Source organism: Hemitrygon akajei, unplaced genomic scaffold (genome assembly GCF_048418815.1).
Source record: "Hemitrygon akajei unplaced genomic scaffold, sHemAka1.3 Scf000145, whole genome shotgun sequence".
Taxonomy (NCBI): domain Eukaryota; kingdom Metazoa; phylum Chordata; class Chondrichthyes; order Myliobatiformes; family Dasyatidae; genus Hemitrygon; species Hemitrygon akajei.
In genome coordinates this window covers 896,677-968,765 of record NW_027332031.1, presented here as the reverse complement: position 1 = coordinate 968,765, position 72,089 = coordinate 896,677, and the positions used below count along the sequence as shown (strand labels likewise).

Sequence of the window (72,089 nt, the reverse complement as noted above, 5' to 3'; positions counted from 1 at the left end):
GGCCATCAGCAATGTGACCCCGAGGACTGGGGGGCTGTTCTTCCCAGCAGAGTCCCGGACCTCACAGCAGCAGCAGCATCGAAGAAGGTCTTCCTGGAATTTCCCGATGTTTCTTCGTGCTTCCACGTCCGTTTTCAATCGATTATGATTGTGCACGGCACCCTACTTCACAAACAGCAGATAATCAGTTCCAGAGTGGCCGCAGCAAGCTGCGTTGCACCGCCATCTTGGAGCAAGACAGCGAACAGTGCAAGACATGCACGCAATCCAACAGGTCAATGTGCATGGGTACGTTATCCGTCAATAAGAGGTGCCAAGGGGAGTCATTGTGATAAACAAAATGCATCCATACATTATACTAATTATTCTAATACACAGTCAATATTTATGTTTTAACTGGTTACAGGTATTATTTTATGTTAAATATGTTACAAGTGTATATGAAAAATAAAACTATTTTAAAGCTCTGAATAGGATTCTTTATTTACAATATATAAATATTCTTTTACAATATTCTTCCAACGAGCTGCAAAAATTTTCTTACTTTGGCTGTTCAGGGAGATCCTCGGGACTGATGCAAACAAGAGATATTTTCAATATCTGACTGCAACTTGGTTAAAGATAATCGAAGATCACCTCTTTTCACAACATCAAGAGGGTTATGAGCTTTTGATAGCAGGTGTCGAACTTGACTAAAACAACATTCAACTCAATAAGAGGTGGGAAATCCAATTATAAACAACATTGCTTTCGTCCAGAGCTGTGGAAAGCTATTTTAAATATCACTAGTTATTCTGAAACATTGTTTGCTGTGTCACAATTTTGCTTGAGCTGTTGTATTGCTCTGCAGCTCAATAAGACATTCTTGCAATTTGGAGTCAACGTTGTTCACATTCAGTCCAAATGCATCCATCACCCACTTGGAAAATGCATTTCCTGCATTTGGTCTTGGAACCAAAATTCCATATCAGTGTGCAGTTGTTCAAGTGATCAATGTACATAATCGGATCACTGGTGAGGCCTCACCTTGAGTAATGTAAACAATTTTGGGCCCCTCGTCTTAGAAAAGATGTGCTAGCATTGGAGACGGTTCAGAGGAAGTTCACGAGGATGATTCCAGGAATGAAAGGGTTATCATACGAGGACAACATGCTGGAAGAACTCAGCAGGTCGGGCAGCATCCGTGGAAATGAGCAGTCAATGTTTCAGGCCGAGACCCTTCGTCAGGACTGAGAAAGGAGGGAGCAGGAGCCCTATAAAGAAGGTGGGGGGAGGGTGGGAAGGAGAAGGCTGGTAGGTGCCAGGTGAAAAACCAATCAGAGGAAAGATCAAGGGGTGAGGGAGAGGAAGCAGGAATCGTGAGAGAGGTGATAGGCAGCTGGAAGAGGAGGCAGAGTGAAAGTGGGATAGGGGAAGGGAGAAGGAGGAAATTACCGGAAGTTGGAGAATTCAATGTTCATACCAAGGGGCTGGAGACTACCCAGACAGTATATGAAGTGCTACTCCTCCAACCTGAGTTTGGCCTCATCATGGCAATACAGGAGGCCATGTATAGACATACCCGTATGGGAATGTGAAGCAGAGTTGAAGTGGGTGGCAGCCGGGAGATCCTGTCTGATGTTGCAGATGGAGCGGAGGTGATCAACAAAGCGGTCCCCCAATCTGTGTCGGGTCTCGCCGAATGTAGGGGAGGCAGCACAAGGAGCACCGGATGAAATAGATGACCCCCAACAGACTCACAAGCGAAATGTTGCCTCACCTGGAAGGACTGTTTGGGGCCCTGAATGGTGGTAATAGAGAAGGTGTAGGGACAGGTGTAGCATTTACACTTGCAGGGATAAGTACCTGGTGGGAGATCTGTGTAGAGGGACATGTGGACCAGGGAGTCGCGGAGGGAACGATCCCTGGGAAAAGCGGAGAGGGGTAGAGAGGGAAAGATGTGCTTAGCGGTGGGGTCCTATTGAAGGTGGCAGAAGTTGTGGAGGATAATATGCTGGATCTGGAGGCTGGTGGGGTGGTAGGTGAGGACAAGGGGAACATGGTCCCTGTTGTGGTGACAGGAGGATGAGGTGAGGGCTGAAGTGCGGAAAATGGAGGAGATGCGGGTGAGGGCATCACTGATGACGGCAGAAGAGAAACCATGATTTTTAAAGAAAGAGGACATTTGAGATGTCCTGGAATGGAAAGCCTCATCCTGGGAGCAGATGCGGCAGAGACGGAGGAACTGGGAATAATTGTCTAAGGGTAGATAAGTCTCCTGGACCAGATAGAGTGCACCCTCGTGTTCTGAAGGAACTAGCAATGGAGACTGAGGAGGAATTAGCAATGATATTTCAAAAGGCGATAGATTCAGGCCTGGTTCCGGAGGACTGGAAGATCACAAATATCACTCCGCTATTTAAGAAGGGGGCAAGGAAGCAAAAGGGAAATTTTAGACCTGTTAGCTTGACATCAGTGGTTGGAAAAATGTTGGAGTCGATCGTCAAGGATGAGGTTATGGAGTACCTGGAGGCATATGACAAGATAGGCAGAACTCAGCATGGTTTCCTTAAATGAAAATCCTGCCTGACAAACCTAGTGCAATTTTTTGAGGATATTACAAGTAGGCTAGACAAGGTAGATGCAGTGGATGTTGTGTATTTGGATTTTCAGAAGGCCTTTGACAAGGTGCCGCACATGAGGTTGCTAAACAAGATTAGAGCCCATGGAGTTACAGCAAAGTTACATACGTGGATAGAGCGTTGGTTGATTGGCAGGAAACAGAGAGTGGGAATAAAGGGATCCCATTCTGGTTGGCTGCCAGTTACCAGTGGTGTTCCGCAGGGGTCCGTGTTGGGGCCGATTCTTTTTACGTTGTATATCAACGATTTGGATTATGGAATGGATGGCTTTGTGGCTAAGTTTGCTGATGATACAAAGATAGGTGGAGGGGCCGGTAGTGCTGAGGAAACAGAGAGTCTGCAGAGAGACTTGGATAGATTGGGGGAATGGGTAAAGAAGTGGCAAATGAATTACAATGTCGGAAAGTGTACGGTCATGCACTTTGGTAGAAGAAGTAAATGGGCAGACTATTACTTAAATGGGGAGAAAATTCAAAGTTCTGAGATGCAATGGGACTTGGGAGTTCTCGTGCAGGATACCCTTAAGGTTAACCTCCAGGCTGAGTCAGTGGTGAAGAAGGTGAATGCAATGTTGGCATTCATTTCTAGAGGAATAGAGTATAGGTGCAGTGATGTGATGTTGAGGCTCTATAAGGCACTGGTAAGACCTCACTTAGAATACTGTGTGCAGTTTTGGGCTCCATATTTAAGAAAGGATGTGCTGATGTTAGAGAGGGTTCTGAGAAGATTCACTAGAATGATTCCGGGAATGAGTGGGTTAACATATGAGGAACATTTGACCACTCTTGGATTGCACTCCTTGGAGTTTAGAAGAATGAGGGGGGACCGCCTAGAAACATTTCAAATGTTGAAAGACATGGACAGAGTGGATGTGGCAAAGTTGTTTCCCATGGTGGAGTAGTCTATTATGAGAGGACATGACTTGAGGATTGCAAGGCGCCCATTCAGAACAGAGATGCGAAAACAGTTTTTTATCCAGAGGGTGGTGAATCTGGAATTTGTTGCCACGGGCGGCAGTGGAGGCCGGGTCATTGGGTGTATTTAAGGCAGAGATTGATAGTTATCTGAGTAGTCAGGACATCAAAGGTTATGGTGAGAAGGTGGGGGAATGGGACTAAAGGGGAGATTGGATCAGCTCATGATGAAATGGCAGAGCAGACTCGATGGGCCGGATGGCCAACTTCTGCTCCTTTGTCTTATGGAATAGGGAATAGCATTTTTATATTTGGCAGGGTCAGAAGAGGTATAGTTGAGGGTGTTCTGAGAGTCAGTGGTTTACCAGCCTTCTCCTTCTCACCCTCCCCCCACCTTTATAGGGCCCCTGCCCCCTCCTTCTTCAGTCCTGACGAAGGGTCTCGGACTGAAACATTGACTGATCGTTTCCATGGATGCTGCCCGACCTGCTGAGTTCCTCCAGCGTGTTGTCCGTGTTGATTTGATTACAGCATCTACAGTGTACTTTGTGCTTACTTATCATACGAGGTATGTTTGATTGCTCAGGGTCTGTACACACTGGAATTCAGAAGGATGAGAGGGTATTTCATTTGCCACCTTTCAAATATTGAAAGGCCTAGACAGAGTAGATGTGGAAAGGATGTGGCCCATGGTGGGAGAGTCTCGGACACGAGGGCACAACCTCAGGATAGAGGGGCGCCTTTTCAAAACGGATGCTGAGAAATTTCTTTAGCCAAAGGGTGGTGAATTTATGGAATTTGTTGCCACGTACAGCTGTGGAGACCAGGTGATTGGGTATGTTTAAGGTGGAGATTGATCGGTTCCTGATTGGATATGGCATCAAAGACTACTGGGAGTAGTCCGGGATCTGCGGTTGAAGGGGAGATAAAGAAAAGGGTCAGCCATGGTTGAATGGCGGAGCAGACTCAATGGGCCAGATGGCCTATTTCTGTTCCTATGTCTAATGGTCTATAGATCATCATCTTGTAATTGCATTATAAAAGTGGCCAGGGAAGGAAAGGGCATAAACTTGTGAAATCCAATATTATTGCTGAGACGTTTGAGTTTTCCATGGAAAACAGTAAGAGCCTCCTTGCAGTTTTTTCCCCATAACTGCCTTGTTTAATAAATTCAGTTTTTCAACTATATCTGACAGGTAAAATATGTCAGACTTAGCAGTGACAATTTGTTCTCCTAGAAATACTACAATACTGTCCCAAATGTAGGGCTGTCAGTACCATTAACTGTGGTGTTAACTATTCAGGCTAACAGAATGGCTTCTCTGTAATGTTACTTAATGCTGTAATGTGTTTTTGTGTCTGGAATGTTTGGGATATGACTGCAGGTAAGGAAGGAACTAACCAATGGAGAATTGTTATGCTATCTTGTATGCGTAAGCTGAGCAGGTGTTCGTGGTCTTATTCAGGGAGATGAGCGAGGAGGACGGACGTGTGAGGAGCAGACAGCGGTTCCAGGGCGGCGGATACTGGAAGTCAGCAGCTTGGACGGTGGCTAAAGGCTTGGAAGGTCATTGTGGATGGAACTGGAGGCGTGAGCTCCAATGTATTAACATATTAGGTGCACAAACTGATAAACTTACTGATTTGGCGCCTTTAGGTTATCTGTTTCTACTAACCCATCACTAACTTTATAGTTAAAATTGTAATTATTTACTCGCATTTGGTGTATTGTTTGATTTTTGTGTTGTGAGCGCGTACTGGGGGGGGGGGCATTACACCGTATTTACACTGAAGTATTGCACTGCTGGCAGGGCGACGGCGGTTCACCCTAGATGAACGGGGTTAAAATGGGGGCACAGATGCTACACAAATTTCAACAAACCAACAAAGACAATTACCTTTTGATAACCATCGTACCTCAATGTGCATTAGTAGCCATTCAATATCTTGTTCACTTTCCTCACAAAGTTGTTGAAAAAGACGATATGAAGTGTGTTGAATGTGATGAAGTTGACAGCCATTATCACACAGCAAGGCTGTCTTATAAACATTCTCCCAATATTTTCACAAGATGGATGAAACAAAGTATGTCAGGCAGAGCATTTTTCAATGAGTAATGAATCCTCTGTATCTTCTTCTCATCGAAGCAGCACTATTATCAGTTGCAAAGGCCATTATGTATGACATCTGTCTGATTGGGCAGTCTGACAGAAAGAAGCTGCAAAAGGTTGCAAATCTAGTCATCTCCATCTTGGGTACTAGCCTACAAACTACCCAGGAGATCTTTAGGGAGCAGTGTCTCAAAAAGGCAGCGTCCATTATTAAGGACCTCCAGCACCCAGGGCATGCCCTTTTCTCACTGTTACGATCAGGGAGGAGGTACAGAAGCCTGAAGGCACACACTCAGCGATTCAGGAACAGCTTATTCCCCTCCACCAACCGATTCCAAAATGAACTTTGAATTTTTGGACACTACCTCACTTTTCTTTTAGTATATAGTGTTTCTGTTTTTGCACATTTAAAAAAATCTGTTCAATATATATAATTGATTTACTTGTTTATTTATTATTTTGTTTATTTTATTTATTACTATTTTATTTTTATCTAGATTATGTATTGCATTGAACTGCTGCTGCTGAGTTAACAAATTTCACGTCACATGCTGGAGATGATAAACCTGATTCTGATTCTGATGGACTCATTGGGTGGAAGAGCCCATCATCGTGCTGTATCTCTAAATCAACACAAACATTTGTAAAACCTGTGGAAGATGTTGGGAAAACCACATTTGGAGTACTGTATACAGTTCTGGTCATCATGCAATGGGAAGGAAGTCATTAAATTCAAGTTACAAGGAAGTTACTGTGACCAGAACAGGAGGATTAGAGTTATAAGGAATGACTGGATAGGATCGGACATATTTTTTGGCTTGGAGCACAGAAGGTCGAGGGGTTGACAGGATAACATCATGAGGTCAGCTGTTCACACAGAGGGGAAGGTGATTACATGGACTGAGCTGCCAGAGGAAGTGGTAGAGGTGGGGACCACCACATTTAAAAGTCATTTGGATGGGAACTCGGATAGGAAATGTTCAGAGGGACATCCCCCAAATGTAGGCAAATGGGACCAGCTTAGACGGCATCGACCAATTGCATAACAACCTGCATCTTCCTGTAGTCACGTGTTTGATCATCATGAGGTAGATTGTGAAGTGGTTACGGTGCAGTACCTGACCACAAGAAACTGCAGGTTGAGTGCAGTACACGAGGAGAGGATACTTTCCTTGATGTGCTGAGCTGCTTTTACAACATTTTCTCAGAATAACTTACAAAGTTAACAGAATTCCATAAACTGTATAGGCTGGTGGTCTTTGGTGGTATTGCCACCGTCTTCAGCTGGTGGGCTGCCTGAGGTTTGGCAAGAAGCGCCCCCAAGCTGTGACAGCCAAGCCCACAGTCGGCATAGCCCAGACACTAGATTCCAGCACTGAGGAAGTGGAGCCGGGGGGCAGTGCTGCTCACTCTGGACTACCAGTCAATAAAATTTACACTGTGGATCTGAAGCCACAAGGTTAGAAGCCAGAGTATGGAGCAGGGGTATATTCAGTCAGAGGATGGAGGAAATGAGCAGGGGATGTCGTCACAGGGACTGGCAGATTGAAGTCCTGAACTTACCCAAACAAAGGCAACTGAATCAGTGGACGAACATGAGAAACGAGAGGAGGAGAGGGAGGAAAACGACAAACGAACCATCAGAGATCAGGAGGAAAAAAACAATGAAGGGAGGCTGGGGGGTGTGTGGGGTGACTCCACCAATGTCCAAGTGGGCAGGAGAAGGGGAATAAAATTGAACAAGAGAAAGAGATCCCTGGCGAAGAAGATAGTTGGAGAGGGGAAGGAAATGAGGAGGTGGAAGACAAAACTTCAAAGGGAACAGGTCTTTCTAGGTAAGAGAAGTAGAAGGGGACAATGGAGACCTCACAGAAGAGTTCTCAGGTTTAGGAAAGGAAAATGGAAAGAGCAATCCTTTGGCCCTAGCAGGAACACAGAAGACTGTGAAGCGAATGAAGGTAAAACTATTAGTTTAAATAGATCTGTCTGTGTGTACGTGTAAGAGTTTGAGAATAAATGTATAGGCACAATTGCTGTATCAAGTTTTTAATGTAAAGGGGTCTGTGGTCCAAAGACTTTGGGGCTCTAGAATATCTAAGTTGTAGAAGGCTACTGATCAAATGCTGATAACTGGGGCTAGTATGGATGACATCATTGAAATGATGGGTCCAAGGGTCTGATTCTGTGCAGATCTCTCGATGACATGTCATGACATCACAGACCCTTTGTTTACCGGCAGTCTCCCACCCACCTTCATTATCTAACTGCCCCTCGCCTCTGGTACGGGGCAGTGGAGAAGCAATTAGTGCAACACTCCACAGTGCCAGCGATCACCAATCAGGATACAGTTCCACTGCTCTCTGTGAGGAGTTTATACATTCTCCCCAAGACACCATGGATTTCCTCCAAGTTCAATCGGAAGCTTCCAATTTCCCCCCTTCCTGGTATCGGCTGTGCAGAGGAGATTCACTAGGATGCTACCTGGACTAGTTTAACCCATCCTCATGTAGTCTTATGAGGAGAGGATCAGCATGTGAGGGCTTTTCCCTTTGGAGTGAAGGAGGGTGAGAGAAGACTTGAGAGAGGTGTACAAGTTCATAACAAACATAGATCGAGTGGATAGCCAGAGATAGTTTCCCAGGGTGGGAATGGCTAATACCAGGGAGTGCACACAGAGAGTGGTGTGTGTATGGAACCACCTCAGGGGTGGTGGTAGAGGCAGATACATTGGGGACATTTAAGAAATACCTGTACAGAGCACATGAATGATAGAAAAAGGGAGTGCTCTATCTGGGGAAAGGGTTATATTGATCTTAGAACAGGTTAAAAATTTGGCACAATACTGTTGTTCATCAGGAGTCACTCCTGTTGAAGGGTTTCGGCCCGAAACGTCGTCACTACCTCCTCCCATAGATGCTGTCTGGCCTGCTGAGTTCTGCCAGCATTTTGTGTTTTTATTTATTTCCAGCATCTGCAGATTCACTGGTGTTGCCTAAACTGTACACAGTACTGCAAATGCAGTCTCTCCCACTGCAACAGAATGCCCCAACTTCAACGCTCAGTGTGCTTTCTCTGACGACAAAGAAATAATATTAGCTTAAGCAGTTTCTTCTGTGTCATCAAGCATCCACAGCTCATTAAGTGGTGCAAGAAGCACCCATGGGTGGGGTGGAAGGGTGGCAATGTGCATGCGCTAATATCCGTGAGTCTGGGGCTTGTGCAACCTGCCTGGTGGACTGGAACATCCGGGGGAGAAGGTGAGAGCAAGGGTGCCCTTCCAGGCTGTAGGCTCACACAGGTGCTTGTAGAACCGATTCCTGCCTCGTGTCCAAGGGTCAGAGTTACTCCAGCCCCAGGTTCTTGTCAGGGTGCACTCGGGCCCAGTTAAAACTGGCTAAGGCAGCAACAGTGTTATTCACCACACCACAGTGAGGAACACACTGACCCAATCTCCACCGATCCTGATGAAGGGTCTCAACCCGAAACGTCAAACATCAACTGTTCATTTCCCTTCATAGAAGCCACCAGCTATGCTGTGTTCCTCCAGCATTGTGTGTGTGTGTGTGTGTGTGTGCGAGCGTGCGTGCGTGCGTGCATACTGCTCTGGATAACAACTCTCCCAATTCCTTCAGCATTCCACAGGCAGAAGAACTTTTAGACGATATGACCCACATGTTGCAATATTCTCCTCCAAAGCTCCTTTGTCACACACACACACACACACACACACACACACACACACACACACACACACACACACACACACACACACACACACACACACACACACACACACACACACACACACACACACACACACACACACCTGTCTGCAGCATTCATCCTGATGGAGGATGTTGGCCTGAAGTGTTGACTCTTTACTCCTCTCCATAGATACTGCCTGACCTGCAGAGTTCCTCCGGCATCTTAGGGCACTACAATAGCAGAGGGGTTTGTGCAATGCTGTTGCTGCTCGGTCAGGGATGGGGGGCAGGGAGTGGGCAGGTAATAATTCAGAGTTCAATACCAGTGCTGTGTGTAAGGAGTTTGTATATTCTCCCTGTGACCATGTGGGTTTCCTCCTGTAGTTCAAAAAAGGCTGATTGGTGATTGGAAATTTTCCTGCGGTTAGGCTGGTGTTAAATAGGTGGGGTGTTGGGCAATGTAGCTTTTTGGGGCAGAAGGGCCAGTTCTACAGAGTATCTCTAAATAGATAGAGTACTGTGAATAAATAACTTTGTGTGTGTGTTACTCTGAATTTCCAGCTTCTGCAGAATCTCTTGTGCTTATGAATGTGTCTGAATCTCTTGTTCTGATCTCTGCTGCTGTTTTGCTCCCTCCCTTGCAGTCTCCATTAACGATATCAAGGAGCTGAAAGCTGGTCATCAGATGCAGGGAATGCAGCGGAATGCCACAGACAGACCAACCGACCAATGCTTCAGCATTGTATTTAAAGGCAGCCGAAAGAACTTAGATCTGGTGGCCACCAACGCCGACGAGGCCGGGCATTGGATCCGTGGCATTTCAAAATTAATGGAGAGAAACAACCTCATGAAGAGGAGACAATGGCTGCTGAAGCATTTATCCAGCAGTGTGCCACAGCACAGAGCCAGGGAGAGAGCGCCAGGCAGAGCATCAAGTCCACCCCGAACCCATGTGGAAGGTCAAAGGCACCTCTCCATCTTACAATACTTCTCTGTTTACTTACCTATGTGACCTTTAGTTCCCTCAGGCCCTCAGCCTCCACAGATTCCATTTGTTACTAATTTTTTTTCAGTATTATTTTAATATATAGTCAATCTTTAGGTTTTAACATGTTATAGGTATTGTGGGCTAAACTTAATTTTATAGGTGTTTATGAAATATAAAACTGCTTTAAAGCTCTGAATGAGATACTTTATTGATGTAATATTCTTCCAATCATCAACAAAAATACACAATATTTTGTTTTCATAACCAATGCTGATGGTGGATGAAACCCTGTTTGCAAAATACAACAAGCATTGCATTTTAAATGAGTAATGAATCCTCTATGTCATCCTACCATCAAAGAAGGATGCTTCCTTACACAAGCTATGATATTTTCCAGCGGAATTTTGTTTTTCAAAAATAGTTTCACCTTTTGTATCTGTCTTTAACTGTCAGGAAAAAAGCATTTCCTCACTGGCGTAATCTCACGTGAAAAAGTATCAATATTAAATATACATGTAAAAATAAAACTAGCTTTTTAGGCAGGTTCTTAGACAGTGTCATAGAGTCTGAGCAAAGTACAGCACAGAAACAGGCCCTTCAGCCCATCTAGTCCATGCCTATCTAAGCTACCTTCTCCTATCGATCAGAGAAGATTCACAAGAATGATTCCAGGAATGAAAGGGTTGCCATATGAGGGACGTCTGGCAGCTCTTGGGCTGTATTCCCTGGAGTTCAGGAGAATGAGGAGGGATCTCACTGAAACATTCCAAATGTTAAAAGGCCTGAACAGATTAGATGTGGCAGTTATTTCCCATGGTAGGGGAGTCCAGCAAAAGAGGACCTGACTTCAGGATTGAAGGATCAGGGATGTGGAGAAATTACTTTAGTCAGAGGGTGGTATGTCTGTGGAATTTCTTGCCATGAGTGGCTCTGGAAGCCAAGTCATTGGATGCATTTAAGGCAAAGACAGATAGGTTCTTAATTAGCCAGGGCATCACAGGTTATGGGGAGAAGGCAGGGGAGTGGGGATGCCTGAGAGATTTGGATCATCCTGGTAGCTCATTCACAATCTCACAATCCTAGACCCTAGGTTTAATCCTATAAACCTCAGGCGCTGTCCTTGTGGAGTTTCTGCATTCTCACTGTGACCATATAGACTTCCTCTGAGTGTTCCAGCTCCTATTGGCTAAACTAGGTCAAATTCTGCCGATATCAAAGACAGTTATTCCTGACCCTCCTATGGAATTCAGCTTTTCAGTGCCTCTTTGGACCAAGGGTGTGATGAACACAAGAACATTAGAACTAAGAGCACAAGTAGACCACCTGGCCTTTTGAACCTGCTCTGCCATTCAATAAGATCATGGCTGGCCTGGCCATGAACTCAGTTCCACTTACCACCCTTTTCCCCACAGCCCCTGCTATGCAAAACTCTGTCTATCTAAGTCTTATGTAACTGGGTGACCGTCGAATCTTATTCATTATCGTTAAAAGCGTACTTAGGCATCCATCTGCATGCTTATTGTGAAAACTTTAAAGACTTGAGCTTTTACTATGTTACGCTCAGAGGACACACCAGTTGAATTTGATTTAAATGAGCAAATTAGGGAATTGCGTAGTAGGTTTGATAAAGCCATGGCAACCATAGATACATTAAGCAAAAGGTCCTATGTATATGGCCCAAGGGAAAAGACACATCGTTCCATTGACGGGGGTTGTTGAGAAAGATGGGAGGCCTGTTGATGACTTTATTGAAGAAGTACAATGTGCACTTCATAGCAGAAATTAGTCTGACCAGGATCAGTATGACTTTGTCATGTCCCTGCTCAGGGGTGCAGCCTTAGAGGAAGCACGTATGCGCAGTGATGCTGAGGAAGACCGGCTGATGACACCGCCCTCAAGAGTTTGGGAGTCGGGCAATTTGGCGGAACCTCATAGGTACAGAGGATGCGCCACTATCCCGTGACCAGTTGCTGCAACGCGCCATAAGAACATGTCCAGTTGTTAAACTTGAAATAGCAGGTATCGCTCTCCGTTGTCTGTCGAACACAGGTCGTCAAGAAAGCACCATGACCGAGCAGTTCTTTTGAGAACACTTGAATGGAGAGGACTGCTGTCCTGGCTGTTGTCCACTGCTGGCTGGCTTAGTTTAACAGCTGCAAACGGTCTTGATATTCCCTACCTTGGGTATCTAGACCTGGAGGTTCAAGCAGTGGGCATGAAGATACCAAATTGTAGCTTTCTATAAGTCGGGGATCCTGTTGGCACCGAACCACCTATCCTGTCTATTGTAGGCATGAACATTATCAGCCAGTGTAGGCAACTTGTCTACGCAGAGTTTGACACAACCCTAGAAGGGAAGCTGGATTCTGATTGCAGAGATGTTTTCCAGAAAGTACAGATGCACACTACTGAAAAGAAAGCAATAGTCTGAGTATTGGGAAAAGATACTGAGCACATACCTGCTGGAACTGTAGTCACTATTGCAGCTAGCAAGGCCACTGGCGATGCTGGCAGTGACCATAAAATGTTACTTGAGCCACTTAACAGCCCTTTACCTGGAGGTATTGTAGTCATTCCTGCGCTCATTGAGTCTGTTAATCATATAGTGCCAGTACAGATTTTAAACCTCTCTCGAGAGGATGTATGACGCACACCTAGGACCTAGCTGGGTATCCTGTCAAAGGTGGAGTGCATAGATAGTGATCAGCAATGTGCAGTAAGGTTTCAGCGGATCTCAGCTGGCATTGATCACGTGACTGTGGGTTTAAAGGAGCAGTGTAGTAATCACAAGTTGAAGTCAATTCTAGACAAGCTCGACATTGGGAGTAGTGAAGGACAACAAGCTCAGCTAAGAGCTTTACTGGTTAAGTACCTGGATATCTTTGCAGTTGAAGAGGAAGACCTTGGGTACACTGACAAAGTCAAGCATGAAATTCAGTTAATTGATGACAAGCCTGTTTGACAGCCATACCGTCGTGTTCCGCCGAATCAGTACAATGAAGTGAAAGAGCACATCGCAAAGTTGTTGAAGAAGGATGTGATTCAGGAGAGCAATAGTGCGTATGCCTCATCTGTGGTGTTGGTCCGGAAGGCTGATGGGAGTATAAGACTGTGTGGATTATCGGAGACTGAATCTAAGACCAGAAAGGACGCGTTCCCGCTCCCACGTATTGATGAGAGTTCTGATGCCCTGCGGGGTGTGCAAATTTTCTCGACAATAGACCTCGCAAGTGGTTACCACCAAGTGGTAGTAGAGAAGCGTGATAGGCATAAGACTCCTTTTTTGACCCTGTTTGGTCTATATGAATATCTTCAAATGCTGTTTGGGGTCTGCAATGGATCGGCGACTTTTCAAAGGCTCATGCAGGCAACCATGAATGACTTAGTCTTCCAAATCATGCTTGTGTACCTAGATGATATTCTGGTGTATTCACAGACTTTCCAGGAACACTTGGAGAGACTCAACACTGTGCTTAAGTGCCTCAAGGAGAATGATCTGAAGGTAAAATTGGAGAAGTGTCATTTTCTGCAGTCAGAGGTCAAGTTCTTAGGACACCATATATCAGCCAAGGGGATAGGCACAGATCCTGAGAAGGTCTTAGCTGTTCAGCAGTGGCCAGTACCAACTACAGTTAAGGACTTAAGATCATTTCTGGGCTTTTGCAGTTATTATCAATGGATTCAGGGATTCTCAAAGATTTCAGTCCACTGCATGATGTAGTGAATTTGTGTACTAATGTAGGGAGTCCAAGTAAAACAAACCGGCTGTTACAACAGTCTTGGACAGAAGACTGTCAAACTGCCTTTGACTTGCTCAAAGAGAAACTGACCAGCTCCCCCATCCTTGGCTTTGCTGATTTCTCCCAGCCCTTTATTGTGGAGACCGATGCCAGCAATCATGGGCTAGGAGCTGTGTTATACCAACAGTAGGGAGTGGCAAAGTGGGTTATTGCATATGCAAGCCGGCGATTAAGGAATGCTGAAAAGAATGATAGAAATTATAGCAGCATGAAATTGGAGCTGCTTGCACTTAAGTGGACTGAAGTAGAGAAGTTTCATGGATACTTGTGGGGTTCGAAATTCACTGTAATCACTGACAATAACCCCTTATCGCACCTGAAAACTGCCAAATTGGGAGCAGTGGAGCAGAGATGGATCTCACAGCTGTCAGTGTTTGACTTTGATGTCCAGTATCGTCCGGGTCAGAGCCAAACCGTGGCTGATGCACTCTCGAGGCAGCCATTTGCAGGGGAGCCTGAGCCTGTCTCAAAGGATGCAGAGTTTGATAGGTCTGTGGTGATCTGTAGTTTGATCAATCGTGGCACTGCTCTTGCCCTGGCACTGGTTACTGCTGGTCTCAAAAGCTGTAGGGTTAAGCAAATTCGAACCTGGGAAGTGGTACAAGTGATGTAAGTGGTCCAATGCAAGGGAACACTCCAACCCTCCCAGGTTTATTCTAATAGGGACTTGCATACTTTTCAGCAGCAAGACCCTGTGTTAAGTGTCCTAAGAGAGTTATGGGATCAGAAAAGAAAGCTGAGTTGCCAGGAGCGTAAAACTCTGCCTAAACCTGTTTCATCTCTGTTAAAGCACTGGGACAGCATCAGGGAGCATAAGTGGTTGCTGTATGGGTAGTTGAGGATGAAAAGCTTGGGGAGTGTTACCAGCTTCTGGTACCTATCAGTTTGAGGAGCAAAGTATTAGAATATGTACATGACATCAAAGCATAGAACTTTGTTGTTGAGAAGCTGATGCTTTTGGGTGGGCATACACGAGGATGTGGCATGGTGGATCAAAAATTGTCCACGTTGTGTGCTAACTAAGATGCCGCAGCCTAGGATCCGTCCCCCATGAAGTCGTTTCTGGCTTCTAGGCCGCTTGAAGTTGAGGCTGTAGATTTCACTGTGTTGGAGCTGGTGACTGACGGGCGTGAGAATGTCTTAGTGGTCACGGAAGTTTTCACTGAATTCACCCAAGCGTTTCCGACTCGGGATCAAAAGGCAGATACCACAGCAACAGTGCCCTTGAGGGAATGGTTCATGAAGTACAGTGTTCCTGAGGGATTGCATTGTGACCAGGGCCATAACTTCGAAAGTGAGGTCATAGCTGAGCTCTGCAAACTATACGGGGTAAAGAAAAGCCGTTCCACACCTCATCATCCTATTGGCAATGCGTAGTGCGAGCGTTTCAACTGGACCATGCTTGATTTGTTGCATACGTTGTGTTACGTAACCTCGTAACCAGGTAACTTACCAGCAAAGATAGCGGGATCAGCTGAGTCGGATGCTACTATTTTCAAACGTTTTATTCAAAAAGGGGCACAAACGTATGGTTAATACAAAACATTCAGATCATATACATCATCAGAACTCAATCTAAAACACCGGTGTAATAATAATCAATCAGAAATAAGCTCTATAGTTGTCTAGGGGGTAATACTGAGTCCAATTGAAATATAACGAGTCACTCAGAAGTCTGCAGGCTTTTCCCTTTTGGGAACCGCTGGGGTTTCACGTTGGGGAAAGAGAGATGGATGAGAAAGGATAAACACTTGCCCGTTGTCTTTACAGAGCAAATCCTTGGAATCAGGGGAGCAGGCTTCCCCATTGTTATTTAAAAGCGGTCTTCCGTTGGTTCTAGCCACAGATTCAAAATTTGGAATCTAACGCACGTGGCTTCCTTCAAAATGGCTTCCTGCTCCCATGGGAATCGGTATGGTGCTTCCTTGGTGTCTCCTTGGTGCGTCTGAGGGTTGTCCCCCCCTCAGATCCTCCTTTATACTTCTTCACGGGATCGCAGGTGTCAATCAGTTTGCAGGTGATGCGATCTCTCTCTCAACCAGCCCACTTTGCCCGAGGGCTTTTCACGTGGTCTCCATGAGACAATAGTCAATGTCGCCTTTATTCTGCTTCTCGGGAGAACGTGGTCTTCCGCACGTCTCCCTCTCTCTCTCCCATTTCCTGTGTCTATTCAGCACGTCTCTCCCCCTCTTGGGTCAGTTGACTCTCCCTTGACTAGGGCTCTTGCGATTCTCACAAAGGAGGGGGCCGAGGTCATAACACCTCCCCCCATAGCAGGTTTTTTTTACCAGCGGTTAAAAACAGGTTGGTACAGGACCTTTTTTTTTTGTGAATCTACATACTACACAAGCTTTTCTCTTCACAGAGTACTACCGTGATACATTCAAGTCATTATCTAAACAGGTAACAAGTACAGTGCCCCTTTCAGTAATACCTTAACCTCTGGTAGCATCAAACTTCAGCTCAATAACCACCTTATTTATTTGTTTTCTTCAGCAACATAACTATAGAGTTGTGATCTTAGCTTACATGTGTACTACAAAAGTTCATGCAAAATACTAATTTTTATGTTACTTTCAAGCTTAACAGTCAAGCTTCCATGGGTGTTGTCTTTATTATTCACATACTTTGTCAAAATCCCTTAAAACTGGCTTCTGCTATTTAAAAATTGCGTCCCCATTAACCCTCGCCTCTTTTCCGGTTAATTCCCTCGTGGTGATCTTGGGCACCCTGGCGAAATAGGCTTTCGCCCGCTCCTTTCATAGGAGTTATTTTATCAACAATGTGTTCCAAACTTAGACCATCTTCCGAATTTCCACCCAATTCTTTAATTTTATGCAAGTTGTTAGTTTCCTCTTCAGGACCCTTCAGGCTATTAGTTTTCAGTTTAAACTCTTTGTTCAAACAGCATTTCAGATTCTGCCTTTTCACACCACACTCTGGAATAACAATAGCGTGTGGGGCCCCTTTACCTTCCAACTCAACCTGTAATTGATTCACAGGCTTTGTGGTACCAAGCCATTGTCTCTGTAGCCTGGTTGCTGCTTCTGATATCAGTCCAGCCTTTAAATTTTCTTCATTCAATTTGGGAACTACACATTTCCCTTTTCCTTCAATAATAATATTCACCTCACCAACTTGTAACCCACCTTCGAGCACAAACACCTGGGAACTCTCACTTCCCAAGGTTAACCCTTTTTTTCCCGAACCAAGTCTATCTGCTCCAAAAGGACGACCGTCTCATCCAGCTGAGTCAAATACCTCAGCTTTTTCCTGAGCTCCGTGACTAGGTTCAGCACCACGTGCATCCCCATCTTGGACACACTCAAACGGGACATTGGCCTCTTCCAGGCTTTCAACACCCGTACCTTTTTCAAATTCTAACGTCCCCCGATCCTTCCAGCTACTCTCTAGGCAGCCCCCCATTGGGGAAGGTGCAACCCTGCGAGCTGAAACAACCTCCTCGGCCATTTCAGCTGACTTCTCCACAGCAAGGATACCCTTCCTCTCTAAGACTGCCCTCATTTCACTCTCGGGACCATCGGGAACACCTTTAGAACTCTCAACTTCTCCAAACAATTCTGCCAAACCAGACAGATCAACCATGTCCAACTCTGGACCTTTTAACAGCTTTATCCATTTCTCATCTTTATTTCCTACCTCTAGGACCTTTCTCTTCACAAAGGAAAGGGCTATCTCCTCACCCTTATCCCCTTTCACTTTACTACTTTCTGTTTTACCACCCTCTGAACCCTCGTGGTATAGGGTCGGTAAAAACGTCTTGGCCAATTCACTATTGGCCCGATTTAAACTGCTCTGGTTCTCAGCTGCTTTTCTCGACAGGCTGCGAGTGACCGCGCATGCGTGATAGCTTTGGGACTCTAGGGGCGGGGAGACCGTACTCGCCGGTCGGCGGGTCGGCATCATGGCTGCCCAAATCCTACCTCTGGCTAAATCGTCCCCCTCCCCTCTCTCTCCCCCTTGAGCTCTTCGCTCTTCCCTTCGCCTGTCCAGCTCCAATTCATGGCTCCTTTGTTTCTCTTTCTCTTCTGCTTCTGCTTCTAGCTGCTTTACTTTAAGATCATGGTCCAACCTTGCTTTCTCCAACTCTACCTGATCTGTCCCACTCGCTAATCTCTTTTCGGGGATATTTTCCAAATCCTCAGCTGCAAACACCTTCTTCCCAACGTAATAATGTTGTATGACCCTTCGCACTTCCTGCTTTTTCATTGCTGGCTTCACCGCTGTGAGGTCTAACGCCTGCGCCAAATTTACCAAGTCTGATTTTGTAGCCTTCCCTAGCACCTCTACCGTCGGGTTTCTCGTAAATTCATCCACATCCATCTTTGCTGGTTTCCTGTCTGGCTACCTGCGTAACCAGATTTAAGTTTGGACTTACAGCCCGATTCACTGACCCTCCCCTTTGGTTTCAAATCCGGGAGGAGAACCCACTTGTTACGTAACCTCGTAACCAGGTAACTTACCAGCAAAGATAGCGGGATCAGCTGAGTCGGATGCTACTATTTTCAAACGTTTTATTCAAAAAGGGGCACAAACGTATGGTTAATACAAAACATTCAGATCATATACATCGTCAGAACTCAATCTAAAACACCGGTGTAATAATAATCAATCAGAAATAAGCTCTATAGTTGTCTAGGGGGTAATACTGAGTCCAATTGAAATATAACGAGTCACTCAGAAGTCTGCAGGCTTTTCCCTTTTGGGAACCGCTGGGGTTTCACGTTGGGGAGAGAGAGATGGTTGAGAAAGGATAAACACCAGCCCGTTGTCTTTACAGAGGAAATCCTTGGAATCGGGGGAGCAGGCTTCCCCGTTGTTATTTAAAAGCGGTCTTCCGTTGGTTCTAGCTACAGATTCAAAATTTGGAATCTAACACACGTGGCTTCCTTCAAAATGGCTTCCTGCTCCCACGGGAATCGGTATCGTGCTTCCTTGGTGTCTCCTTGGTGCGTCTGAGGGTTGTCCCCCCCTCAGACCCTCATTTATACTTCTTCACGGGATCGCAGGTGTCAATCAGTTTGCAGGTGATGCGATCTCTCTCTCAACCAGCCCATTTTGCCCGAGGGCTTTTCACGTGGTCTCCATGAGACAATAGTCAATGTCGCCTTTATTCTGCTTCTCGGGAGAACGTGGTCTTCCGCACGTCTCCCTCTCTCTCTCCCATTTCCTGTGTCTATTCAGCACGTCTCTCCCCCTCTTGGGTCAGTTGACCCCCCCTTGACTAGGGCTCTTGCGATTCTCACAAAGGAGGGGGCCGAGGTCATAACAGTTGTCTCCAGGAAAGCAGCGCAGGTGGCCAGAACATCTACCCAAGTTGGAGAATGCATATAATACGACCCCTCATGCCACCGCCGGGTATTCACCTTACTATCTGTTGTTTGTGGTGGATCCCAACTTGCCCGTGGATGCTCTGCTGGGACAAGAATAGACTGTGGACTGGAAACATGATTAACTAGCTGTACACCACAGCAACTGAGGGATGCACATGCCAGGGCAAAAGAATACTCCGAACAGAAGCCGGCAGAACGCATTGTCTGGCAGGAGGACAAAGTTTCCTGTCTCAAAGTTGATGTGAATGCGCTTGTTTACCTGGGGAACAGACCATTAGGCTGTAATAGGATCCAGGATGCTTGGAACTCGACCGTCTACAGGATGGCAGAGGTACTAGGCAACACATACACTGTGGAAACTTGGGAGGGTGGGCCTAGCAAGAGGGTGAACAGGGTAGACATCAGGCCCTGTGAGAACCATCCCCATTCCACTGAATGTGAAGAAAACAAAAGAGATGGTTGTTGGCTTCAGGAGAGCACAGAGCGACCACTCTCCACTGAACATTGACAGTTCCTCCATTGAGATCGTTAAGAGCACCAAGTTTCTTGGTGTTCACCTGGTGGAGAATCTCACCTGGTCCCTCAACACCACCTCCATAGCCAAGAAAGACCAGAAGCGTCTCTACTTTCTGTGAAGGCTGAGAAAAGTCAATCTCACACCCCCCCCCCCCTCACCCGCTCCCATCCTCACCACCTTCTACAGAGGATGTATTGAGAGCATCCTGAGCAACTGCATCACTGCCTGGTTCGGGAATTGCACCGTCTCGGATCGTAAGACCCTGCAGCCGATAATGAGGTCAGCTGAGAAGATCATCGTGGTCTCTCCCCGCTATTACAGACATTTACACCACACGCTGCGCCCACAAAGCTAACAGCTTTGTGAAGGACCCCATGTACACCTCACACAAACTCTTCTCCCTCCTACCATCTGGCAAAAGGCATCGAAGCATTTGGGCTCTCACAACTAAACTATGTAAAAGTTTCTTCCCCCAAGCAATCAAACTCCTCAATATTCAGAGTCTAGACTGACATCTACATCATACATCATTTTACATAGTCTAGTGTAGTCTTGTGCTGTCTCACATAGTCTGGTGTAGTTTTGTGTTGTTTCATGTAGCATCAGGGTCCTGGAGGCACGTTGTTTTTACTGTGTACTATACCAGCAGTTTATGGTCGAAATGACAATAAACTTGACTTAACTTGATGACCTTGATGCACCATCAATAACTCACTCTGAGACGTAAAGGCGAGATATCGGCTTTTATTGACTGGAAGAAGGAACAAGCAGTGATTGACCACCATACTACATCCTGGAGACAGAGAGGCCGGGCTCAGACCTCCACCACCTTTATACAGGGGTCTGTGGGAGGAGCCACAGGAGCAGTCAGAAGGGGGCGTGTCCAGACAGGTATATGTAGTTCACCACATTCACCCCCCCTTTGTTTTAAAAAGAGTCCCCATGTAGCGAAGTTTCTTACAAGTATATTTACAGGTTATGTCTATCAGGTGGTCGAATCTGTCACTGCGATCTACGTAGCACCGGCTGTGATTGCACAGGTGCCGGTGGTGGTGATTGCACAGGTGCCGGTGGTGGTGATTGCACAGATGCCGGAGGTGGTGATTGCACAGATGCCGGTGGTGGTGATTGCACAGGTGCTGGAGGTGGTGATTGCACAGATGCCGGTGGTGGTGATTGCACAGGTGCTGGAGGTGGTGATTGCACAGGTGCCGGTGGTGGTGATTGCACAGGTGCTGGAGGTGGTGATTGCACAGGTGCCGGTGGTGGTGATTGCACAGGTGCCGGTGGTGGTGATTGCACAGGTGCTGGAGGTGGTGATTGCACAGATGCCGGTGGTGGTGATTGCACAGGTGCCGGTGGTGGTGATTGCACAGGTGCCGGTGGTGGTGATTGCACAGGTGGTGGTGATTGCACAGGTGCCGGTGGTGGTGATTGCACAGGTGGTGGTGATTGCACAGGTGCCGGTGGTGGTGATTGCACAGGTGCCGGGGGTGGTGATTGCACAGATGCCGGTGGTGGTGATTGCACAGGTGCCGGTGGTGGTGATTGCACAGGTGCTGGAGGTGGTGATTGCACAGATGCCAGTGGTGGTGATTGCACAGGTGCTGGAGGTGGTGATTGCACAGATGCCAGTGGTGGTGATTGCACAGGTGCTGGAGGTGGTGATTGCACAGATGCCGGTGGTGGTGATTGCACAGGTGCCGGTGGTGGTGATTGCACAGGTGCCGGTGGTGGTGATTGCACAGGTGGTGGTGATTGCACAGGTGCCGGTGGTGGTGATTGCACAGATGCCGGAGGTGGTGATTGCACAGATGCCGGTGGTAGTGATTGCACAGGTTCCGGTGGTGGTGATTGCACAGGTGCCGGTGGTGGTGATTGCACAGGTGGTGGTGATTGCACAGGTGCCGGTGGTGGTGATTGCACAGGTGGTGGTGATTGCACAGGTGCCGGTGGTGGTGATTGCACAGGTGCCGGGGGTGGTGATTGCACAGATGCCGGTGGTGGTGATTGCACAGGTGCCGGTGGTGGTGATTGCACAGGTGCTGGAGGTGGTGATTGCACAGATGCCAGTGGTGGTGATTGCACAGGTGCTGGAGGTGGTGATTGCACAGATGCCAGTGGTGGTGATTGCACAGGTGCCGGTGGTGGTGATTGCACAGGTGCCGGTGGTGGTGATTGCACAGGTGCTGGAGGTGGTGATTGCACAGATGCCGGTGGTGGTGATTGCACAGGTGCCGGTGGTGGTGATTGCACAGGTGCCGGTGGTGGTGATTGCACAGGTGGTGGTGATTGCACAGGTGCCGGTGGTGGTGATTGCACAGATGCCGGAGGTGGTGATTGCACAGATGCCGGTGGTAGTGATTGCACAGGTTCTGGTGGTGGTGATTGCACAGGTGCCGGTGGTGGTGATTGCACAGGTGGTGGTGATTGCACAGGTGCCGGTGGTGGTGATTGCACAGATGCCGGTGGTGGTGATTGCACAGGTGCCGGTGGTGGTGATTGCACAGGTGCCGGTGGTGGTGATTGCACAGGTGGTGGTGATTGCACAGGTGCCGGTGGTGGTGATTGCACAGATGCCGGAGGTGGTGATTGCACAGATGCCGGTGGTGGTGATTGCACAGGTGCCGGTGGTGGTGATTGCACAGGTGGTGGTGATTGCACAGGTGCCGGTGGTGGTGATTGCACAGATGCCGGTGGTGGTGATTGCACAGATGCCGGTGGTGGTGATTGCACAGGTGCCGGTGGTGGTGATTGCACAGATGCCGGTGGTGGTGATTGCACAGGTGCCGGTGGTGGTGATTGCACAGATGCCGGTGGTGGTGATTGCACAGGTGCCGGTGGTGCTTGCACCGGAGACGGAGGTTGTGCTGGTTCCGGCCTAACTGGAGGTGTCAGCCCACTAGGCGTCAGTGATCCCTCACGCGAGGCGCCTGGTATATACGCGTACGAGGCGCCTGGTATATGAGTGTCGTGAGGAGTCTGTGTAGGGCTTGGTGTGCACGGTGTCACCTCGGGTACAGGGTTCATAGTTACCGTGGAGTGTTCGGGGTAGTTGTCTGCTGCTCCTGCGGGCACCAGGTCGTGGATGGAGACCGTGTCCTCTCGCCCATCAGGTAAGACCACGTAGGCATACTGGGGATTCGCATTTAGAAGGTGAACCCTCTCGACCAGCGAGGAGTATTTATTACTCCTCACATGTTTCCGGAGCAGCACTGGCCCTGGGGATTTCAGCCAAACTGGTAGGGTGGTCCCAGTGACAGACTTCCTGGGAAAAGAGAATAGGCGCTCATGAGGGGTGGCATGGGTGGACGTACATAACAGGGAGCGGATAGAGTGGAGTGCCTCAGGGAGGACCTCCTGCCATCGAGAGACCGGCAACCCTTTTGACTTAAGGGCTAAAAGTGTGGCCTTCCACACTGTGGCATTCTCCCTCTCCACCTGTCCATTTCCCCGGGGATTATAACTCGTGGTCCGACTAGTAGCAATGCCCCTAGCTAGCAGGTACCGGTGCAGCTCGTCACTCATAAAGGAGGACCCTCTATCACTGTGGACATAGCAGGGATATCCGAACAGAGTGAAGAGCTGGCGCAGGGCTTTTATGACGGACGTGGTAGTGGTGTCGGGCAGGGACTGGCAAAGGGGAACCGCGAGTACTCGTCGATAATATTGAGAAAATAGACATGGCGGTCGGTGGAGGGAAGGGGGCCCTTAAAGTCAACACTCAGTCGCTCAAAAGGGCGGGTGGCCTTGACAAGCTGCGCAGTGTCAGGACGGTAGAAGTGCGGTTTGCACTCAGCGCAGATCTGGCAGTCCCTGGTCATCGTCCTGATGTCCTCCAGGGAGTGCGGCAGGTTCCGGGCTTTCACGAAATGGTAAAATCGGGTTACCCCCCGGATGGCAAAGATGTGCATGAAGGGCGTATAGCTGGTCGAGCTGTGCGCTAGCACACATTCCCTGGGATAGGGCATCAGGGGGCTCATTGAGTCTGCCAGGCCAGTACAGGATATCATAGTTGTAGGTGGAGAGGCTGCAAGTGGTGTCAGTAGCGCAGCTGTCGGCATGGTGCAGGGTGGGATGTGTGGGTCGGTGTGTGTGTGTGTGTGTGGTCAGTAGCAGGGTATGTGACGAAGTCCCACCAAACTGAGGATTCCTGACAGTGAGTGGTGGGAGGGGCCAGTCATATGCCATAGTCACACTTTCGAGATGGCTCTGGAAGTCCAGCCCCAATAGCACAGGCATGACCAGTAGCGCAAAGTTCCAATATTCTGTGCCCTGCACCACCAATGTCGCTACACAACCCCCCCGGATGTCTGTGGAATGCGACCCAGAAGCCAAGGTGATCTTCTGACTTTCCGGCCGTGTCACGAGTCCACAGCATTGCACTGTGTCCAGGTCAATAAAACTCTCAGTGCTGCCTGTGTCAAACAGGCAGTTAGTCCTGTGCCCCTCCACCAGGATGTCCATCATTGACCTTGCAAGTTGGTGTGGGGCGCTTTGGTGGAGGGTTACGGTGGCCAGAGTTGAGCCGTCTTGGTGCCCGGTAAACACCGGTGGGTCGGGGTCGGGGGCGGGGCATGCTAACGCCGACAAAGATGGCCGCCCACATCCGGGCATGCAAGATGGTGGCCCCCATGTCTCAGATGGGTCGGGGGCGGGGCATGTTGACGCCGACAAAGATGGCCGCCCACATCCCGGCATGCAAGATGGCGGCCCCCATGTCTCATGCGCAGCGTTGCCCGACCCCACTCGTGGTTTAGACTTACAGACCTTGGTGAAATGGCCCTTCTTCCCGCAGCTGGAGCAGGTCGCTTCTCGGGCCGGGCAGCATTTTCAGGGGTGCTTTTTGAGTCCGCAGAAGTAACACAGCTCAGGCTTTCGCCTGGCCGCAGCCGTGGTCGGGTTCGGGAAGTTCGTGGAATCGCAACTGGCAGCGGCGTTGGCGAATTCGCTCGCGGGAACCAGCAGCGGCGGGGTCTGAGGTGTCCACGGAACCGGCAGGGGATTGCGCGACTGGACAGCGTCAGCATTGTGCAGAGCAGCCTCCAGCGTGTCAGCCGTCTCGATCGCCGAGTGTAAGGTAAGATCGGCATTTTCCAGCAGCCGCTGGTGCACGTACCCTGACCTAATTCCTGGAACAAAGTCATCTCATTCTAGCAGCTCCGCATGCTGTTCCGCTGTGAGTGTTTTGCAGTCACAAGTTCGGACGAGTGTCTGTAGGGCTCGGAGAAATTGGGCGCTCGATTCTCCAGGCCGCTGTCGTCGGGTAGCTAAGCAATGTCTTGCGTAGACAGTGTTCACCGGCCGCAGGTACTGTCTTTTGAGGGCGTCCAGTGCCCCTTCGTAGGTCGACAGGTCCCTGATAAGTGAATAAACTTTTGGGGTGACCCTCGAGAGGAGAATTCGATGCATAACTGCGGGGTCAGTTGCACGAACCTCCTCCAAATATGAGTGGAAGCATGCAAACCAGAGTTCAAAGGCAAGAGCTGCTTCAGGGTCTTGGGGGTCCAAATCCAATCTTTCCGGACGTAAAACGGTTTCCATGTTTTAAAACTTCCAGTCAATAAAATTGATGCACCATCAATAACTCATTCTGAGACGTAAAGGCGAGGTATCGGCTTTTATTGACTGGAAGAAGGAACAAGCAGTGATTGACCACCATACTACATCCTGGAGTCAGAGAGGCCGGGCTCTGTGGGAGCAGGGGTCTGTGGGAGGAGCCACAGGAGCAGTCAGCAGGGGGCGTGTCCAGACAGGTATATGTAGTTCACCACAGACCTACCGCACACAACCAAAGTCATGTTTAAGATGCTCTTAGATGGTCACATGAACGTACAGAGAATTAAGGGATATGGTTATTGTGTAGGCATAAGGAATTAGTTTAGATGGGTGTTAAATTATTACTTTAATTAGTTTGGCACATCATGGGCTGAGTGTCTGTTCTTGTGTTGCACTGTTCTGTGTTTTATATTCTATGTTAAGCATCCCAAGTTCAGGTTTATTGTTGTTATAAGATATATATGCAAAAAGTATAGATGGCATGAAAATGAGCCTTGTGCAGCAGCAGTACAGTGCATTACAAAATGAGAAGAAATATACTTGTATATTTTAAGCAGAGGTTCATAGGTTCTTGATTAGTCAGAAAACAAAGATTATGGAGAATGGGGTTGAGAGGGATATTAAATCAGTCATAATTCAGTCATCAGTCATAATGGCCTAATTCTGCTCCTATGTTTTATGGTCTAATACACTGACATAAATTTAAAATTAACATAAATCATACATAACTTACATTTGTGAACAAATCACCAACAAAGTAAACAACTTGACAGATTGAAACGGAGTAAAATAAAAAGAAGTCCAAAGCAAAGTTCAGTTTCTTGTCTGTTCAAGAAGCTGATCATAAAAGCTCTCAGCCAGGTAATTGATTTTGTTTTAGATAATTAGCCACAATCATTTGCTACACCTTGGGGAAATCAGATTTCTTATCTGCACTCTTGTCTACATTGAGCCATCAATTCTTCATCTTGCAACCACACTTTGAGAGAAGTAACCATCTTGTGCATACTCTATTGGACATCTCTCTTTCCAACGCTTCTATAAGCTCTCCAAGTTGTGAACATCTAAGGATCCTGCCTCCTGTCATTCTCACCACCCTGCTCATCAATGGTCTGTCTGTAGGTCAGACTCATAATGGTGTTACGCCAGTAGCAAGAGAGGAGCTAAAATAACTCTGCTGTTGAAAATAAAAAGTTCTTGATTCACATCCCAGACTCCAATGGTTCTCTTGGCACGTCCAGCTGGCAGGAATATTTTGATAAGTGAAAGAAACCGTTCGTATTCCTCCACTTCTCAAGCTTGCCATTTGCTCAAACAAACAAATATGCTATCATTGAATTATATTCCATAGAGGGTACCTGTTTGGTCTATTATGTCAGTGCTAGTGCTTGGCTATCGAATTGGTTGTTTTTCCTTTCTAACACTGGAGTTACAGTCTCAAAATAATTCAGGAGATATAGTTTGGCATAATGAGTTGAAGAGAATGTAGTGAGTATAAAAAATAATGGTTTAGTATTGGATTAATATCAGGTTGAGTCGGTGGTGAGGAAAGCCAATTCAATGTTAGCATTCATTTCAAGAGGACTAGAATATAAAAGCAAGAATGTAATGTTGGGGCTTTATAAGGCACTGGGGAGGCCTCACTTGCAGTATTGTGCACAGTTTTAGGCCCTTACCTAAGAAAGGAACTGCTGACACTGGAGGTTCACAAAAATGATCCCAGGATTGAAAGGCTTATCATAAGAGAAGTGTTTGATGGCTCTGGCCTGTACTCACTGGAATTCAGAAAAATGAGGGGGGATGGGGTCTCATTGAACCCTCTTGAACGTTGAAAGGACCACACACAAAATGTTGGAGGAAGTCAGCAGGTGAGGCAGCATGTTGAAAGTCCTTGATAGAGTGGATGGTGGGGGTGGTGGAGACCAGAAAAGACAGCCTCAGAACAGAGGGATGTCCATTTAGAATAGAGATGTGGGGGGATATGTTTAGCTAGAGAGTGGTGAATTTGTGGAATTCTTTGCCACAGGCAGCTGTGGAGACCATGTCATTGGCTATATTTAAGGCAGAGATTGATAGGTTCTTGATTAATCGGGGCACAAAGGAATATGGGGGAAGGCAGGAGGTTGGAGCTGAGAGGGAAATAGGTCAGGCATGATGAAATGGTGGAGCAGACTCAATGAGCCAAATGGCCTACTTCTGCTCCTATATCTTATGGTCTTATGGTTTCATATGTATGGTGTTCGATGATCTGTGAGGACTTGGTGGGCCAAAGGTTCTGATTCTGTGCTGTATGGCTCCATGACTGCAAATCTCTCCTCCACCTTCCCTGATCCAAGGAGATAGATCACAATTACTCTCTTCCTTCCGTCAGAAGTAGAGAAAATGCAGGATCATCGGGAATATCGTGTTGAGATTTGAGAGGCAACAGACAGCAGCAGGAATTGAACCCGGGTCACTGGAGCTGTAATGGTGTTACACTAATCACCACACTACTGTGCTGCCCCACAGTTGGACATGCTGCGACTTCTTGCTCTAGAAAATGGAGGAATGTCAGATCATTAGGAGAGTGATTACAGTCCTTTCCCCAGGGTAGGGGAGCCTAAAATTGGCAGGTGGGAGGGGGAAGATTTAAAAGAGACCTGAAGGATAACCACCTTCAGAGAGAGCAGGGGTTCCCAACCTTTTAAATGCCACGGATCAAAACAATGAAGCAAGGGGTCCATGGACCCCAGGTTGGGAACCCTGACATAAAGAATTGTAGGTATATGGAATGAGCTGCCAGCTTAGGATTTTATTTAGATATTTAAACAGTAACATGGATAGTAAAGGCTTTGAGGCTATGGACCAATGCAGACAATTGGGACTTGCTCAGGTAGACAACTTGGTCAGCAAGCACGAGCTGAGCGGAAGGGGCTGTTTCCGTGCTGTATAACCCTTTGAGTGACTGACTCTGCCCCTATTTTCTTACATATGTTCTCCTGTACCTAACGACTTTCATGAGTAATGCTAATTTCTCAGCACGGGCATGGTTTTGAAAGAAGTAGAACTTTTGAAAGAAGTGGCGTCGTTAGGCACCTAATGGGAGGAGCCAACCATGAATCTTACTATCACCCAAGGAGATCACAGATAAGAAGAGATATATTATACTTCATTAAATATTCATGGAATAGATTTTCAATAAATGTCAGTATTGATTAAATCCATTTAAGCAGCTGGATAAAAATCATGAAGAATTAAGAATACGTATAGCTATGAAGGAGGTGGCACTTTGAGAGATATTCAGTCTCGTTTATTACCAAGCAGGGACCTTCTCCGAGTGCACCGACTCATGACAGTAGGTGATGCACAATGATGTGGCATTACTATGATGGGATGAATGGCCTCTTTTTCACGCCATGGATTTGAACTTCGAGATTTTTTGATTTTCTTGGACAACCTTTTTCAGAGAAATTTGTTGTTCCACCTATCACCCTCCCTGCTTTCTCTGCTACCTAGACTAAACTGCTCCTTCCCTTTCTCATTTCTGAAGAGGTTTCTCAGACCTGAAACACTTTTCGTTCCAGAAGCACACATTGTTTCCAGCCATGTAATTACAACTTTTAAACGAAACAAGACAGAAACATGGATCAGAAATGTTTAGATGGATATGGGGCAAGTGGGACTCGCTTGGACAGAAATTGAGCCAAAGGCCCTGTTCCAGGCTCTGTGACTCTGTGATTCTATTACTCGAAAAGATGTTGCGAGCATTGACAGGAATTCCTGTTTTTATTTCAGCTTCTGTTTTTATTTTAATTTTCAAGAAAGTTTGTGATAAGATACAGAGAAGATTCACAAAGATGTTGCTGGGACTAGAGATTTTTCAGTTATAAGGAGAGGGGGCTGACAGTAATGTATAGAATTTTGAGGGCACACACGGAGGTTAATCACATTCCTTTTCCCAGGGTAGGGGAGAGTTTTAAGGTGACAAGAATAATTTAAAGAGCACCTGGGGACAGGTTTTTCACAGAGAGTGTGGTGAATTCTTGGAATGACCAGAGCAATACAATAAACCACATTCCTGGTCTCACCCCATATCCTATGACAAATCCCTCGAACGTAGAGTACTTCTAGAGATTTTATCTTAGGCTTATAATGACACTGAAGGTCGTCCATTAAGTGCATGGTTCCTCCCGCCCCGCCCAGGGACAGTAGTCCATTCATCCCATACTCTTCACCCTTGTCATTTATCGTCTCACACACTTCTGGCATTCTTCTTTGAACCTTTTTATTGTCATTTACTGTGGTGAACTAGATATACCTGTCTGACTGCTCCTGTGGCTCCTCCCACAGACCCTGCTGACTGCTCCTGTGGCTCCTCCCACAGACCACTGTATAAAGGCGACTGTGGGCTGCTGCTCTCCCTCATTTTCCCCAGGATGTAGTGCTGTTTATTCTTCCGGTCAATAAAAGCCGATATCTCACTTCCTAAGTCTCAGCATGAGTTATTGATGGTGCATCAATTTTATTGACTGGAAGTTAAAACATGGAAACCGTTTCATGCCCAACTTTGCCATCCGGGGGTCACCCGATTTTACCATTTCATTAAAGCCCGGAACCTGCCGTACTCCCTGGAGGACATCAGGACGATGACCAGGGACTGCCAGATCTGCGCTGAGTGCAAACCGCACTTCTACCGTCCTGACACTGCGCAGCTTGTCAAGGCCACCCGCCCTTTTGAGCGACTGAGTGTTGACTTTAAGGGCCCCCTTCCCTCCACCGACCGCAATGTCTATTTTCTCAGTATTATTGACGAGTACTCGCGATTCCCCTTTGCCGTTCCCTGCCCCGACACTACTACCACGTCCGTCATAAAAGCCCTGCGCCAACTCTTCACTCTGTTCGGATATCCCTGCTATGTCCACAGTGATAGAGGGTCCTCCTTTATGAGTGATGAGTTGTGCCGGTTCCTGCTAGCTAGGGGCATTGCTACTAGTCGAACCACAAGTTATAATCCCCGGGGGAATGGCCAGGTGGAGAGGGAGAATGCCACAGTGTGGAAGGCCACACTTTTAGCCCTTAAGTCAAAAGGGTTGCCGGTCTCCCGATGGCAGGAGGTCCTCCCTGAGGCACTCCACTCTATCCGCTCCCTGTTGTGTACGTCCACTAATGCCACCCCTCACGAACGCCTATTCTCTTTTCCCAGGAAGTCTGTCAGTGGGACCACCCTACCAGTTTGGCTGACGTCCCCAGGGCCAGTGCTGCTACGTAAACATGCGAGGAGTAATAAGTACTTGCCGCTGGTCGAGAGGGTTCACCTCCTGCATGCTAATCCCCAGTATGCCTACGTGGTCTTGGGGGTCCAAACGTCCCCGGGGCCAGTGCTGCTACGTAAACATGCGAGGAGTAATAAGTACTCACCGCTGGTCGAGAGGGTTCACCTCCTGCATGCTAATCCCCAGTATGCCTACGTGGTCTTGCCTGATGGGCGGGAGGACACGGTCTCTGTCCGCGACCTGGCGCCCGCCGGAGCAGCAGACCACTACCCCGAGCATTCCACGGTAACTATGCACCCTGTACCCGAGGTGACACCGCACACACCGTGCCACACACCCAGACTCCTCATGTACCGGGCATCTCGTACGCGTCTATTCCAGGGACCTCGCTCACACGCGAGGGATCCCTGACACCTCCGGTTGGGACAGAACCAGCCCAATCTCCGTCTCCGGTGCAAACACCACCTCCGGCACCTATGCCATCACCACCTCCGGCACCTGTGCAATTGCAGCCGGAGCTACGTAGATCGCAGCGAAGGATTCGACCACCTGATAGACTTAACCTGTAAATATACTTGGGGATTTTTTTTAAACAAAGGGGGGGTGAATGTGGTGAACTAGATATACCTGTCTGACTGCTCCTGTGGCTCCTCCCACAGACCCTGCTGACTGCTCCTGTGGCTCCTCCCACAGACCCCTGTATAAAGGCGACTGTGGGCTGCTGCTCTCCCTCATTTTCCCCAGGATGTAGTGCTGTTTATTCTTCCGGTCAATAAAAGCTGATATCTCACTTCCTAAGTCTCAGCGTGAGTTATTGATGGTGCATCATTTACTGACTTAACTGAATTCTCTGAGGTACAGGTTAACTGATGTACAGCAGAAAATGGCTGTGCTGTGCTGTGCTGTGCTGTAGATTTGAACACTTTGATAAGGTCCTAAGCAAGAGGCTTGTACAAAGGAAGGTTATAAATTCAAGGAAAAAGTGATGGTTTGAATGCTCAATTGATTCAGCGACAGGAAGGCAGGTGGTGATGTTCAGTTACTGGTTAATCTACTGGGATGTAGGAGGAAATGGCTGCAAACCCATGTGACTGTGGAGAGAATATCCAAACTCTGCACAGACAGTGCCTGAAGTCACTACCTAGGTCTGCCCATGCCACTGAGCTGTGAGACAGCAGCTCTACGGCACTGTTCCATAAACGTAATACCTTTATTCAAGAAAAAGGGGGAACTAAACCAATCAGTTCTCTTCAGGGCAGCTGTCAGAAAAATGCTGGAGTTCATTATTAGGACCGTTAACAGGACAGTTGGAAAAGCTTAACATGGTTAAGACAAATCATGCTACGAAAGAAATGTTGCCCTGAATGAGCTTCATGTTTTGGAGATGTGACAGGTAGGATAATATTGGAATTAGAATTGGTTTAGTACTGTCATATGTAATAATATACAGTGAAACGCTTGTCCTGCACTCTGTTCATACGTATCAATTCATTACAATAGTGCTTTGAGGTAGTACAAAGTACAAGCAGGGGTCGGTGTTGGGACCACTTATTTTTATACTGTATCTCAATGATTTAGATGATGGAATAGATGGCTTTGTTGCCAAGTTTGCAGATGATACAAAGATTGGTGAAGGGGCTGGTAGTGTTGAGGAAACAGGTAGGATGCAAAAGGACATAGACAGATTAGGAGAATGGGCAAGAAAATGGCAAATGAAATACAATGTTGGAAAATGCATGGTCATGCACTTTGGTAATATAAATAAATGTGTAGACTATTTTCTAAATGGGGAGAAAATCCAAAAATCTGAGATGCAAAGGGACTTGGGAGTCCTTGTGCAGAACACCCTAAAGGTTAACTTGCAGGTTGACTTGGTAGTGAGGAAGGCAAATGCCATGTTAGCATTCAAGAGGTCTAGAATACAAGAGCATGGAAGTGATGCTGAGGCTTTATAAGGCACTGTTGAGGCCTCAACTTGAGTATTGTGAACAGTTTTGGGCTCCTCATCTTAGAAAAGATATGCTGGCATTGGAGAGGGTCCAGAGGAGGTTCACAATGATGATTCCTGGAATGAAAGAGTTATCATACGAGGAGTGTTTGATGGCTCTGAGTCTGTACTCGCTGGAATTCAGAAGGATGACGGGGGGATCTCATTGAAACCCTTCAAATGTTGAAAGGCTTCAACAGAGTAGATGTGGAAAGGATGTTTCCCATGGTGGGAGAGTCTAGGACAAGAGGGCACAGCCTCAGGATAGAGGGGGCACCTTTTCAAAACAGAGATGCGGAGAAATTTCTTTAGCCAAAGGGTGATGAATTTGTGGAATTTGTTGCTACATGCAGCTGTGGAGGCCTGGTCATTGGTATTTAAGGCAGAGATTGTTAGGTTCTTGATTGGACATGGCATCAAAGGTTACAGGGAGAAGGCTGGGAACTGGGGTTGAGGAGGAGAAAAAAAAGGATCAGCCATGATTGAATGGCCCAGCAGACTCAATGGGCCAGATGTCCTAATTCTGCTCCTATGTCCTATGGTCTAAAACAGTAACAGAATGCAGAATAAAAAGTAACAGCTAAGGAGAAAGTGGATGTGTAGGTAGACAATAAGATTATAATGAGTAGATTGTGAGGTAAAGAATCCACTTAGTTCAAGTAGGGAACCATTCACTAGACTTATAACAGCAGGGTTGAAGTGGTCCTTGAGCCAGGTGGTATGTGCTTTCAGGTTTTTGTAACTTCTGCCTGATAGGAGAGGGGAGAAGAGAGAATGTCTGGGATGGTGGGGCCTTTGATTGTGCTGGCTGTTTTACGGAAGCAGCGATAAGATTAGACGGAGTCCATGGGGGGGAGGATGGTGTCTGTGATGTGTTGAGCTGTGTTCATAATGCTCGGCAGTTTCCTTTGTTCGTGGGCAAAGCAGTCGCCATACCAATATTAAAGATTCCAGATAACTGGTACATGTATACATCAAGACAAAGAAGGGTGTGCCGGAGGCAGCCGGTAAGTGTGGCCACACATTCCGGCGCTAACATAGCATGCCCACAATACTCGGCAGAACAACACGGAACACAACAAGCAACAGAAAAACAAGCCCTGTTCCTCCCTCCCACCTACGCACTTACATACACAATCCTTTAACTCCAGGAGAGACCTCCGGATTCTAATGGACATAGAGCTTCAGACTTCAAGCTTCAACCTCTCCAGCGGACTCACGGGGATTCAGACTTAGCTCCGGACAACAAGCCCTGACTCATGGATTTCTGATTTACTCTCGGCCCACAACACTCGGGCATGTCGATCACCAAACGCTAGGCCGCGAACTCCAGACCCGCTAAGTCATGAACCCTGGGGGTGATCGGAACTTGTTCCTCTTGCCTGAACAGAATTCCAGAACTCGCTGACCTGGAAGACCCTCATTCACATCCAACATCTGACCACGAATGTCGCACATCCACATCGCTGGTCTTAGAACGAGGAGCGGCGATTTCGGCTCCACCCTGACCTCTAATAGCCCCACTTCTCAGTTACTAAAACCTAAACTGACCCCTAACTTCCCTCTTCCAAAAGTCCTCCATGCAAACCTGAGAAAATGAAAATTTGAACAAGTAAATAATTAACAAACTACTAAACCTGAGCTGTGACTCAGCAGAGGCTGCAGCTCAGCGGCATCTTGCCTTTTTGCATCCAGATAAGACGCTTTTAATGGTGCATCGATAAACATCTGTAAGTACCATGGGGACATAACAAATTCCTTTAGCCTCCTGGTGAGGCATCAGTGAGCTTTGTTGGCCGTGGCATCTGTGTGGTTGGCCCAGGACAGGCTGTTGGTGATTCTCATCAGCATTGTTAATGTAGACAGGAGCATGTGCACCCACCCACTCACCCCCGCCTTTTCCTGAAGTCAACAAACAGCTCTTTTGGTTTGTTGACATTGAAGCAAAGGTTATTGTCATCACACCATGTCACTAAGCTCTCTATCTCCTTCCTGTACTGTGACTCATCATTATTTGAAATATGGCCCTCTACAGTGATATCATCTACAAACCTGTAGATAGGTTTAAAACAGGATCTGACCACGTGGTCATGGCTGTACAGGGAGTCGAGCAGGGGACTGAGGACACAACCTTGGGAGTACCCGTGTTGAGAATAATCCCGGTGGTGGTGGTGTTGCTGCCTCTCTCGTTACTCTTTGCAGTCTGTTGATTTAATAGATGAAACACTCTAAAGTCACTCCAAAGGACACTATGCAAGAGATCATAATGCTGCATTGTTTCAGGGACAATAAACAAGCACTATTTGAAATTAGAGGCACAAGTGGCTGCAGATGCTGGGATCTGGGGCACTAAGAAATCTGCTGGAGGAACTCAGCAGGTCAGCAGCATCTGAGAATGCAAAAGCACGGCTGGTGTTTTGGGGCAAGACACTGCATTAGGACTGAAAGTGTAGAGCGGAGGACAGCCTGCATGGAGGGTCGAGGCAGGAGCTGGCAGGTGGTACATGGATTTGGATGAGGAGGGGGGTGATGGGCAGGTGGAGGGGACAGGAGGGGAGGGGTGGTGTTAGGAGACAGCAGCAAGTGGGTGATAGAGAGGAAAATAAAGGGGGCAGGTGAAGGGAGAAGGGTGGAGGTATAGATAAAATCTGCGAGGTGATATGGAGATGGATAAGACTGCAATCTGATAAGTAAGAGAGGAGACATGGAAAGAGCTAAGGAAGGGGTAGGGGGTAGATGGAACTAGCTTGGAGATGGGAAAAGGTGACTTAAGTAGGGTGATGAGCAGATTTTAACAAGGTAACAGGGGTGGGATTTGGGGAGGGTGGGTTGGAAAGGGTGTGAGAGAACCCAGGTGTTTCAGAAGGAGAGAGAAAGGAACAAAAGTGTGGGTTACCCAAACTTATATTTCGTATTCACATTATCAGATAATAAGGTGGATCAAGGATCAAAGCTTAGGCCTCAGCTACTTACAATCTGCATGAATGAGTTGGATGAAAGGACTGATTGTAATGTATCACAAGTTTGATGCATAGCTAGAATGAATCAGTGCAAAGAAACTGCTGTTGAACACTGAGGTGTGAGTCTTTAGGCTGCTGTACCTCCTACCTGATAGCATCAGCGAGAAAAGAGTGTGGTCAAAATGGTGGGTGTCCTTAATGATGGATATCACCGTCCTGAGACATAACCTCTGATAGATGTTTTCGGCGATGGGGGGAAGATGTCAACGATTGTGTGCATGGTGACTGTGCTTTAAGTAAATGCTATTGATTGATTCAGTGAAAATCTTGCTGGAAAACCAGAGGGTCGATTTTTCTCCCAGGCACTGACAGGCGTGGAAATGGGTGCACTTTCACTCTACAGTAGGTTAAATTGATGCTCAATTGTACAACAATGGTTTGCACGGAATTTAACGGGAGATCACAGGGCCTCGGGTCCTGCTGTTATTTTAATATGTGCACAGAGTAGTGAATGTGACAAAACTGTTGGTTCTCGATCACAGGGTGCACCACAGATATCGTCACCAGCGACCATTCCCCGGTGTTTGCAACCTTTGAGGTGGGCGTGTCAACACAGTTCGTTTCTAAAACTGGTTAGTAGCTGCCGAGGTAACTTATTTCTCCTTTAAGTGCCACCGTGGTATGTTCAGTGCCAAAGTTCAACATGACTGAGGCACCTACCTAACATGTAACAAAATAACTGGCCAGCCAGTTAGCACAGATAGTCAGGATGCACCTCCCTCCTCCCTCCCCATCATGCCCAACATGGTTGCCCACCAAGGGCTGTGTGCTGAGCCCACTGCTGGACACTCTGCTCACACGACTGCTGATGCACCATCAATAACTCACTCTGAGACGTAAAGGCGAGGTATCGGCTTTTATTGACTGGAAGAAGGAACAAGCAGTGATTGACCAGCATGCTACATCCTGGAGACTGAGAGGCCGGGCTCAGACCTCCATCATCTTTATACCGGGGTCTGTGGGAGGAGCCACAGGAGCAGTCAGCAGGGGGCGTGTCCAGACAGGTATATGTAGTTCACCACAACTGCACAGCCAAACACCTGAGTAATCACATTGTCAAGTTCGCCGATGACACAGTGCTGGGGCTTATCACCGACAACGATGAGGTGGCCTACAGGGAGGAGGTGGAAGAGCTCGAGGTCTGGTGCTGGGCAAATAACCTCTTCCTCAATGTCAACAAGACAAAGGAGATGGTTATCAAATTCTGGAGAACTTGCACCACTAACACCCCTCCTTACATCGGCGACAGAGCAGTGGAAACTGCAAGCGGTTTCAAACTCCCGGGAGTGCACATCACACACAATCTCTCATGGTCCTGAACACATCTTACGCAGTCAGAAAAGCCTACCAGCGCCTCTTTCTGAGAAAACTGAAGAGAGCTGTACTGTGCACATCACATCCTTCCACAGAAACGCAGTACAGAGCATCCTAAAATGGTCATCACTGCATGGTACGGAAATTGCACTGTGGCAGACAGGGAGACACTACAATGGGTTGTTAAAACTGCCCACCCACCATCGAGGAGATAATTACAGAAGATAGATGGCCGATGACAGGGTGTGGGGACAGACAGCAGAGGGTGAACTGATGGAGGGGAGTGTTAAGAGGGAGAGATAAACATTAATGCTCTGCCTCTGTCCGTTTAGAAAAGACCAGTCACAGAGCAACGATAGTAGTGTTGGAGTGACTGAGTGATGTTAATAACTGATACCACACTAACTTGTCACGTTACTTCTCAGACCCAAACAATGCTGACTCAGCGGGCACTATCAACTTCCTCCACTGCGAAGCCACTCTGAAAACAAAATCTAAGACCAAGTTCTTCATTGAGTTCCACTCCAGCTGCTTAGAAGGTAAGAGCACTCCCAATGACAGATTTTTACCCAAACCCCATGTTGTTTTGCTCCAAAATCTCTTCAGTTATCACTTTCAGAACTATGGGGTGTAGTCCATCTGGTCCAAATGACTTATCTACCTTCAGACCTTACAGCTTCCCTGCTCTTTAGTAATAGCAACTGCACTCGCTTCTGCTCTCTGACACTCTCAAATTTCTGGCATACAGCTAGTATCTACCACAGTGAAGACTGACACGTAATACTTTTTAAGTTCATTTGCCATTTCTTTGTCTCCAGTTACTACCTTTCCAGTGTTGTTTTCCTGCAGTTTGATATCCAATCTCACCTTTCTTTTCCTCTTTATATATCTAAAACAACTTTATGTATCTCTTTTATATCATAGGCTCTAACTATTATATTTTAAATTTGCACTAATTTTTGCAATATTATGTTTCCTTTATGTTGTTTTTTGATTTCCCTTGTCAGCCACGGTTGCATCACCCTCTCTTTAGGATACTTCTTTGGGATGTGTCTATCTTGCGCTTTCTGATTTGCTTCCAGAAATCCAACCATTTTTGTCCTGCCATCATCCCTGTCAGTGTCCCCTTCCAATCAACTTTGGCCAGCTCCTCTCTCATGCCTCTGTAATTTCCTTTCCTCTACTGAGATACTGATACATAGGACTTCATCTTCTCCCTCTCAAACTGCCTGACGAATTCTGTCTTAATATGATCACTGCTTTCTAAGGGTTCCTTACCTTAAGCTCCCTAATCAAGTCTGGTTCATTACACAACACCCAATGCAGAATTGCGTTTTCCCTAGTGGGCTCAACTACAAGCTGCTCTAAAAAGGCATTCCACAAATTATTCTCTGTTGGGATCCAGCACCAACCTGATTTTCCCAAACTACCTGTATATTGAAATTTCCCATGACTATCATAACATTGTCCTTTTTACATGCCTTTTCTATATCCTGTTGTAATTTATATCCCACATCTTGGCTGTCGTTCAGAGACCTGTATATAACTCCCATCAGGGTCTTTTTACCCTGGTAGTTCCTTTACTCTACCCACAAGGATTCATCATCTTCGGATCCTATGTCACCTCTTTCTAAGGATTTGATTTCATTTTTTTTTACCAACAGAGTCACTCCCCACTCCCCGCCTACCTGCCTGTCCTTTTGATACAAAATGCATCCTTGGATGTTAAATTCCCAATCATGACTTTCTTTCAGCCATGGCTCAGTGATGCCCGCAAGTTCATACCTGTGAAACTCTAACTGCTAACTTATTCCATATACTGCATGCATTCAGATAAGACACCTTCAGTCCTGTATTCATCACCCTTTTCGATTTTACCCTCACGTTACACTTTAGCTCATAGATTCATAGAAAAGTACAGCACAGCAATAGGCCCTTTGGCCCATCTAGTCTGTGTCGAACCATTTAAACAATGTACTCCCATCGACCTGTCCCTCTGACTATAATTTTGCCCTGTCATCTGCCTTTCTCACAGTCTCACTACACACTGCATCTACTTGTAATACAACTGCCCCATCCTCAGTCCTATCACTTCAGTTCCCATCCCCCTGCCAAATTAGTTTAAACCCACCCCAACTGCTCTTGCAAACCTGCCCTCAAGGGTATTAGTGCCCCTTGAGTTCAGGTGAAATGGGTCCTTTTTGTACAGGCCAAACCTTTCAGAGCCTCAGGTAAGTTTCAGTTCCAGGACTCTGGTTGATGAACCTCCCCCCTGGTAGATCACCCCAACCCCCATCCCCACATCCACCCAGAAGTATCCAAAGCAGTGTATTTAATTGTGAGGGGAACAAAGAGAGAGAGTGGATGAAGATGGATGGACACACAAATGCCGTGCTTTGTACCGGTTGAGTGATGGCTGGGTAATGCACCATCAATAACTCTCCGAGACGTGAGGCGAGATATCGGCTTTTATTGACTGGAAGAAAGAACAAGCAGCAATTGACCACCATGCTACATCCTGGAGACTGAGGGCAGGGCTCAGGCCTCAATCACCTTTATACCGGGGTCTGTGGGAGGAGCCACAGGAGCAGACAACAGGTGGGGGGGGGGGGGGGTGTCCAGACAGGTATATATGTGCATCCAAAGATCCAATATTTAAATGAAAAGAGAAGGGAAACCTCCTCCTCACAACAACTTGGAACAAAGAGTGGAGCAGGGAGATGGAAAAGGAGGTTTCAGAGAGGAATTGGGTAAATGCATCTTAGAAGTGCAGGGGGAGGAGCAAGGGAGTGAAATGAATATTAGATCATTTGCAAGGTGGACTGGGTGGCCTCCTTGTTGATTATCAATACAAATAGCAATCATTGATATGATTTGTGCAAATTGCTCAGGTCTTGTATAACTGTACAGCATAGAACGAGGCCATTTGATCTATCACATATTCTTGCTCCTTTGAAAGAGCCACTCCCTTGCGATCTCCCCAAAGTGAATCTTCCATCCCACTCTGCTGCATTTAACCCTGGGGATTTGCCCTGTGTTTTGTTACCCAGGTGAGGGATGCATTGCTCTGCAAGCCGGCTCCAATGAGATAACGTTCAAGGTCCCGTTGGAACACCGTGGAGAGGAGACAGGAAAGTTCAGCGGCTCCTATAAACTGATCATGTCAGAGGGGAAACAGCGAGAGAAGACTTACGGTAATTTTCAGTGGTTGATATATTGGGACAGGGAGGGTGGTCTAACTCCAAGTGGAGAGCTGGGTCTGCCCAAGGGACCATCGATGGACAGGGTTTGGAACTCCTTACCAACACACCCAAAGTGCTGAGGGGACTCAGTATGTCAGGCAGCGCCTGTAGAGGGGAATAAAATGTCAATCTTTTGGGCTGAGATCTTTTAGCCAGTCTTGGGCTCCTCCCCCTTATCTCTTTTTCCATTCCCCATTCTGGCTTCCCTCTTACCCTTCTCTTCTCCTCACCTGCCCATCACTTGCCTCTGATACCCCTCCTCCTTCCTTTTCTCCTGGTCCACTTTCCTCTCTTTTCAGATTCCTCCTTCAGCCTTTACTTTTTCTGGTTATCACTCCTAGCTTCTCACTTTGTTCCCCCGTCTCCAATCACCTGATTTCACATCAGCTTGTACTCCTTTCCCCTCCCCTACTTTTTCATTCTAGCTTCCTCTCCCTTCCTTCCCAGTCCTGATGCAGGATCCTGGACCAAAACGTCGTCGGTTTATTTCCCTCCACAGATGCTGCCTGATTTTGTTGAGTTCCTCAAGCATTTTGTGTGTATTGCTCAAGATTTCCAGCATCTGCAGAACCTCCTGAGTTTATTACGAGGGGCGATAAAGGCACTGGAGAAGGTGTAAATGATATTTACCAGAACTTCAAGAGTATAATAATTACAGCCTTTTTCTGTAAATCTAAAGAGGAATGATGTTACCCAATACAGCCTGTTAAAAGTAGAAAAAGATAGAGGTAACAAAATTACTGCATGTGGGAGAGTTTAAAACTCGAGACCATTAAGCTGATAGCTCTAAGTAAATGGTAATAATCTAGTAAATAATTCAGGAGAAACAACCCGGAGGCTGGTGGAGTAGAGTTTGCTATCAAAAGGAGCCACAGTGCTGAGTGGTATGGATTATGGATGTGGAAATAATATCAACTCAGAGAAGAATAGAGGTGAAGTTAAACAAAATTCAACACAATCTGTAGTGTGGACTCCTTGTACTGATTGTCTTATTTCTCAATTATAGACATAAAATATTCTGTTATATCATGTAACATTACAACCACCGATCTTCAAACACAAGCAGGTACTTTGTATGGTAGGAAGGCATTCTTTCTTTATCGGTGTGCTCCATGCATATAATAGAAGGTGCTGGGCTGGGATTGGCACAGGCCTGGAGTACTGATGCTGATTCTAAAGGAGGAGTTGAGGCCTGCTTTGATGCTGAGGTACATCCGAGGGTGTATGCTGGGACACAAGAGGGATGTGACCCGGGGTCATCAGGTGTTTCGGATGCTTCGATGTCAGACACTCTCACCCAGGCCACCCAGCCAGGGTTGATCAGGCTCTGGCTTGTGTCCCAGCTGCGTTGGTCCACGGGTCACACCTCTTGATCGTTAGTCATCTGGAGGCTCGCTCAGCAGCCCCTGTGATGGTCCTAATGGCTGCCCCCATAATGCTAAGGAGAGAGTAGGTTATTCAATAATCAGGTTAGGCCCAACCACTGGGTTTGATCCTCTTTCGGACAATATCTAGACTACATTATTTATTAGGACAATGATTAGGAGCAGAGGTACTCTCTGAATTCAAGGGCTGCAGATATGTTGTGGACGTAAAGTATGATAATAGCAACGTAACGTGAAAAATCCCTATTTTTTGAATAGGAAAATGGTGGTAAATCCAATGTAATGTAGGAAAATTTGAGATCAGCAACTTTGGACCTAAAGGGGATAGAATTGAGAACTTTTTGTATGATGATAAAATAGAAAGAGTGAAGACTTCTGGTAAGATGGCGATTGTTTAGTCGCTTCAAACTTTTGCTCCGTTATATTTCCTATCTTTGCGCTATGTGTCTCCCTTTTTAAACCTTAGTTTGTTATTTTATTAGTTTTCTTTTATCTGCCTGCGAATACACCTATCTCATAATGGCTACAAAAGGTACTAAAATCGAGAAAAAAGAAACTTCCACGGCTCTGTCGGCTGAGATTCTCGCTATTTTGGAACAACATCGACAAGATACTTTAACGGATATCAAGACTGAATTGAGAACTTCTATCAATCAGCTGGAATCAAAATTGGATCAGATTAATGCCAGAGTGGATGACCATGCTGAACATTTATCTCGCATCGACCTAACCTCTGAAGATTTAGAACACTGTGTTCAACATCTCGAAACTTTCTGCTCCAACCTAGCGGAGGAGAACAGTAAACTTACTTCCAAAATGGTGGATCTCGAAAATCGGAGCAGACGCTGCAATCTGCGAATTCTCGGTTTGCCGGAGGCCACCGAAAAGGGCTCTTCCGTTGAATTTTTCTCTTCTTTTCTCTGTGAGATTTTCGGGAAAGAATTTCTTCCGACTCCACCTGAGCTAGAAAGGGCTCACAGGATTTATGTTCCTCGTGCAATTTTGGGTTCCCATCCACAGCCAATTATTTTATGCTTTCATCGATACCAGGTGAAAAACCGTTTGATTATGGAGGCACGCTGCAGAGGTACTTTTGCTTTTCAAAACACGAATATTCGTTTTGTGGAAGATTATGCCCCCCAGGTTCTGAAGATGCGTGCTGAGCTTAAAGGTGTAATAAAAGTGCTTTTTGATCGTGGATTCAGACCTTCTCTCCGTAATCCAGCCGATCTTCGAATTACGCTTACTACTGGAGAAAATAAGTGGTTTAAATCAGTGAAGGAGGCTGAGTTGTTTTTTGGAAATCTTCCAGCCATCTTGACTTCTTCGGAACCGGTCTGACTTTCTAAAATGGCTGATAAGTACTTTTCGAAGTAAAGTTCTTTTTTCCAAACTCAGACTCTAATTGAATAATTCAGACATTAACTATTGAGATTCTAAGGGCTCTAGTTAATCTCTCCCTGGACTTGGTGCGTTTTTCCTAAATAGATGATTTAAATTTAATGTTTCCCTGCGGACTTTTAGATTTTACCTGTGTAATTTATTTTACTTCTGTATAATGTTATCTATAGAGAACTACAATTGATCTTAATTTGTTTTGGAGGCTTGGAGTTTTTTATTGAAGGCCTCCCTGTTGGTTGATTTATAGTATAAGATTTGCTTTTTTTTTGTAAACGGCTGATAAGTACTCTCTTTAAATTTATAATTTCCCCCTTCCCCCCTTTTTATTTTTTTTTCTTTCAATTTTTCATAGTTTCTCGCGGGTAGGTTAGTTTTTTTTCTGATTTTTTTAATATAAGTTTTATACCTTTTCTGATGAAGTTGTTCCTATTTGTAATTTTGCTCTCTAGTGCATAAATTAGCTATTATTTGCTATATTGTGTATACGGAACCTTTGTCAACGATACGGAACTGGAAGTCATTTTTGGGTTAATATTTTTCGTAGAGCTAGCTGCTTTTTTGGGTAGCCATCTAGTTTTGGGTTGTGAGGGTGGGGTGGGTTCTCCAGTTCCAACACTACTCACTGTTTTTTTTGTTTTTCCCTTGTTATTCAGGACATGTCTGTGTCCTGATTCTACTGATTTATGTTTACATTTTTGCTCCCAGACTGTTATTGTACTGTTTGATTTTTTTATATGCCTACTACCTTCTATGCACTAGCAATTGATAATGGTTAATACACTTAAATTTGTGAGCTGGAATGTGAAGGGATTGAATCATCCTGTTAAAAGAAGGAAGGTCTTCTCTCATATTAAACAACTCAAAGCTGACATTGCTTTCCTTCAGGAAACTCATATTCGTAGTTTTGATAATTCTCGGCTTTTGTCAAAGTGGGTGGGTCAACATTTTCATTCATCCTTTGCCGCCAAAGCTGGGGGGGGGGTGCGGTTTCTATCCTTATTAATTCAAATATTCCTTTTGAACTCCATAATAAGATATCTGATACAAATGGCCGTTTTATTATTGTTTCTGGTAAATTATATAATACTGAAGTTGTACTAGCAAACCTGTATGCTCCCAATTTTGATGAAGTTAATTTTTTTGAATGTTTTTTCTCCTCACTACCAGATTTAAATTCATATTCTCTTATAATGGTTGACGACTTTAATTGTTGGTTAGATCCTAATTTGGATCGATCGTCCTCTGTTACTAGATCACCGACTAAGTCTGCTTTAGCTATTCACTCTTTTCTTTCTAATTATGGTATCTCAGATATATGGCATTTTCTTCATCCTACTGAGAGAGCTTATTCTTTTTTTTCACATGTTCACCATACCTTTACTAGAATTGACTATTTTTTACTTGATAATCAACTTATTTCATTTGTCTATTCTGTGATTATCAGAGTATACTGATTTCTGACCATGCCCCAATTACTTTGTCTTTAAACTTTCCTGGTCTCCCTCAGAGGAATAAACGCTGGCGTTTTAATTCGACTTTATTATCAGATGATAACTTTCTAAAATTTATTAAGGATCAGATAAATTTTTATTTTAACACTAATACATCATCTGAAATGTCATCCCAGAATGTCTGGGATGCCATGAAAGCATATTTGAGGGGTCAAATAATCTCTTATACAGCAAATCTTAATAGAAAGTCCCGTATAGATCGATTAGACCTAATTAATCAGATTAAAGAATTAGATCAATTGTATGCTCAAAGTAATAATCCTGAATTATACAAGAAGCGTGTAGAACTTCAAACTAAATTTGATCTTCTGTCTACTCAACCTGTTGAACGCCAACTTCTTGAAAGTAAGAGTCGCTTTTATATTCATGGTGACAAATCTGGTAAATTTCTAGTTAATCAGCTGAGGCGTTCTAAAGCTAAACAACATATTACAAAGATCCAGAAGGAGAATGGGGATTTTACATCGGATCACTTAGAAATCAATGACGTATTTAAAAATTTTTACTCTTGGCTTTATTCCTCTGAATCTCTGAATGAGAATATTTCTGTTGATCTTTTCTTAAATAATCTGAATATTCCTTCACTTTCATCTGATTTTAAAGAAAAACTGAATGAGCCTATATCATCAGAAGAAATATCTTTTGCAATTTCTGCATTGTCTTCAGGAAAATCTCCTGGACCTGATGGGTTCCCCGTAGAGTTTTATAAATCGTTCTCTTCACTCCTTTCTCCTCAGTTACTCTCAGTACTATCTGACTCGTTTAATTATGGTAAATTGCCACCCTCTTTTAATGAGGCATCTGTTATTCTTTTATTAAAAAAGGGTAAAGACCCCACAGAGTGCTCCTCGTAAAGGCCGATTTCTTTGCTTAATGTTGATGTTAAAATCTTGGCCAAAGTTTTGGCTCATAGATTAGAAACTGTTATTCCCTCTATTATTTCTGATGATCAAACTGGTTTTATTAAAAACCGTCTTCCTTTTTTTAACATTCAGCGTTTATTTAATATTTTATATTCACCTTCAACTGGGATTCCTGAATGTGTTATTTCTCTTGATGCGGAGAAAGCTTTTGATCGTATAGAGTGGAACTACCTCTTTGCAGTTTTAAAAAAATTTGACTTTGGTCAAAGTTTTATCTCTTGGATCAAATTGCTCTATCTGTGTCCTACCGCCTCTGTTTTGACTAATTTTCAGCTATTTAACCTCAAACGTGGCACCCGTCAAGGATGCCCTTTAAGTCCCTTTCTCTTTGATTTGGCTATAGAACCTCTGGCGATAACATTCTGAAGCTGTCCTGAACTGACCGGGATCTGGAGGGGGGTTTTGAGCATAATGTTTCTCTTTATGCTGATGATCTATTACTTTTTCTTTCAAATCCGTCCACATCCTTACCTCCAATGTTTTCACTTCTTGATCAATTTAGCCAGCTTTCTGGCTATAAACTTAATTTACATAAGAGTGAACTTTTCCCGATTAATAAAGAAGCACAAGTATTAGCATTTTGTGACCTCCCCTTTAAAGTAGTTCATAATCAATTTACTTACCTTGGGATTACAGTTACAAGGAAGTTTAAAGATCTTTTTTGTGAAAATTTTGCTAATCTTTTATATACTACAAAACAGAGTCTGTCACAATGGTCACCTCTATCTATGTCCTTGGTAGGTTGTATTCATGTTGTTAAAATGTATGTTCTCCCTAAATTTTTATATTTATTTCAATCTATCCCAATTTTTATTCCTAAAACCTTTTTTGATTCCTTAGACTCTATTATTTTGTCATATCTGTGGAAGAATAAGCATTCTAGAATTAATAAAGTTTATCTTCAAAAATCTAAAAAAGAGGGTGGCATGGCCTTACCTAACTTTCGTTTATATTACTGGGCAGCTAACATACGTTGCACTGCCTTTTGGTCTTTTTTTCATAGCCAACCCGAGAGCCCTAATTGGGTGGCAATGGAGTTGAATTCCGCTAAAAATTTATCTATTTCTGCACTTCTTAGCTCTGCACTCCCTAGTAGTTTGTCTAGACTAATTGTTAATCCTCTTGTCAGACACACTTTGCGAATATGGGCCCAGTTTAGGAAATTTTATGGTTTTTATGGGTTTTCCCTTTCTAGTCCTATCTTATATAATCATCTTTTTTTACCTACTATGTATGACTCAACATTCTATGATTGGTATAGGAAGGGCAGTAGACATTTTGAAGATCTTTTTATCGATAATCGCTTCGCATCCTTTCAACAGCTCTCTGCTAAGTTCAATCTGCCTAATGCCCATTTTTTTAGATATCTCCAAATTAGACACTTTATCAATCCTTTAATTCCTAACTTCCCTGAAATGCCCGAGAAAAATGTTATGGATTTCTTTCTTTCTATTAATCCACTGGGTAAAGGTTTAATATCATTTATTTGTGATAAATCAGCATTCTTACGGTGTGCCCCTGTCGATAAAATTAGAATGGCTTGGGAGCATGATTTAAATATCTCTTTATCTGATGAGATTTGGGACTTGATTCTCAAATCGGTTAATTCAACCTCTCTTTGTGCTCGCCATTTCCTTTTACAGTTTAAGATTGTTCATAGAGCCCGTATGTCCAAATCTAAATTATCTCGATTTTACCCTAATATTAGTCCTCTTTGTGATAAATGCAAAAGGGGCGAGGCTTCTCTTATTCATATGTACTGGTCCTGTCCTAGTTTAGAGTAATTTTGGAAAGATGTTTTTATAACTTTATCCTGTATTCTGAATCACCACTTAGAACCTAACCCTTTAATTGCTCTGTTTGGTTTTTTGGGTGAGACAGATATACGTTTGAGTTCGACTAAGTGTCGAATATTATCTTTTGCTTCTCTCCTGGCTAGACATCTAATCCTCCTTAGATGGAGAGATGTTGCCCCGCCCACGCATGCTCAATGGCTTAATGATATTATGTCCTGTTTAGACCTTGAAAAAATTCATTATTCAATTCTTAATTCGGATATAAAGTTTCATAAGGTCTGGGGACCTTTTATTGAGTACTTTCATAACTTTCCTCTTAATTAAGGTTTTTTTTTCAGTCCCTTACTTTCAGCTCTTCTTTTTTTTTTGGTAGTAGGCATTATTATCTTCTGTTTTCAAGTGTATTTACAGTTTTGGGGGTTTGAATGTCCTGATTTATATCTGCTATATTTTGTTGTGGTTGGTCTGGAGTTTTTTTTTGTTGTGGGACTTGGGGAGGATACTAACTTTACATGACTTCAATTTGGGTGCTTTCTCAATTATCTTTTTTGTATTATATTATTATTGTATGTTTATTTTGCACTGTATTAATTTTTTATTTTGGTTTGGGTTTTTTTTTATTTGTAGTGTTGGAGAAAATGCATTAAAAAATCAATTAAAAAAATAGAAAGAGTGGTAACATAAAGAGATGGTCCTGTAAAATGTCATGGATATACATGTTAAAACATATTACATACTCCAGGACTTTTACAAAGGGGGCCATCATTAATTTAAATCTAAACAAACTCCTAATTAGTCTTGGGGTTCGGTGAGAATTTCTGGGCTTTGGAAGGAGTGCAGCGTGAACGTTGCAGAATGATACATGGATTCCACTTGCAGGGTGAGATTACTGTCACTTTTGAGGATGACAGTAAAAGTTTTCAAAGTGTTGGGCTAAATCAAGCAGGCCTTCTCCCTGGACTCACTGCCATGGTCTCTACCAGGACAGCCATCTTCTAGAAATGGTGGCCACTTCAAGCTCATCCTCTACAACAGGGGTCCATGAAATGGATGGGGTCTGAGCAGCAAGCCAGGCTTAATCATTGGATCCTAGATCTTTACCTCTTCATCCACACTACTAATTGCCATTGTCAAAGGATTTTTAACTCTGTATAATGGTTAAACATTTAAAAGCTATTCAGGTGGATTTCAATAATTACAAAATAAATATTTAAAATGTAGAAGTAAATCAAGAAACGCATCAAAATATGACATTGTAAATGTAAAGTGAGTTTTTAAGCGTCATGTGCACTGACCTTTTGAACCACCAGTGATCTCATGCAGGTGATCACCATCCACACACCAGTCCTCCGGGGTATAAGGCTGAAGGACCAAATGGAAATTGTTCCCTCACCCTGGCTGTAGTAAGCCAGTGTTGTGTCACTGTGCTCGATGGTAATCAGTGAACACTCAGGTGCACCAGTGTCTGACCTCAAGCATGCCTTTTAACTGTGCATGTTTCAAGGTGTGCTAACCTACAGAGGACAAAACCAGTGACTCCTTTGGTGCTGCTAGCAATATGAGTGGAGTTGATGGGATAAATGGAAACAATAAACTTCCATTGGTTGGAGAGTTTAGGTCCAGGTGATATTAGCTGAAAGAGAGAGCTAATTCTTTCAGAAGTGGTCTACACTTCAACATTAACTAGCTGGTTAAACACAATCATTCCACAGATCTAGTCAAAAACCTGGGCCTGACTGGAAGACCCCAGTCTATGCGGATTGGTACTAATATCTCTACCTTGCTGATAATCAACACAGATGACCCGTCAAGGAAGAGTGCTTAGCCCACTGCTCTGCTGTCTTTACACTTGTAACTGTGTGGCTAGGCACAGCTCAAGTGCCATTTTCTGATGACACTGCTATTGCTGACGGCATCTCAAATGATGAGAAGGCATACAGGAGTGAGGTAGATCAGCTGGTTGAGTGGTGTCGCAGCAACGACCTTTCACTCAGCATCAGTCCCACCAAAGAATTGATTGTGGACTCAGGAAAGGGTAAGCCGAGGGAACACATGGTCTTCATCAAGACATTAGAGGTGGAAAGAGTGAGCACTTTCAAGTTCCTGGGTGACAACATCTCTGAGGATCTATCCTGGGCCCAACGTATAGATGCAGTTACAAAGAAGGCACAACAGTGACTATATTTCATTAGGAGCTTGAGGAGATTTGGTATGTCACCAAAGACATTCACAAATATCTCATTGCTACCTTCAGGGAGGAGGTACAGGAGCCTGAAGAGGCACACTCAATGATTCAGGAACAGCTTCTTCCCCTCTGCCATTAGGTTTTTGAATGGATATTGAACCCAAGAACACTACCTCACTATATATATATATTTTCTCTTTTATTTGTATGTATATACATTTGTATGTTGGCCAGTTGATCTGAGCACCCCGAGGCTGCATTTGGTTGCTCATGTTACATTGTTATTGTACTTGAGATCCACAACAAAAGGTGCAGGTTCCAGCATTAGTCCCATCGAAATGTTGTGAGAGCACAGGGATTCCAGGAAACTCCCCTACACCAACCTGTGTGGTACAGATATTCAAAGTATAGGGTTTAAGAGGACAAAGGAGCTGGTGCACAGAGCTTTATGATCCATAGCAAGAACTCAATATTTTCAGAGCAATATATAGATTGTATTACATCCTGACTGAATAGGTGCCCCACATTGAATGTGTTCCATGGCTCATTACTACATAGGCAATCCCTTTATATGCCAAGTCATCAGTATGCACGATAGGTGTGATTGTAATGGATAATATTACATTGAGAATATCATGTTCTAAATTGTGCATGGGATTTTCTAAACAGTTGTAACGTTAACCTTGTTTTTATATTTCTTTCACTCAGTTGGCATTTCATTTAATTTGCTTCTTAATTGCAGATTTTATACAGTTGGAAAAAGATGATATGATTTCAGTTAAACAAAACAAAACAAATACTTATGCAGAACCTCAAAAAACCGGAGACAGGTTCGCAAGGTAAGTTCCGTTTAGTTAATATAAGATTACATTTGTTTTAGATTTGAGTCGATGCTGGGATGGCTACATGGTGGATTTTAGGAGACTTGAGGGGCCGAATGGTCTAATTCTGCTCCTATATTTTATGGGAACCCTAAGATTCAAGCAATGGCTGCTATGGCATTCGGAGTTAGCTGGTCCTCTTTGTGCCTTGTGGCACATCAGGCAGCAACCATTGCCGCTACCTTAGCATTTTGTGTGTTTTCCACAAAGCCGAGTTGCAAGCTCGACACTCAACCCAGTACAGATGGAAAGTGTGCAGGAGCCGGCGAGATTCGAACCCAGGACCACTCACCTCGAAGTCCGGTGCTGATGCCACTACACCACCAGGCCAACCATTTGGAGTTTGGACACATAGAAATACATTTGGGTCTGGAATTCGGGTGTTAGGGTGGATTTAAGGTTTAGGCTGAGATAGTGATTGAAGTAAACTTGGCATTAAGGTTGGGATAGCAATCAAATTGTTTCGATGGATTTGTTTCGAATTGGCATTGAGGCTAAAGATGTGTTTGGTAATGAAATTTGCACTTGGGAATAGAAGTGTGAATGGAATTTGTATCTTTGTTTCAATGGTACATCACAGTATTCCACTAGCTGTTATAACAGATCAGGCCACTGCCCACATCAGCAGTTTTTACAACTTCTCTTGTTCAGTAGCTCAGGAAGGCAGAGCAAAAATAACAAGATGGCTGGTGCATTATCCTACAGTTAGCTAGTTGTACTGAATTTTCCCCACTTTAAACTGGGCGATTGATTTATAAGGGGTCTGCATGGAGGGAGCACACTGATAAATTCATGCCAGCTCTTTAAGGTCAACCCAGTATGTCCCAGCGTTCAGTGTTGAAACGTAAGATCTTGTTAAATCATTGTGTTGCAGTTGACCTATTGGTGAGATTTCTAGGATTCCATTTGAGAAAACCATAAAAGACACTTTCAGTTTCTGGGTGAGAACTGATCTGCCCACAACACTTACTTCATTCAATGCCCAGATTATTGTAGTAACACCTAGCACCTTGAAGAGTTGATCTTTTCAACGATAAATATGGGATGCCTGACGTTTCACCTTGTATGATCATTATCTCTGAGAAATACCCACCACAGGATGTCATGATGGTAAAAGAAAAATAGAAAATAACAGCAGAGAAGGGTCAACAATAACGATTCCCGCTGTTGCCTGTAAGCCGTTTGTACATTCTCACTGTGACCGTATGGGTTTCCTTCGATGGTACGAAGACATACTCGTCAATTGGTGAAATTGGTCACATGGGTGTAGTTAGGCCGGAAGACCCTGTTACTATGCTGTATGTCTAAATAATAAAAGCTAAATAATAAAAAAAATTCTGTCAAATCCAAAACTCCCTCTCCACCTCCCACGCAGGCACTTAAGTAATTTTGAACCTCATTCTGATTAATCCCCCCCTCTCTCCCCTGTCCTCTCTGTCCCCCGTCCCTATAGCCCTTCCCCCCTGGACCCTCGGACCTCCACTGTCCCCCTCTCCAACCCCCCCCCCACCTCCTCATCCAAACCTCCCTCCACCTCCCCTCTCTCCACCCCTCTCTACCTCCCTCCACTCCCCCCACCGCTGGTCCATAGACTGCCTTGCCTTGGCAGCACCATGAATGCCTCTTGTGTCACCAGAATCTGCCATTTTCTACATTTCCAGGGCTTGCTTACTCCGCCAAGAAGTTTTTAGCTCCTTCGCCCGGTGCTGGACATTTGGCTTGGCCCTGGAGTAAAGTCTTCTTTTGGCTCTGCTGCCAATGTCATTCTGCCAAGGCAGAAAAGGCTTTCTGTTTCTTGGAGATAAATTGTTCTATCTCCCTGTCATTATCATCAAACCATTCCTGATGTTTCCTGGACTTGTACCATAAGGATGTTTTTGCAGGTATGAAAGGTGGTGGACTTAAGCAGACCCCAATGCTCTTCGATATCTTCCAGATAATCCTGTTGGAGGTTTTCCCCAAATGAGGCCTGAAGGTGCTTTTGGGTGGCAGTGTCAACCAGGCTCTTGAGTTTTAGTCTTGGCCTGGTCTCTTCTTATGAACATTTCTCTTTTTCATGAGTCTGATGGACACGATTCAAAGTTCAAAAAGTTCAAAGTAGATTTGTCATCAAAGCATGTGTGGGCAGAGACGTGGCAGATGGAGTTTAATACAGAGAAATGTGATGTGTTGCACTTTGGGAGGTCAAATATAAAAGGACAGTACAAAGTTCAAAGTACATATATTATCGAAGTATATAAACATTATACAACCTTCAGATTCACCTCTTTACAGGCAGCCACAGAACAAAGAAACTCAAAAAAACCAATTTTTGGAAAAAAGATCTTCAAGCACCCAATGCACAGGGGGAAAAAATAAATCTTGTAAACAATAAAAGCAAGCAAATAGCATTCAGAACTGAAGTCCACAAATAGAGTCCGTGCACAAACCCTTAGTTCAGTGCAGAGCCGAGTAAACATCATGGAGCAGCAAGCTGAACCTCGGCCCCTGACACCCTGACCTTTTCAATCCAGCCCAGTGCCTAAATCATCATCCAAACATAGGGTTCAGTCGCTTTGATACGCAATGGGGCCTGGACCCCGCTGCCTGGATTCAACCTGCACCCAGTCTTCCTGATCCGGCCCGGCGCTTGTTGGAGCGGATCAGTCAATGATCTGTCCAGCTGTCTTCGGGGCCATTCCTGGCCTTTGTGATATTCACATCGTGCCGATCCTTAACTCGGACAATGACACAGTCAATGAGATGCCACTGCCCAGATCGGGGCTGCTGCCACAATGCCTTGAATTTGTTTTTCTGATGCAAAAGAGTTTTGGTGATCAGATCGTGCTCAGCACATGTGGAGAGAAGCAGTACTCCAATTAAGTTGAAGTTGCCAATTCCTTCCTTTCCTACGCTACTCTTCCAAAGCATGAAGTCCCAACCCCTAAAAGAATTACCTCATCCTTGGGGATGTTTGACACTGTCGCATCTAGGCAAGCATAGAAGGCCTCTTTTTCATACTCGTGCAAGTCCAGAGTTGGTGCATAAGCACTGATGATGGTTGCTATCTGGTTGTTGGCAAGTGCCAAATGGATCATCGTGAGACATTCACTGATTCCCCACGAGAAGTTCAGAGAGTTGACTGACGAGCTGGCAAACCCAATGCCATGGATGCTGGGCTTGATAGCTGTCTTCTTTCTTAACCGTAACAACACTGTTAGACTCACTGCTCCATAATTCCCAGGGCTATTCCTATTACCTTTATTTAGCAAAGGAATAACATTTACCATCTTTCAGTCTTTTGATACTACTCTCGTGGCCAGAGGACCCAAAGATCATCACCAAAGATACAGCAAGCGCTTCCCTCACTTCCTGCAGTGGCCTGCACTATATCCTGTCTGGCTCCAGGGACTAACCTATCCTGGTGTTTTTCCAAAGTTCATCCTCTTTCTTAATGTCAACTTGTTCCAGTAAATCAACCTTTTTCAAGGTGTTCTCACATTTGTCAGTATCCTTCTCAACAGTGAGTAAATTAACTACTTACCCTAGCTCCTCCAACACCAGGCACATTTTCTTTTTTATCCCTCATTAATCCTATCCTCACTCTAGCCATCCTCCTGTTCATTACATATGTGTAGAATGCCTTGCGGTTTTTCTAAGTGCTACTCACCGAGGCTTTCTCCACACCACCTTCTAGCTCTGAAGTATATTAGTCACAATGAAACGTAGAAAACTACAGCACAATACAGGCCCTTCAGCCCACTATGCTGTGCTAAACATGTGTTACTTTAGAAATTACCTAGGGTTACCCATAGCCCTCTATTTTTCTAAGCTCCATGTACCTATCCAGGAGTCTCTTAAAAAACTCTTATCGTATCCACCATCGCCGGCAGCCCATTCCACACACTCACCACTCTAGGTAAAACAGTTACTCCTGACATCTCCTCTGTACCTACTTCCAAAAACCTTAAAACTGTGCCCTCTCGTGATAGCCATTTCAGCCCTGGGAAAAAGCTTCTGACTATCACACGATCAATACCTCTCATCATCTTATACACCTCTATCAGGTCACCTCTCATCCTCCATCGCTCCAAGGAGAACAGGCCAAGTTCACTCAAACTATTGTCATAAGGCATGCTCCCCAATCCAGGCAACATCCATCCTCCCCAATCCTCCTCTGCACACGTTCTATAGTTTCCACATACTTCCTGTAGTGAGGTGACCAGACTTGAGCACAGCACTCCAAGTGGGGTCCTATATAGCTGTAACATTACCTCTCGGCTTTTAAACACAATCCCACAGTTGATGAAGTCCAATGCACCGTGGAAAAACTTTATGTTCTGGAAACAAGCCATTCAGGATTGTTTCAGGGCCCGCTACTATGGGATGCAATCTCGGCATGGTCTTAAGGGCGGTATAGCCTGCTGTTAATGGATATGCTCCACTGGGCTTTACTAGCCATATAGACGAGTTAGTAGTGGCTGCAATCTCTCTGAGTATCCCCTGGTGTTTCTGTTCCTTCACTATACCCTGGACAGCTGTCAGTGTGTCAGTTTTTATAGAGTACTGCTTACGGAGTTTATACAGACCCTCCTCTAATAAAAACACAAAATGCTGGCAGAACTCAGCAGGCCAGACAGCATCTATGGGATCTATCCAGCATTTTGTGTTTTTATTTATTTCCAGCATCTGCAGATTCTCTGGTGTTGCCTCCTCTATTTTAACTGGGTTTATCTTTACTGAACCACAATCTTGCTTGTGTGTAGCCCACGCTGCTGGAACTGCTGACAAAGTAACCCATAGACACCATCATGGCTCCAGTCTCTGGTGATCGGGGCAGCTGCGACTATGCGAGCCAGGTTGTGTATTCTGTTGGTTGTACACATTCACTGCCCCTGACTTGTCCATATTATTTCTCCCTTTCCCGAATCTATAACAGTTCCTGCTTCCCTTAGGATGTCTATTCCAAGGATAGTGCCCTCAATACTTGGACATACCCAGAAATACACTGGGAGCTGCACTCCCCCGATTTCCAGTATTTGTGACTCACTTTCACTGCTTTCCCTCCTACATCCCTAATATCAATGGCTTATTCAGTTGTTGGCAAGGGTAGGTCTATAATCGATACTGAAGCCCCTGTGTCCACTAACATATCATATTGCCGTCCCCCTAACAATGCTGTTGTGTACATCCGCAGGTCACCAGCGCTGGCAGTGGGGCCTGCCGCCACATCTTTTTCTGACCTAGGAGCCACCTTTACTAGCTCTTTGATCTGATCGACAGTCAGATTGGTCAGACTGGGTGCCAGTGGGGTGAGAGATTATGTGTCTGCTGTGATATCCTCTGTTTTGGACAGTGCCTCCAACCATGTCCCAAATGGCCACACTCGTAGCCGATCTCTCTTGCACTTCCTTCGGTCTATCTAACTAGCCCACAAAACTACTGCAGAGTAGGTCAACCCACTGTTTTGCCTAAATCTAAAAATTCCTGGTGGGCTGAACACAGGCCTTTGTTCAGTATTTTCAGGAAGACTTGGTCGTCCCTCCCTGGATTATCCAACCCGGAATACTCCTCATACGCTTGATATCACTGGACAACAAATTTTTTCAAAAGTGTTGTTTCCTCAGAATTTTTTTTGTTTGTGATAGACTTCTTGAAGATGAACACAAATATAATTTCAGAATACTTATATCACGTAGGAATTTGGAGAAACAACAAATTAACATTTATTGAATATAATGTGTTTAATTGCATAATGGTGCTGATGCTTTGCAATAGTTCAACTAAGTTAAAATTATTTTGTTAACAATTTTCATTTGTAATCAGTGTCTGAGGCCTCTCGCCTCAGTGTCCAACAATAATCAGCCAGCACTGATGGAGAGATCTTTTCTCCATGACCGCAATGTCCTGGTGAAACTTTTCACCATGCTTGTCACTAACAGCACCAAGATTTGCAGGGAAGAAGCCTAAATGGGAATGGAGAAAATTAATCTTTAGTGACATGTTGCATTTCATGGTTTTATATGCTTGAAGCATGCTTTCAACCAGCTGCATGTAGTTTGGTGTTCTGTAGATGCTGAGAAAATTTTCAACAGCTTTCTTGAATGCCTTCCATGTGATTTTATCCAGTCCCACTAAAAATTCTTCAAATTGCCTGTCATTGATGATCTGTTTGATTTGTGGACCAACAAAAATACTTCTCTTAATCTTGGCGTCAATTATTCTGGGAAGCATCTGTCTCAAATATCAAAATCCTTTATAGAAATTTGTGTTTGGTGATAGCAAATCCCATCCTTACAGTCCTGAATGCAATAATTATTACTACAACCTGTCCTGCCATGCAGCAGCCGTGCCGCCTAAGCATGGCCAAGCATGCCTGGATGAGATAGGAAACTTTCCAGCTTACATTGTAGGCAACTTTTTATTTGACTTGAACAGTACTCAAACAGGAGTACTTAATGTTAAGGGGGGCAGCCACTGGGGTACTCTCTAGTATCTGACTCTTGCCCTTCCCTCTACTGACTGTGACCCACTTATCTGTCTCCCGAGGCCCCGGTGTGACTACCTGCCTATAGCTCCTCTCTATTACCGACTCACTTTCCCTGACCAGACGAAGGTCACTGAGCTGCATCTCCAGTTCCCTAACCCGGTCCCTAAGGAGCTGCAGCTCGACGCACCCGGTGCAGATCTGGCTGTCTGGGAGGCTGGGAGTCTCCCGGACTTCCCACATCTGACACCCAGTACAGAACACCGGCCTCACAGACATACTTTCTGTTTCTAACTTACCTCGCCTCGACCCATTATCGCTGAAGCCTGAATGAGCCAAAGCCCTACCACTATGCCTCAGACCACTCCGTCAATGACCACTCCGCTAGGTAGAGCCTCCCTTTTATGCCTGAACCTTCCCTGCTATCTAACTCATGAATGTTGCTCCGGTTATAGCCGCTGATAGGCCACATACAAAGGATGAGTGCTCTCGAAGCTCCCTTTTTAAGTAACCGCCACTGACCTGTGAGAAATCCCTCTTGGTAGAGCTCTGTTCACACCGCTGATAGGCCACATACAATGGACGAACGCTCTCGAAGCTCCCTTTTTAAATAACCGCCACTGACCTGCGAGAAATTCCTCTATTCTTAAGCTCCTTCCTGTCAACTGTGGTTCCAACTATTTTTTCTCTGCCTCAATGGGACTTATCTATCCAGATCTCCATGCAGGAACTCCATAAAAGACCTCCACATTTCTGTTGAACATTTCCTTGACTACACTCAGCACCTGCCTAATACCATTATAATTCCGCCTCTCCCAGTTAAATACTTTCCTGTACCATCTTATCCCTTTCCAAGGCTATGATAAAGGTTAGAGAGTTGTGGTCACTGTCTCCAAAACACTCACCCACTGAGAGATCTGACACCTTCATTGTCTAGCACCAAATCCAATGTGGCCTTTCCTCTACTTTAATGACATATTGAGTCAGGAACCCTTTCAGGACACACCTAACAAATTCCACCTTATCAAAACCTTTTGCACTAAAGAGATGCCTGTTAAAGCTGAAGTCACTCATGACAACAAACTTGTTATAGTTGCATTGTTACAAAACCTGTTCCCAGTCTGCTCCTTGGTATCTCTGTTGCTATTGGCGTTTCTATGGAATACGCCCAATATAGTGATTGCTCCCTTACCATTTCTGACTTCCACTCACACCAACCTGGAAGACAATCCCTCCACAATGTCCTCACTTTCTGCAGCTGTGAAATATTTCTGATTAGCAATACCATCCCCTACCACTTTTATAACCACCCTGACGTCCCTGAAATTATCTAGTAGAGAACAGTGGTATTCTGCTTCATACTTTTCTGGGACCGCTGCTCTTTTGAATGTTATTAATGACTTGGATGAGGAAGTGGAAGGGTGTGCAGGTAACTTTGCAGATGACGCGAAGGCTGATTGAGTTGTGGATGGTGCGGTAAACTGTCATAGGTTACAAGACAAGGTAGGGTGGAGAGCTGAACTGAGAAGTGACAGATGGAGTTCAATCTGGAAAATTGTGAAGTGATACACTTCGGAAGCTTGAACTTGAAGGCAGAATACAAGGTTAATGGAAGGATTCTTAGGAGTTTGGAGGGACAGAGGGATCTTGGGGCCCTGGTCTATCGATCCCTCAAAGTTTTTGTGCAAGTTAATAGGTTAAGAAAGCATATGGTGTGTTAGCCTACATTAGTCAGGGGAATTGAGTTCAGGAACTGCAAGGTAGTGTTGCAGTTTTATAAAACTCTGGTTAGACCACCCTTGGAGAATTGTGTTCGGTTCTGGTCACCTCATTATAGGAAGGTTATGGAAACTTCAGGGAGTGGGAGTGGAGATTTGCCAGGATGCTGCATGGATTAGACAGCATGTCTAATGATGAAAGGTTGAACAACCTCTGGAGAGTTGTGAGGTGACTTGATAGAGATGTGTAAGATGATAAAAAAAAACGTAAAGTGGAGAATCAGCACCAGCTCGCAAATGGCTAATACAAGGGGGCATAATTTAAGGTGAATGGATGAAAGTGTAGGTGAATGTCTGAGGTAGTTTTTTTTTAGATGTGTGGAGCTCACTACCAGATGATGGGAAAGGCAGATACATTGGAGGCTTTATACAAATCTGTGAAGCAACTAGTCAGAACAGTCTCATCTTACAGCTATAGAAATTTTTATGAGTCTTTGGTGACATCTTCCAGCTCCCAAAGAGGTACAGCTGCTGCCATGTCTTTTTTGTGTCGGGCCCAGGTCAGATCCTCTGAAATGCTGATGCCTTGAACTTGAAGCTGCTCACCATTTTCACCACTGAACCCTCAATGAGGACTGGTGTGTTCTCTTGAGTTCCCTTTCCTGAAGTTCACAATCAATTCCTTAGTCTTGCTGATGTTGAGTGTGAGGTTGTTGTTGGAGTATCACTGAACCAACCTGATCTATCTTTATGCCTCCTGTTGCCACTTGAGATTCTACCAACAACAGTGGTGTCATCACTGAAATTAGACATGAAGCTGTGTGTAGGTCTTGAGAGTAGAGAAAGTGGAACTGTGGGCCAAACACTCATCATTAAGTCAGTGTTGATGTCAGTGAGATGTCATTTCCAAACTGATGGTGATCTCTCAATAAGGAAGTCCAGGATCCAGTTGCAAGGGAGGTACAGAGGCCCAGGTTTTGACACTTGGTTATTGGTGCTGAAGGAATTATGATGCTGAAAGCTCAGCTGTAATTGATAAACAGTGGCCTTATGTAAGTCTTGTTGCTGCCCAAAGCAGAGTGAAGAACCACTGAGATTGTATCCACTGTAGAATTACTATGACAGTAGATGAATTACAGTGGGTCCAGGTCCTTGCTCAGGCAGGGGTTAATTCTAGCCATAACCAACTCTCGAATGACTTCATTAAGGTAGATGTGAGTACTAGACCGGGCAATAATCATTGAGGCAATTCATCCTTCCTTTCTGGCACCAGAATGATCGATGCCCTTTTGAAGCAGGCAGGAACCTCCGACTGCAGCAGCAAGAGTTGGGAGATATCCATGACCACCCCTGCCAGGCGGTCGGCACAGATTTTCATACTGGCCCAGGTGCACCACCGGGACCTGATGCTGTGTGTGCAATGATTTACCCTCTTGAAGAACTTTTGGATACTGCCCTCCAAGACAGAGATCTCAGTGTCACCAGATGCTATGGGGATTCACACAGATCTAGTGTTATTCTCCCATTCAAAGCAAGCGTAAAGGTTCATCAAGGAGTGAGGAATCACTCCCATTTATGCTGTTAGGTTTCACCCTATAGGAAGTAATGGCAGGCAAACACTGCCACAAATATCATGCATCTGATTCTGTCTTCAGCTTCACTCCGAATTGCCTGTTTGTCCTCACAATGCCTTCTGCACGCTGTACCTGGATATCCCACAGTTAGAGCAGAGTGCATCAAGTGAAGGAGAAGAATAGTACTCTATGATAATGTTCGCTGACAGTCACGTTCAATCCCACAGTAACCCAGTAACCTATTTACCACTATCCTGTTGCGTACTGGTAACATGCTTTCTTTCTACTACAGAGTAGAGTGTATGGAGTATCCAGGGAGAGGTAGCATCTCCGGTGGCAGGTTTGTCATCTGTTACGTACCCCGTAACTGGGTCACTTACCAGCAAAAATAGAGAGGTCCGTTGAAGTCTGATGGTACTATTTTTAACTGTATTTATTGATAAAATACATAAAAATAATATCAATGCAAACATACAGATAATATACGTCGTCGATACTAAATCTAAAAGCGCGGGTATAATAATAATCAATAAGAAATAGCTCTATCGTTGTCTAGGGGATAATGTATTGTCCGATGGAAATATAAAAGTCACTCAAGTTCATTCAAGCTGCAGCTTTTGGTTGGAGAGAGAGACGAGGTTTTTAGAACTTGCCCGGTTTTCTGTTTTATGGTGTCGATCTTTCAAAATGGCGTCGGTGGTGATCTCTTCCTTAGCTAAGCCGACTTCCGTGGTAGGGCCTCAATCCCGGGGCAATGGGAAAGGACACACGTGGGCCCTCCACCGGCTATTGCTATTAAACGCTGTCACAGAACTAGCGTTTCTCCTGGTGCGTGTCAAGGGCCGTTCCCCAGTCTCTCTTTTATCCTGACTCACAGGGTCTCAGATGTCAATCAGGGTGGAATGATGCCATCCCCCCAACCAGCCCACGTTGCCTGAGGGCTTTCCATGAAGTACAGTACTCAATACACAATCCCGTCTGCAAAAGACAATGACCTGTTCCGTAGCTTTGTATCGCTGGGGCCAGGATATTCCAAACGTCTCTCTCTCATTTCCTGGGTCTCCTGCCCTGACTTAATAGCGATCTTGCGATTCTCAAAAAGGAGGGGGGGGTGGCACAGGCATAACACATCTTCCACTCCAGGGGCAGCTCGGTCACCTTCGGTCCCCACCTGACACCCAGTTCTTACCTGTATCTCCAAGTAACTGTTCACAATAGCCACAACCTGGCACACCACATCTACAGGCAGGCTAAACCAGGTGAGGATAGCCTGGAACCTCCAACCCCCGTGAGATAGGGATATGCCTACCCCAGCAGGTGAAGCTAGTTCCAACAGTGAAATCAACTACAAGATCCAACAGCCAAGAAGACGGTGCTGCAACACTTTGTGGAGAGTGAAGGGCATGACAAGGCACACAAGGCATCATGCCTGTCCACTGCAGCTGAAGAATTCTCTAGCCATGACGATTTTGCGTACCATTGGGCCAAGACGGTGGAACTGCCCCAGTGCAATGGCTTTTTCACTATAAAACTCCTCCTGTGCAGGTTATGTCATCGTCGGAAATGACGGACCACCAACACTACAGAGTAGTAGACACAACGAGGTCCATCGGAGGCATGGTTCTTCCCCTACCACTGCCATTCACAACATCTCCAGAAGGAAGTCCTTAAGAAGGCAACAACCATCATCAAGTATCACCACCATCCAGGTTATGTCCTCTCCTCACTGGTACCAACAGGCAGGAAGTACAGAGGCCTGAAGTCCCACATCATCAGGTTCAGGAACAGCTACTTTCCTAAACCAACCTGCCTGAGGTAACTAATCTTACCTCAGAAATGGAACACTATAGACCACTTCCTGCACCACCATGGATGTGTCTCTTTTTTTTGCTCTGTGTGTTGTCTGTGATGTTCTTGCAAGCAAATTTTTCATTGTATCAGTACCTCCCTGTACTTGTCCACATGACTTGACTTAGTTAGAACAGTGCCCACTAACCTTCCATGCTTTCCTCGGATAGATTCTTGGTAATAATCTCTCGGATTCGAGCAGTGACTGGAGTTGGGACAGAGTCCTGCCCCTCACCACACACCGTCAGACTTTTGTCCTCTTCGGGCACCTCTGGATTCAGGACAGTCTCTTCGAGTTTCTGAAACAATAACAGAATAGTAAGCTGAGAGCCATGCACGTCCAGAGCAAACACCTCCAAAGCCATCACTGAAGCTTTCCGGAGTAGACAACCTGGTCCCATTGCCAACATGTTGTCATTGCCTTGGCTGTTCACGAAAGAAAAGTGGATGTGTGAATGTAAGAGGAAGGAATATCATACTTAACTTTTTTTCAGTCACATGGACAGCGTAGATAAGCTTGGAGTATTTCTCTTGGAACAGAGGCAGCAGAGGGAAGCTTACAGAGGTGTACATTACTAGACAATAGAAAAGGTAGATAGCAGTGAACCTTTCCCCACAGCACATATAGTATTGAAAACCATAACTACTATTGTGGTGTGGACTGCTTGTATAGCTGCTACTTCACAGTTCCAGTGGCCAGGGTTCAATTCTGACCTCAGGTAATGGGTGGGATTTGCACAAACTCCCTGGATTTCCCAGAGTGCTCAGGTTTCCTCCCATATCCAGATGACATGGATCAACTGGTCACTGCAAATCACTCCTGGGTGAATGGTAGAATCTGTGAGGCGAAGCAAGTTAATTGGAATGTGGTGATTAACAAAAAGCGATTTGTGTCGATGGGTGGGTGATAATTAACATGGACTTGATGGACCTAAGATCATGTTTGTGTAACTTGTGATTCCAAGATACAGGCAAGAATAAGGGAACACAGTTGATTTACTATTTCCTCAGATCAGAGAGACGGGGAATGTAAACCTTGCTGTTAGATCAAGGGGAAGGTTGCAGTTTCTATTGTTAATACCAGTGAATCACCACACCTCTCAGCCATTAAGAAGTAAGGTCAGTACAAAGGTCACACCTCAGCTGGATCACTGGCAGAGTAGACAGCAGGAATTACCGCAACCACTCTCCCTCATTTAAAGGTATTCTTTATTCCCGTTATTCAGAGAAAAGCAGAACTGAGAAGTTTGGGATTCTATCACTGCGGTCAAACATGTAACTGCAGCAGAAGTGGGAAGTCTGCAATTCCACACTTTATACATTTTATTAATGTTCCTTATATACACCGTACCAACTAGTTTTGTCTTTATGGAAAACTTAGATGTGATAATCCCCAAGTACTTGTTTAATTCTTAGAGTCATCGAGTAGTACATCACAGAACAGGACCTTCAGCCATCTTGCCCATGGCAAATGTGATGCAAATCTACACTAATTCCGCATTTAGCCCATATTCCATTACCCCTCTCCTATCCAAGTATCTGTCCAAATCTCTTTTAAATATTGTAATTGTACACACCTCTACAAATTCCACATACCCACCACCCTCTGTGTGAAAAACCTGCTGCTCAAATCTCCTTTACATTCCTCCCCCCCAACTTAAACCTACACCCTTTAGCTTCAGAGTCATTCACCCTATGAAAAAGACTCTGTTTACTCTGTCTATGCCCCTCAGTTTTATAAACTTGTATAAAGACATTCCAGTAAGAATAAACCCCAGCATATCCAATATTTTCCTAATAGTAAAAACTCTTCCATTCCAGGCAAGGTCCATGTGAATCTTTTCTACACTCTTTCTAATGTTACCATATCCTTCTTCTTGTTGTGCAGTGACCAGAACTGTACATAGTGTCTTTAGTGTAGGCTGGCCAGTGTTTCATACAGCTGCAACCTGACGTCCCAACTCTTCTACTAATTATAAACGCCTAGCAATGAGATTGGACAAGGACAAGAAGTGGAATTTTGTTTTATGTTAAGAGGGATAATAAAAACAAGTTTGAAGGAAGAAAATGAACTGTTAACTACATGAGAGAATGGTCTCATATAGGTAGCAGCAGTGAGTGCTGCGACCTCGTAGCCACAGAAACCCAAGTTCGATTCAAACCTTTGCTAGAGTCCATGTGCAGTATGCACGCTCCCTGTATGGCTATTTGGGTTCACTACTACTTCACTATCTAATGCTGGAAGGTTGATTGGTTACAGTAAATTATCACTTTGTTAGGTTAATGGTAAAAAAATCACTCTACCTTGAAATCAGCTTGCACTAATGTCATTATGTTATATTTACTTATTGTGATATTTAAGTGACATATAATTTACAGCAGTTTATATTTATATTTCCCATGTTTGTGCCATACTCTGTTGTGGCTGGTGCTGCAATAAAAGCTACGTATGCTCATGATAACATTCTTGAATTTGAACTTCAAAAGATTCAAAGGGCATGTGTGGGAGAGAATAATTGCAGGGGTACAGGAAAGCAAGGAAAGGTGGAATGGGATTGCTGAGGTTATTCCAGTAAAAACTATTATAGACCAAATAGAGACTTTCCTTGCTAGGACCCACCTGCCTGTTCTCCTCTGTGGCCAGTGTGAGCTGCAGCAGGGTATACTGTACTGGGCCTCAGGAGTGTCATTTAAAAACTATGGACAGACCTTTCAGGACTGAAATCGCTAAGAATCGCTTCTACGTAAATAGCAAGGTGGAAATATTTAATCCTCTGCAGGCAGCATTTGGGATTAGTGAAACAGTAAGTTTAAATTTCGCTGCTGGATTTTCGCTAGGCACAGATATTAAAGAAGGGGGAAAGGAGTACCATGTGTTAAATTACAACTCAGCCACTGAATGACTGAACAGCCTTGATAGGTGAAATGGTCTCTTCCTATTCCCAGGTTCCTATAATTGGCTTGTGGTGAGCTGTACATCTTCACAGGCATGGCATTCCAGTACTGTAGTCAACAGAGAAACGTTGATCAGCATATCATAGGCCAGCAAACCTGGATGGAAGATTATAGGCTATGAACCATGATAAATCAAACCATTTTCTCCCTGTATTGATACTGCCTGACGAATTTCCCCAGTGTTCCCTTATTTCTGATTTTCACAACCGCAATACAGTTTTCAATGTTTCTACAGTTGCAATGGGTATACAATTCCTAGGATTATCTCCCATTGACAAACCTTCAGAACCCTTCATTTATCTTCTACTGGTCTCCCCACTATCAGACATCCCTTTTATTCTCTCCTTTCCTTCCCTCTCTCTGCCACTTCCAACATGCCTCGTCTAAATTTTTCCCACTTCTGATTACCATGAAACATCAGTTGAAGTTTTGCATCTTGGCCTGAAAGGTCGACCGATGTTTGCTTTCCATTGACGTTGCCTGGCCTGCTGAGTTCATCCAGTATTTTGTGTGCTGCTCTGGATTTCCAGCATCTGCACAATCTCTTGTGACCATGAAATCTCAACTCCTTCTCTCCACTGCATTTTCTGTTTTTATTTCACATCTCCAGCATTGGCAGTTTTGTTAATTTTCAGTGCTAGATGTAACTCTTGTTTTTAAATTTGGTCTCTAGGAACATTAGTGGGACCAGTCGAGCCATTTCATTCAGGACCTGAATGTCATTGAAGTAATTACTGTACGAGTAATCATTGAGTTATTACGTTACTGATCCTCACAGTCACTCTAATCTTTACCAGAGGGCACTTACAGTCACAGATTCAGGTACATGCACTATAGACTTCTCCACAACCTACTAGCCTCCAGGTTTAGAGTTAACTGTGAATTTGTAATGGTACTTTTATCCCAGCAGCTGGGAGATAAACAGTTAATGCTTCAGATTGAAGACTCGGTCAAAACCAGGAAAGAGAAATTGTAAAATGGGTAGGTTAGTGAATAAATGTGGGATAAATGTCACTGGATGCCTGGCAGTCTGGACAGACCCAATGAACCAAAGGTATGATCTTTGTGTAGACCTCTATGACGACCCGCAGTAGCAAATGCAGGGGCTTGTATTTGCATATTTGCACCTTCCCAGGAACTCACAACTCCCAGGTGAGTAAAGAAGGGACAAATAGAACAAAGAGAATGTGTTAAGGCAAAGACAGTGTTGTCATGGAGATGAGTTGTCATTGGGGCAATTAAAAGCAATGCAAGAAGTGTGATGTGTTTCATATGGAAAGTCAGAAAATGCAAATGGACCAAGACTGGCAATGTTAATTCTGACGAAGAGTCTCGGCTCGAAACGTCGACAGTGCTTCTCCTTATAGATGCTGCCTGACCTGCTGTGTTCCACCAGCATTTTGTGTGGGTTGCTTGAATGTTAATTCTGCTTCATTTTACATGATGCTGCCTGATAGATTTTCAATGTTGGTGTGTCAAACACAGCCCGTGTCTTCCGGAGTACTTAAACTGTTCCCTGGTCAGAGTGCATCATGTTGAGGGGTGAGGTGCGCTGATATCGGTGTCCCGTTTGTGTGCCATGTTTGGGTAACGCTGTGTTACAGCCGATTGAGCTACTGCCTCAAAGCACCAGCATCCTTGGCTCAATCCTGAACTGGTGTTTGCACATTCTCCCTGGGATGCAAGGGTTTCCTCTGGGTGCTCCAATTTCCTCCCATACCCAAAGGACATGCTGACTGTAAAATGGGTAGGTTAGTGAATAAATGTGGGATAAATGTCACTGGATGCCTGGTAGTCCGGACAGACCCAATGGACCAAAGGTATGATCTTTGTGTAGACCTCTATGACGACCCGCAGTAGCAAATACAGGGGCTTGCATTTGCATATTTCCACCTTCCCAGGAACTCCCAACCACCCATTGATGAGCTTTGTGAAGTGTAGTCAGTCATTCTGATGGACTACCGATGATGGACAGCTTACTCCCATGAACTACAGAGAGGATGCAGAGGATATTTACAAGGAAGTTGTCTGGATTGGAGAATGTGCCTGATGAGGATGGATTGAGTGAACTTGACCTTTTCTCCTTGGAGCGACGGAGGATGAGAGGTGACCTGATAGAGGTGTATAAGATGATGAGAGGCATTGATCATGGTGATAGTCAGAGGCTTTTTTCCCAGGGCTGAAATGGCTATCACGAGAGGGCATAGTTTTAAGGTGCTTGGAAGTAGGTACAAGGGGGATGTCAGGGATAAGTTCTGCACGCGGAGAGTGATAGGTGTGTGGAATGTACTGCCAGCGAAGGTGGTAGAGGTAGATAAAATAGGGTATTTTAAGAGACTCTTAGGGAAATTCTAGGCAGTTTCTAGAGTAAGTTACATGGTCAGTACAACATTGTAGGTCAATGGGCCTGTAATGAGCTGGAGATGTCTATGTTTCTATGTAACAGCAGGGACAATGGACAGAATGGCCTGCAACCATGTGGAAAATAATATCATGATTCAATTTTAAGAGAGGAGATCCGAGGGCTTTGCATTTTTGTCTTTCAATCTCGAAACAGGAAGTGAGGTTCAATGGAAAATCTTCAAAAGGCAGGCCATCTGGGATAGATTGACAATGGTGGGGTAGTTACCTACAATAAAAGCAGAAAATGCTGGAAATAATCAGTGATCAGGTGGTATCTGTGGAAAGAAAAACAATTTCAGGTCCAGGACCCTTCACTGGATCTCAGAAACAGGTGGAAGTTTCCAATGTCTTCACCGTGTGCCAGTAAACCTCTTTGAACAGTAGATCTTTTACCAACAGCAAGCCTTACAACTCACAATGTCTATGCAGACCTTGATAACAATCAAACTCCATTGATCTGCACAGAGACTACCATCTATCCTTCAACACACACAGAATGCTGGAGGAACTCAGCAGGCCAGGCAGCACCTATGGAAAAAATGTACAGTCGCCGGTTCGGGCCGAAGCGTCGACTGTACTTTTTCCCACAGATGCTGCCCGGCCTGCTGAGTTCCTCCAGCATTTTGTGTGTGTGTTGCTTGGATTTCCAGCATCAGCAGACTTTCTCTTGTCTGTATATCCTTCAATTCCTTGCAAATTTGCCTGTCTTATCTAAGTGCATCTTAAATATTGCTGTCCCGTCTGCTTAAACCACTTCTCATGACAGCGCATTTTAGGACCCTACCACTGGTAAAAAAAAAACCTTGTTTCGTAAATATTTTAGCTTTCTCCCTTTCGTTTTAAAACTGTGGCATCAGTATCTGATATTACCACAGTGAGAAAAAATGTTCTACCCCATCCATGACTCTCCAAATTTTATAAACTTTTCATTCAGGTGGTCCCTCAGCCCCCACAGCGCCAGAAAAAACAGTTCACATTTGTCCAATCTCTCATATATACTTTGCAAATCCAAGCAACGGCCAGTACCATCCATCGGCAAGAAACGAAGCCCGTCATTGAGGGGGGCTTTCAAGGTGTGTGGGAGCAAGACTATTTTGCCACTGGACTGTACAAATGCACAAGTTACTCGCAATGCAATACAGAAAATGGAACTTGCTGGGATCGCAGGCTTTGGCCATTTGCCGTTTGCAACGAGCCGGCCACCGGATTAAATTTTGCCCTGAAGTTGGCCGCCTACCTGGATCACAGCCTCCAGCTTGACCTCGACCCCCGGCGAACTCATGGGGACTGTCGGCTGCACGGGAGCCCGCTGCGGCCACTCGCCAGCTCAGCTTCAGTCAGTCGATCCTTGCACCCTTCCCACCGCCAGCAAACCACCACCCTCCCACCCCCAAGCCCGGTGCAGGTTGCCATCGTAACCGGACGCCCAGCGTATGTTGCCGCAGAAACAGAACGCTGGGAGCAAGCGGTTGCCTGGCGGCGGGGACGCTGTGGTCGGCGAGGAGCCTGGAGGCGAATACTGGACAGGAGGCGGGATATAGGCAGCTGAGAGCGGGATCTTGCAAGCCCCCAGGAGGCATAAACTCTGAAACACTGCACCATTTAATAAGCCCACCAAGAAGCTGCAATGCATATTGAAGTGTTAAAGTAACTTTTCCGGTACTGTACGTAGGCTTCTTGCAATCAAAGCTATATCCCAGCGAAATGAATCTGCGAAACGATTCCAGTCGGTGTTTTAGCTGCATGATTTAAATGAAGCAACGCGCATTCAGGATTCATCTATGCAGAGCCCTCTCGGTATTACACGGAGTGTTATTCCCCCTACCCCCAACTAGGACAGTGGGCATTAAATGTGGTCACCAAGTTTCATCATACAAGAACATAGACTCTGGGCCAAACACAATGCTAAATTAAACTAAACCCCTTTGTTTGCACGGGCCATATCCATCCCTCCAACCCCTACAAGTTTAAGTCCATTGAAGTGCCATCGCCAGGATCCAGCAGCCTTTTCCAGTCACCGACAAGGATGAAAGATCATTGGCCTAAGATTCTACTTTTCCACCCCATCCAGTAACTTTGGAGCTTTGAAGAATAATAGGCAACCTATTGAAGAGGGCATAACAGAGCAGATGCTGAGATGTTGTCAGTAATGGGAGAATCCCAAATGAGGGGCCTCTCAAAGTCCAATGGTATGATCCCATCGTTGAGAGGTGGAAATGGGTAAGGCTGGCCAAAATGGCTCTGGCTCCCCCTCTCCTGGTTTCACCTATCACCTACTACCTTGTATTTCATCCTCTTCTCCCCACAACATACTACTCTGACTTCTCCACTTTCTTTTCAGTCCTGAAGAAGGGTCTCAACCCAAAATGCTGACTGTTTACTCTTTTCCATAGATGCTTCCTGGCCTGTTGATTTCCTCCAGCATTTTGTGTGTGTTGCTCAGACTTCCAGCACCTACAGATTTTCTTGTGTTTGTGAACTCTGGATTTAACCCTAGCCTAATTGTGGGACAATTTACAATGACAAATTAACTTACCAAAATCTTTGGAATGTGGGAGAAAACCAGAGCACCAGGGAGACAGGGAGGTTGTACAAGCTCCTTACAGACAGTAGTGGGAATTGAATCAGGGTCACCGATACAGCAAAACATCGTGCATCACTACATCACTACATTATTGCGCCACCCTTCTTAACCACTTATCAGCCTGAGCAGCAACTTTGACAGACCTGTGGATTTGGACCCCAAGTTTCATCTGTTCCTTTACACTGCTAAGGAACCTACCATTAACCTTGTACTTTACCTTGAAGTTTGGTCTTCCAAAGTACATCCCTTCACACTTTTCCGGATTGAATTCCATGTGCCATTTTTCATCACAGCTCTGAATCTTGTTCATATCTGTTGAAACCTGCAGCAACCTCCCAATCCATCCACACCACAAGTCTCCATGTTATTTGCAAACTTATTCACCCAGCTCTCCATTTCCTCATCCAAATCATTTATAAAATTGACAAAGACAGGGGTCCGAGAACTGATCCCTGCTGAACACCACTAGCCACCAATGTCCATCTTACTATCCTGCTTTGTTTTCTGTGGGCTAGCCAATTCCAAATCCACACAGTCAAGTTTCCATGGATCCAATGCCTCCTGACTTTCTAAATGAGCCTACCATGGAGACTGTTGTCAACTGCCTTACTAAAATCCATAGACACCATATCCACCACTCTGCCTTTATCAATTTGTTTTGTCACCTCTTCAAGAAGCTCAGTCAGATTAATGACGCAGTCTGCCCCTCACAAAGCCATACTGAGTATCCTTCATCAGACTATGCTTCTCCAAATGCTGTCCTTGAGAATCCTCTTCATTAGTTTGCCCACTATTGATGTAGCATTCACTGGTGTATCCAGGGTTCCCTAATACACAGGATTATCCTTATTACCTTGAACAACAGAAGAATATTTGCCATCCACCGATCATCTGGTACTACTCCTGTGGCCAGGGAGTACTTGCATGGGATTGTGGATGGGTTTGTCCCTCTGAGACAGGGAAAGGACATTAGGGTAAAGGAACTACAGTTGACATGAAAGGCAAAGCATTTAGTCAAGAGGAAGATACTTGAGATTTGATTTAGATTTAGAGATCCAGACTCTTCCAGCCTCACCACCTAATTAGACCTATGTGATCAATTAGCCTACTGACATATACATTTTTGGAATGTAGGAGGAATCCCACGGTCATAGAGAGAACATATGAGCTCCTTTCAGACAGTGGTGGAATTTGGAATTGAATCTGGGTCACTGCCACTGTAATAGCATGTTATCCACCGTGTTGACCCAAATGCTTCTGTGCTTGTATTGTCAATGCATGCCTTGCCAACCAAAAATCTACATCAAGAAGTTATGAGCATCTGACAATGGTGTCCTGCGAATCAAGAATACTTCTGATTTATAGTTTCCCCTTCAGCTGAGTAAGGTCATAAATTCAGACGGTCTCATTCATGCTAAAGTTTACTATGTTTATTCACAACAGGTGTGAATGGTAATCTTTCTCCTTCTTAACATTTTCTCAAGGTCTAAAATTCAATGTAAATTTATTATCAATGTACACATATATTAACATATACTGCCTTGAGATTCATTTTCTTGCAGGCATGTACAGGTAAAAATAAATACAATAGAATTCTAGTGTGTTACGTATCCCGTAACTGGATCACTTACCAGCAAAGATAGAGAGGTCCACTGAAGTCTGATGGTACCATTTTTAAACGGTTTTATTCATAAAGGGGCACAGAGGAAGGTTAATACAAACATTCAGATACCATAAGTCGTCAATACTCAATCTAAAGCACAGGTATAGTAATGATCAATCAGAATTAAGCTCTGTCGTTGTCTAGGGGATAATATCTTGTCCATTTGGAAAAATATAACAGTCATTCAAAAGTCGGCAGGCTTCAGTCTTCTGGGAACTGCTGAGTTTCCCGTGTTGGAGAGAGAGAGAAAGATTGGTGAGAAAAGGAACACTTGCCCAGGTCCTTATGAAGCAAAGCTGTGGAATCAGGAGAGCAGGCTTTCCTGTTGTTAGTTAAAAGCGATTGTCCGTGATTCCAGCCACAGACTCCCGATTCGGAATCTAACGCACGTGGCTTCCTTCAAAATGGCTTCC

The 72,089-nt window shown here is 45.0% G+C and overlaps 1 protein-coding gene across 3 annotated transcripts; it reads right to left on the bottom strand.

Annotated features, from left to right (window-relative positions):
- Positions 1-40,914: 40,914 nt before the first annotated feature.
- LOC140723900 (ciliary rootlet coiled-coil protein 2-like) lies at positions 40,915-68,806 on the bottom strand. 3 transcript variants are annotated; one of them, XM_073038441.1, is made up of 3 exons: positions 68,667-68,806; positions 62,220-62,370; positions 40,915-41,821 (listed from the first exon to the last, which is right to left on the bottom strand). In XM_073038441.1, the coding sequence occupies exons 1-3, from the start codon at positions 68,709-68,711 to the stop codon at positions 41,760-41,762; spliced, it is 258 nt and encodes an 85-aa protein (XP_072894542.1). In that variant the 5' UTR covers positions 68,712-68,806; the 3' UTR covers positions 40,915-41,759. The 3 variants fall into 3 exon arrangements, 2 of the variants coding, with proteins under 2 accessions (XP_072894542.1, XP_072894541.1); XR_012097997.1 differs by lacking the exon at positions 40,915-41,821 and adding an exon at positions 49,800-49,967; XM_073038440.1 differs by lacking the exon at positions 40,915-41,821 and adding an exon at positions 56,188-56,410.
- Between the last annotated feature and the right edge of the window lie 3,283 nt (positions 68,807-72,089).

What these genes read in the sequence shown, in the direction of transcription:
- LOC140723900 (XM_073038440.1), bottom strand. Translation starts at nt 68,711, where the DNA reads ATGAGTTCGCCGGGGGTCGAGGTCAAGCTGGAGGCTGTGATCCAG. An exon ending in AGCTGGAGGCTGTGATCCAG is followed by an intron (nt 62,371 to 68,666) that starts GTAGGCGGCCAA and finishes TTATTGTTTCAG; the next exon opens with AAACTCGAAGAGACTGTCCT. An exon ending in ATCCGAGGAAAGCATGGAAG is followed by an intron (nt 56,411 to 62,219) that starts GTTAGTGGGCAC and finishes ATTCCCATTTAG; the next exon opens with GCTTCTTCCCTGCAAATCTT.